General features: G+C 46.5%; 2 protein-coding genes across 2 annotated transcripts; both read right to left on the bottom strand.

Annotated features, from left to right (window-relative positions):
* Positions 1 to 14,606: 14,606 nt before the first annotated feature.
* On the bottom strand, positions 14,607 to 15,032 carry LOC130130079 (musculin). Its single transcript, XM_056299810.1, has one exon. The coding sequence runs from the start codon at positions 15,030 to 15,032 to the stop codon at positions 14,607 to 14,609; it is 426 nt and encodes a 141-aa protein (XP_056155785.1).
* Positions 15,033 to 20,889: 5,857 nt separating this feature from the next.
* On the bottom strand, positions 20,890 to 50,950 carry trpa1b (transient receptor potential cation channel, subfamily A, member 1b). The gene is made up of 27 exons (XM_056299843.1): positions 50,855 to 50,950; positions 49,468 to 49,630; positions 43,423 to 43,598; positions 41,532 to 41,639; positions 41,127 to 41,235; positions 39,904 to 40,049; positions 38,678 to 38,814; positions 36,984 to 37,032; positions 34,465 to 34,564; positions 34,256 to 34,356; positions 33,057 to 33,232; positions 30,245 to 30,409; positions 29,925 to 30,039; positions 29,483 to 29,649; positions 28,471 to 28,561; positions 28,196 to 28,255; positions 27,969 to 28,067; positions 27,533 to 27,603; positions 27,179 to 27,335; positions 26,231 to 26,320; positions 24,776 to 24,945; positions 24,552 to 24,681; positions 24,008 to 24,190; positions 23,488 to 23,556; positions 22,422 to 22,523; positions 22,139 to 22,257; positions 20,890 to 21,085 (listed from the first exon to the last, which is right to left on the bottom strand). Exons 1-27 carry the CDS (start codon positions 50,948 to 50,950, stop codon positions 20,890 to 20,892), a joined length of 3,345 nt encoding a protein of 1,114 aa, XP_056155818.1.
* Between the last annotated feature and the right edge of the window lie 17,673 nt (positions 50,951 to 68,623).

The following is a 68,623-nucleotide window of genomic DNA, read 5'->3' as shown; positions in this document are numbered from 1 at the left end:
CGCGATAGACCGCACCGATAGGTTTCACAGGACACCGGAAGTTATGCTCTTACAGACCACCGGAAGTTAAGGTGAAGAGAAACTAACGGATCGCTGCAACTCGCAGAAGCTACTGGAGTCCAGGCACCGAATGGTGGGTTAGCGGTTCCCATTTTGTGTCAGGCAGGCTAACGTTAGCCTATTGTAAACTACTAATAAGACACGTAGCCCCCTAGTTAACGGGTCTGCTGACCCTTTAGCCGAGCGGTTAGTGAGGTCGCCTTGTGGTGCAGTACACCCCGTATTCGAATCCCGCACCGGGCAACAAAATAACCGGTCACATTGGTGGCAGCGGCGGGATCCGGAAGTGTGCAGATCCTCAGAAGTCTCTTTGGAGCGCGGGAATAACAAAGCGCGAGGGCGCGCTTCCGGGAGAGGGTGACGACTGTAAACTACTATTAAGACACGTTAGCCCCTAGCTAATGGTCTGCTGACCCTTTAGCCGAGCGGTTAGTGAGGTCGCCTTGTGATATCGAATCCCGCACCGGGCAAGAAAATAACCGGTTACGCTATGTTGGATTCTGGGTAAGGTTAAAATCATAAAGTCATATACTGTATTGACTACTCATCAGTTAGATATTTAACATCTTTCATGAGTTTTTGTCAGCATATTTTTAAAAAAAAAGCGTCCTCGTGTTGTGGTCTACGAACGAAGGGGAGAACGGCTGGCTTAACGTTGCAACTTAATAAATAAAAGGAATATTTGTACAAACCTGCCACCAACAACCAGGATGTCCGTCGGTGTCCTCGTCACTTAAAACTCGCCAACAAATCCCGCCGTGAAGTCCGACCAAGCGCCGAGACCCGCAGGCTTGGCTTTGTGTATTTCCCTGCATGGCGTGCAAATCCAGTACATATAAATATCAGGCAACTGACTTGTGGCCAGATGTTACCAGATGTTAGTGTCCACGGGTTATTTGGTCACCGTCAAGTCCACCTCCTTAATCTCAGCACATAATCTTGCGTTATAATCCCGATTTCACTGGTTCCCCTGCTAGAAGCCCCATGATGTTTTGCCGCTCACTGCGACTGGGAGGGGCGTGTCCAGTGGGAAAGTGACGTCAAGGCGCCCCCTCCCCAACCAGAGGAGGCGCTCGTGCAGCGACCAAGATACTAACCCACATCTGCCCCCCCCCGCAGACCACGCCCAATTGTGTCTGTAGGGACGCCCCGCTAAGCCGGAAGTAACACGGGGACTCGAACCTGCGATCCTCTTGTTGGTCGACCGCTACGCCACCCGGACGCCCGTAAAGAAGTATTTCAACCCCTTGGAACCGAAATCACTGCACATCTCTGTACGTCAGCCTGACATGATATTTCAGATCGTTTCCACAGCACGCTTTGGAAAGCGGACGCAGAGAGAGACGCGTCGGCCCTGTGTCGGACGCAGAATCATGACGTAGCTATCTCCACCCGGGCGTTGCTTCTGGCTGATAAACTGGTTCCGGAGAGGTTTCGCCAGCGCCGCCCCGCTCGACATTGCACGGCACGAATGATTCAGTGGCACCGGTCCAGACAGTGGGAGAAAGATGACAGACGAAACGGGCCTGTCCGCTGGGCGTGTGATGTAGCGAGAGGAAGAGGGGGAGACCGAGGGTCATTAAAAAAGAGACAAAGGGCGTCTGGAATTTGAAATGCAGAAGGAGAAAAAGAGAGAGGCAGACGGAGAGAGGGAGAGAGAGAATCTCTGATGTAGAGGAAGACGAAGAGAGAGACGGTGGATGAGAGAAAGTGTGTGTGCGTGTGCACGAGTATGTGCGTGCGTGCGCGTGCGTGCGTGCGCGTGGGTGTGTTCGTTGCCTTGCATGTCTGTGTATGTCTTTCCATGATGACAGAACAAACGACCTCCTCTGTCATGCATGGCCTTGAGAAACCTCCATGGATTTAGGGCTCCGTCCGCCCGGGGGCTCTCGGGGCGTCCTTGGGCTGCCTGTTTGTCTCTTTCCACACCGTCGACTGCCCAAACAGCAGGGTTCTCCTCCTCTCCCACGGGTCAGGTCCCTCTCAACCCTCCGCAAGCTTTGATCTGATGGACGGGAGAAGGGGGTCTGAGAGGGCTTTAAGAACTCTGAGCTCTATGTGTGTGTGTGTGTGTGGGGGGGGGGGTGCTGTGATGGGGTAGCAGGCAGGGAGGCAGGGGGATGGTCAGGGTCAGGTGGGGTCAAAGGCCTGCGTCCATCCCGCCTGTCCTCCTGTTCGCTGGTTATAGGAGAGCTGCTACCACACACACACACACACACACACACACACACACACACACAAAGCCACAGCAAGAGTTTTCAGCTGTTGTATTTGCTGAAGATGTTTGTATTTTGTAGTATCGTGCCCCAGCTTGCATGGAGAAAGACAACAGAAACATATTCTAGACCAGCCTACCAACAAACTACCTCCGTTCTTCTTTACCATGTTGTGCGTCTTATTTGGCGGCAGTTGTTTATCCTATCGAATGACGGATTTAGAAACAGAATATCATCCACTAAAGCCCAGAACAGGTTTGTGAGTTTGTGGACAAGTTAAAAAACCATGCAAAGGTTAATAACACGGCAGGCTGATCTTGGTGCTCTGTGACGTAAGCATAGCAGGATAAACGGCCCCAGGTAATAACATAACAGGTCTGTCTGTCTGTCTGACTGTCTGTCTGTCTGACTGTCTGTGAATCACCTACACCCAACAGATCCGTGATTAATGTCATTAGCTGCAGCTGTGTTTATCCTGCTATGCCCACACCACAGAGTACCAAGGCCAGCAGCCTGCCACGTTATTAACCTTTACATGGTTTTTAACCCGTAGACGTCATTAAACTCACTGAAATGGTCTAAGGGTTCGGTTACTCTTTAATGAAGACAGAATACGTTGATCATTTTTTTAGGTTTATTTGAATCCGCTACGTAGTGGCCACAAGCACATCTGTATGCCGTGCACAAGCAGAAAGAAGGCGCGGTCCAGATTTACTCGCTACTTCTGGACTGCCTTGTGCCTTCATGGTAAATCCAGTCTTACCAATCAGGTGTGTGCGCGCGCGTGCATGCGCGTGCGCACTTGTGAGCGGTCCTCCACGTGTACTTCTCCTCTCCACGCCTTTTCCCCACAGACGGCCTCTGACCACCACAGAGCCGTCAGCCCTCTGCTCAGGACAGCCCGTCTTTTGAAGACTGAGTAATTAACGTGCCATCCGATACGCCATCCAGCCAAAGACGCTCTCCCGAGACACGCACGCACGCATGCGCACGCGCGCACGCAGGTGATACATCACACGGTGTTAACTGGCCAAGTATCATTGTCAGCTGTCTCTTGGTGTATGACGGTGACCCCGAGGCATGCCCGCAGAGACCGTAACGTGCCAAAACGACAATCCCCTCTTCACCACGTAAAGCTCCAGGAGAGTGATCAGCGGCGGGGGGCGGGGGGGAGTTCGGATACATCTTATCCAACTTCGGTTACAATTCCCGGCCGCGAAAGTTAATCATACCAAGAGACACCCAAATGTGAGGCTTCTGTGAACTTATATTATTATTATTATATCTCCGAAGCTGAAACGAGGCGTCGGATAGACTCGCCATTACACAACGCACGGCTCACAAACGGCGTTTGGGGGGAAGACTGCAGTACACAAACACACACACACACACACACACACACACGCACACACACACACACACGCTGAGATATCGGGACGAAACACGCGGCGGGGGCGGGGGGGGGTGGTCACCATCCGCGACAGAGGTCACAAAGTAACCATTTTCGCGGACGACGTAATTTTGTCCCTAAAACTCTTCCGTACCCGCACCGTTCGCTGTGACGGGCGAGACACCTGATACGTTAGAGTTAATAAAACGAAACCTGCCGAGGGGGGGCGAGTTTGTTGGTTTTGTGTTGTGTGTTGTGTGTGTGTGTCTGTGTTGTGTGTGCGTGTGTGTGTGTTGTGTGCGCGTTGTGTGTGTGTGTTGCGTGTGTGTGTTGTGTGCGTTGTGTGTGTGCGTGTGTGTGTGCGTGTGTGCGTGCGTGTATGCGTGTGATTTACGGCTGCGTAATCCTCATGTAGCGTGGCTCGGCGTGACGCGGGGTCCGCCGGACGCGGCGCGGGCGGTGTTTAGTTATTCATGGCGCGGTGTGAATTACAGGCGGCTTCACCTGCGCCGCGCAGGCTCCACCTTGACTCCACACGACACCGGAGTTCACCCGCCGCCGTCAGAATGAGTAACGGGCCCGGGCGAGGTCTTGCTGTAACCCTAGACGCCCTGATAAGGGCCGGCGGGAAACGGGGTCAGCCGCCATTACGCAGAGCGGAGAGACGCCTCGCAGCGGCGCTGTTTCTGCGGACGCGCGGCGGGGGGGGGGGGGTCGCTCCTGTTTGCGCATGCGTCTTAAAGGGGCCGCCAGCATTTCTCCTTGGTGGGCGGACTTCAAAAAGCAGCAAAGCAGAGAGGGTGTCTTTATTAGGGACCCCCCTCCCCGGGACCCCCCCCTTGATAGAGGTCTCCGTTTTTTTTAGGGCGTCACGTTCTGCACGCTCGGCATGAAATCGCGGAGCTTTCTGGTGGAGTCGTGAGTTCAAACTCTGCAGGGAAACAAGAAGCCCCCCCCCCGCTGATGGACCCCGCACCCCCCCATCGGGGTCAAAGGTGACGCAGGCCTGTCGAGCTGAGACGGATGCCTGGCTGAGATTTCCTTTGGCACGTTTATTTGGGCTCGCTGCGGATCCATACGTGCATGTGACGGAGGACTCCTGTAAAATAATATTCATGGCTTCGGCGTCGGCGTATAAAACGCTAATTTTATGACTTCAGTGACCCCCCCTTTTTTTTTCTTCTTCTTCTTCTGCTGTTCAAACTTTTTTTTTTTTTGCATCCTTGCATTTAATAGCTTTCGTTGCATGTAAATACACAGCCAGCCTGCCTCTCACAGGCCCTGCATGGAGAAACAACAGGCCTCGTGCTGGTTACTTCGTTAAGCACTACTCTGCAAGCTAGCCCCCCGCCCCCCCCCCCCAAAAAAAGGGGGTTTTTTTGTGCTTTTGTCATTTTATCATTATTTTTTTCCAAGCACCTCTCTTTTGATGTGGCGGACACCGCCATGGGCCATGTGTCAGAAAGGAAAGAGAGAAAGACACAAGAGAAGAAGAAAAAAAAAAGAGGGGGGGGCGGGGGGAGGGGGAGGAGGGTCCTAATCCATAGTCCACAGGTGTGTTACACCTTTGTTACCCCGGCAGAAGTTCACAACAGAGTTGACGACAAAGGGCCGGGCCCCATTGTGGCCCTGAGAACAATACGGAGGCTGTGAATGGCTAATCCCTCCGGACCGCTGACAGGTCGGGCCTTCCAGCGACAACGGGGGCTCGTTTCTCCGCCTGACGCGGGTGGGAAAACCCGACCGCTTACAGCCGCCGAGCCCTCGCCCTGAGCGGCGACTGGCAGCCATTGTGAAGGGGGAAAATATCATCTCCGTTGTCAGGCCGCGGCCAGCTTTGTCGTGTCGGATGATGAATTAGGGGAGAATATGGCGCCGGAGGGGGGGAGGGCTCCCTTCTGTGAGAAACCTCCTCGGCCGGCCGGTGAGGAGTCGTTCGCTCTGGAGGCTCGTCTCCGAACAACTTCTCTCGACCTTGTCGTGTTGTCTGTGAACGGCGGTGTGACCCCGCTCAGGACAGGGCTTCTCCTTCACCGTGGGTGGGGGGGGGGGGGGGGTTGTCGTTTTTTAATAACACGCGCTTGTTTGGTGCTCAGGGTTGTGACACGTTTCATCCATCACCATCACCCGCTTTCATCCTTTTTGTACATTTGATCATCAATAAGGGCTGAAGCGTTTTCTTTGGGGGATGGTAAATACCATGAATACCAGAATAGATGTGTGATGGCCCGGCGGCCTGTCCAGGGTGTCTCCCCACCCGCCGCCCAACGACTGCTGGGATGGACTCCAGCACCCCGCGACCCTGAGAGCAGGGTAAGCGGCTTGGATAATGGATGGTACATACTGTCCTAACTGCGACGCCACCCGTCACACTGCATGACACACGTGCAGTCTGTCCATGCATCAGCACACACGTGTGTGTGTGTGCATGAATGAGGCTTTTTGACATTTATTCATGCGTGTATGCAAGTTTACCTGTGGGTATATGTGTGTGTGTGTGTGTATGTACATATATATATATACCTGATATACCTGCTTGCACATATATGAGAGATAGGGAGAGCGAGAGAGAGAGAGAGAGAGAGAGAGAGAGAGAGAGAGAGAGAGAGAGAGAGAGAGAGTGTGTGTGTGTATGTACATATATATATATACCTGATATACCTGCTTGCACATATATGAGAGATAGGGAGAGAGAGAGAGAGAGAGAGAGAGAGAGAGAGAGAGAGAGAGAGAGAGAGAGAGAGAGAGAGAGAGAGTGTGTGTGTGTGTGTGTGTATGTACATATATATATATACCTGATATACCTGCTTCCACATATATGAGAGATAGGGAGAGAGAGAGAGAGAGAGAGAGAGAGAGAGAGAGAGAGAGAGAGAGAGAGAGAGAGAGAGAGAGAGAGAGAGAGAGAGAGTGTGTGTGTGTGTGTGTATGTACATATATACCTGATATACCTGCTTCCACATATATGAGAGATAGGGAGAGAGAGAGAGAGAGAGAGAGAGTGTGTGTGTGTGTGTATACCTATTTCCACATACAAGAGATAGAGAAAGAGAGATTGTGTGTTTGTATACCTGTTTGCACACACAAGAGAGAGAGAGGGGGAGAAAGATTTGATTTTTAAAAAGTAACTTTTATTTTTTAAAAATGCAATCATATTCAAACCACAAGCAAATAAATAAATATGTAAAAATGAAAGAGAGAGAGAGAGAGTGTGTGTGTGTGTGTGTTTGTATGCCTGTTTGCACATACGAGAGAGAGAGAGAGAGAGAGAGAGAGAGAGAGAGAGAGAGAGAGAGAGAGAGAGAGAGAGAGAGAGAGTGTGTGTGTGTGTGTGTGTATGTACATATATATATATACCTGATATACCTGCTTCCACATATATGAGAGATAGGGAGAGAGAGAGAGAGAGAGAGAGAGAGAGAGAGAGAGAGAGAGAGAGTGTGTGTGTGTGTGTGTATGTACATATATACCTGATATACCTGCTTCCACATATATGAGAGATAGGGAGAGAGAGAGAGAGAGAGAGTGTGTGTGTGTGTGTGTATGTACATATATACCTGATATACCTGCTTCCACATATATGAGAGATAGGGAGAGAGAGAGAGAGAGAGAGAGAGTGTGTGTGTGTGTGTATACCTATTTCCACATACAAGAGATAGAGAAAGAGAGATTGTGTGTTTGTATACCTGTTTGCACACACAAGAGAGAGAGAGGGGGAGAAAGATTTGATTTTTAAAAAGTAACTTTTATTTTTAAAAAATGCAATCATATTCAAACCACAAGCAAATAAATAAATATGTAAAAATGAAAGAGAGAGAGAGAGAGTGTGTGTGTGTGTGTGTTTGTATGCCTGTTTGCACATACGAGAGAGAGAGAGAGAGAGAGCATGTGTGTGTGTGTGTGTGTGTGTGTGTGTTCCTGAGTCATTGTCCACACTTCTCTCCAGAAACTGGAGGACAATGGCGAGCTGCGCAGGCCATGTGTAAGAAACCAGCTCTGTTAAGAGAGAGCGGCGGCGGTGGCGGCGGCGGCGTTATTCTCTGTGTGAGAGAGACAGAATGGCGAGGGCGGGGAGATAATAGGCTGGAGGGCACCGCCCATTTCTTGTCAACAAGGCCGGGGGAGCTCCACATGCCCCGAGAGCAGGAATAAATACCTGTCTCTCCCCGGGTTCCTGCTGGCACTGCTGGAACCGGGACACCACCCAGGCGGCCAGGCGGCCCTCGCAGCAGCCAGCCGGCAGCAGCGAAGGGCTGATATTCACCTCCCCCCTGTTACCTCGTGGAGGAAACAATGGGAGAGCAAGAGGGAGAGTAAGGGGAGGGGGGGCGAGGCTTGGGTGAATGTTTGTATGTAAATCTCCAGCACACACACACACACACACACACACACACACACACACACCTTAACTTCCCCCTCCTACCCACCCACCCATCCTCTCAGCAGTTCATGCATGCCCCCCCCCCCCCATCACTTTAGGAGAGTCCATCTCATCCCATCGCCACAAAGAGCCCCCATTCTCTCCCCGGAGGAGGCCACCACTCTTGCTCTGTAACCCAATCACCTGCCTAACAGAGGTGTGTGCTGTTGTCCGCAGAGTTACAGGAAGTCTCGCACACAGATCTCCCTCTCTCTCTCTCCCCCTCTCCCCCTCTCTCTCTCTCTCCCCCCCCCTCTCTCTCTCCCCCTCTCTCCCTCTCTCTCCCTCTCTCTCTCTGTGTCCCTCCTGCTCGTTCTCTCTGTCCTTCCTGCTCATTCTTTCTATCTATATCTCTCTCTATCTCGACCTCTCTCTCCTTCTCTGTCACATACACACATCTGCACCACTGGCACATACACACATCTGCACCACTGGCACGTACACACATCTGCACCACTGGCACATACACACATCTGCACCACTGGCACATACACACATCTGCACCACTGGCACGTACACACATCTGAGCCGCTGATGTGAACGTTGCTCCATTGTGTTGTTGTGTTTTTTGTTCTATCTTCAGTTCAGAGTTTGCATAATGCTGACTGACTTTAACGATCCTCGGCCTGGCGATTAAAATTGATAATAAATCACGTTCAAACTGTAAAATTGAATCGTCACTGACATCAACGAGCAACCGAGCAGTGGTTTTCTGTGACGTCCTGCATCCTGATGCTTTCATCTGATCAGATTTTCATACTTTAGTGAGCGTAAAACCCACGGCAACATGCACATACTTGCACAGAGGTGACTATGTGCTAATGCACGTGCACACACACACACACACACATGCACACACACATGCACACACATACACGCACACACACACATGCACACACACACACACACATGCACACACACACACAACGAGCAGAGTATCACCGAAAGACAAACTTTTCTCACACTTTCCTCTGACACATCGTAATCAGTCTGAAATCATGGCCGCCGCCACGCAGTCTCCCTTGCAGCGAGAAGGCCCACTCTTTAAAATACTCCATTTGGACCCAGCCTTCAGTAAATCCAGCCATGTATGACCGGAGACCGGCGCCAAGAAAACAGCATCTACATCCATATTCCACCGCTCGGCGGCAATAATTGGGATTTCTACGAGGGAATTGGCCCGGCGTTTATCTCTAATTTCCATTTTTTAGGACGAACCTCTTCAGGGGTCAAAGGGTCAAAATTTTCATACCTGGGAAGAAAAAAAAATGCTCCATTTGATAAACAAAGCCCGAGCACAGGAGGGGGAACTAATCTCCCCGGGGGGAAGTGTATACATTAAGCAAACGTGATTGAAATAGTTTGGGATTTACATATCCCTTTTCTCATTAGTGCTATTGAGTGACTGGATATTGAATAACAAACACAGCGAAAGTGGGTTTGGAGAGCTCAAAGCGTCCGGGCTGGGTTCCTGCCGGCGGTGCGGCCCGTTAGTGCTTTTGGGGGAGCTACAAAGGCAGCCTCAGTGAACCCCAGTGTTGGCTTTGGACCTGCAGTTCCTTCCTGTTCATGGAAATTTCTCTACAAACTAAATATGTTTCGGTCGTAACTAGAAAAGAAAGGGGGGGGGGGAGAAAAAACCCCCAAGTTGGATGGTGCTGAGCCTTGATGGCTGAGAATGCAGTTTGATGTTAAAAGCCAACGTGCTCCACCCGAATTAAGTCAAGGTCAACCGTGCAGAATATCCCCCCCAAAAAATCTGAATAAAAACAGATGAATAAACACCAACAACAATAAGACAACTTCAAGCGCGCGGGCATGTGCCAAAAACACACCAGGCTGCGTCATAGTCAGGTCTGATGACGGAGTTGTTATTTGGGTATAAACGCGCGTGCATCGGTACAGGAACCTGAATGGATCCTATAGGGGCGTGTTGGTCAGCCATGAGCACGTAAATAGATCGTATCCTCAACAGTCTCACGACGATATCTAAAATGTGAGCCTATGCTGCCCTCTGGTGGTCACTTATATATTCGTGGCTATTTAAAAAAATCCAGGATCTCAGTCTAACGTTCTCCATTGTTAGACTTGTACTAACCAGTATTTGAACACAACCCTTTGCATTTCCATTGATCTCAATTCCCAAAGTTGCTACATTGTAACATTTACCGATTCATCTGTGTTATAAACTTGATTTTCACACGCGCGTTGATTCTGCGAAGCTTCAAGAAATCCCTTTGTCGTCACACGTGGTGAATACAATAAGCCCCCCGGTTTGCTAAACGCTGCTTGTTGGCGCTATACAGCGGGGGTTGTCGGGCACGTTGTGTGCTGATTCCACAGGTGCCACGTGTTTTGGGGCCCTCCGAGGCCTGCTAATGGGAAGTCGTTTCAGCTTTAACATCTCTTTATGTTTGTATCGGTTTCACTCGATACAAATAATAATAATAAAAAAAAGTTTTCCATATCAGAAATGAAAACACACCTGGTTATATCTAAATTTTAATGAGCTAAGATTTGTTCTCTAATAACAACAATTGGGATTGTAACTAGCTAGAATTGAATTATAGCTAGTTGTGACTGACTTTCTGGTATCTGAAATGTACTTTTTAACCGGAGAAAAGTGAATTTGTGGTGTCAAAGGGAGCGGATTTCTCCTTTATCAACCGAATATAAATGCCTTGCTCCTTTACGGAAAAAAACACGTACTCTGGGGATATTTTCTAAAGCTGGCTTAAATATAAAACGTTGTAGTGGTTATGGGTCTACATAATTCCCCTTATGGAGCTGGTAGGAACGTTAGTTTACAGCTGCTGTTTCCTCGGTTTGGGTTTACAGTGACACACTTCCGCTGCGCGGGTTTTTTGTTGTTGTAATGGCGGAAGGAATAAATGGTGCACGTTGTGTAGCCGAAAGAGAAAGTTGTCACGACTCCTGCTTGAGCTCCTCTACAAAGTAAACTAACTGTGGGGAAGAGAAAATGTACTTATAAGTACACTATCCACCGCCCCGTTGTTAGAAGTGCAACCGATTATTTTGATGCCCGGTGCGGGATTCGATAAGAAGTGTGTTGCACCACAAGGCGACATCGCTAACCGCTCGGCTAAAGGCTCAGACCCGTTAGCTAGGGGCTAACGTGTCTTATTAGTAGTTTACAGAAGTATACTTGCAAGTGTACTTAAAGCTAACTGTACCCATACCGCCACGACTGTGTGACTGAAATGTGTACTTGAAGTAGTATAACTACCCAAAGTGTACTCAAATAGTGTTAAAGTACAAGCAAAGTATTTTCGAGTTTACGGAAGAATTAAAGGACCGTACCCGCTTCCGTATTAAAAGGGGCGTCACGTCCTAAAGGGCACTGACGCAACCTTCCGCTTGCCGTGGGTTCCGGCTTCCTCTCGCCTTCGTGGGCTGAGCGGAACTCGGTACAACCGAGGCGCAGCTTTTCAAAAAGCCAGCCGGAAAATAGGCACACGGTTCGACTCGGTTCAGCAAATTCGTTTAGAGGGAGCTGGAAGCCAACGGAGTATGACGTCAGCCTTTAAGGCTTTTTCGATCACGTTTACCAGCTTAAAATAGACTTCGTGAACGGTGATTTATCGACTGTTATAAAACATACCCCAGCTTGACGTTTCCGTTAGAAACTGCAGCCTGATGCTTTGACATGTTATGTGCATTGGCTGAGCTCGGTGGGTTAAACAAAAAACAAAAAACAATCGTGGCGATTCTCCGCTCTCGCCGCTAGATGTCACCAGTGAGACGCCAGAAATTGTTCAACGCCGAATAAACTGTCATAAACCGGCCTTTTATCTTGGACATGCCCTTGTTACACCAGCCGCCATTGCCCTCACCGTTGCTTTGTGCTTCATGCGGGGGATAATGACCCCGGAACAACTCTGTATGCAGTGTTGTCCCCGTCTTCCCAAAACTTCACTGGCGAGCGCCTTTTCTCTGCATGCCTTATGCAAATCAGATGCTTGCAAGCCACTTTCCCTTGCAGTTGCCTTTGAAGCGGATGGTGCGAAAACGAGGGCAGAAAGTGTGTGAGAAGCTAGAGCTCATTAGACGGCCTGGCCTGAAAGATCCGGTTGTTTGTCCCAGGAGAGCTCTGCAGACTGGTGGGAAACTCACCAACAAACCCAACAGCTGCAAGGCTCCGCAAACCTGATGAAAACTCTTCCCCCCCTCCTCCCCCCTCCCCTTCTCTTCCTTCGTGCACGGCACTTTACCAGCCTGTCCCACCGGACTACCCCGACCTGCAGCTCTCTACCCATCTGCGCTCGCGTTATTTTGGGGTTTACATGAATAAAAGTTATCTTAGATCACACATTCACTCTCAACTTGCTTTTTATCTCTCACCCTCTGTGCCCCTGCGTGTGCGTGCGTGTGCACGTGCGTGTGCGTGCGTGCGTGCGTGTCTGTCTGTCAGTCAGAGAGAGGCAGAGGGGGCAGAGAGAGAGATTTGACATAAAATGTCATGTCCCTTGAACTTTTGACCATGGTTTTGTGAAGTTCAATGTTCCATCCTTGCACATGGAACATAAAGAATGACTCCATATCCGGTGATGGTGGTCTCTGGCCCCCGGTTGGCAGATGCGGACTGTGGGATGGCACACACCCGAATGTGCATGCAGCTGCAGCGGTTTTGGGATTGGGACTTACGAAACATGTGCTTCACATTTGCAGTTTCTGTTGAGTTTGTCTCAGCAGAATAGCATGTTTGTGGCATCTTGTTGAGGACTACGCTGAAGCCCAGGAGACTTTTTTTTTTGCATACTACAGATTTAGGCCTCGTGAGGTTGTTAGAGGAGATTTAGGAGCCTCGCCGATTAGAAAACACTGAATTGAAAAAGCAAAGTATGTTCGGCTGTTAAACATGCTGAATGCCACCTGCAACTGTCAGATGGCAAAATAAGAAGGGGTCGAAAGTCCCCCTCGAGTCTGAAGCAGCACCTTCCCAGTAGTTTAGGATGGCTGTTAAACTGATCACCAGACGTATTTAAATATGTTACGGTAGCCTATTTATTAATTTTGTGAGAGAACGGCGACCATGTCCCAGAAACGGCGCATGTGGCTTAAGGACCCTCCCTGTTTGATGGATGTAACGCTCCGCTACCATGACGACGCAGCAACATCAGTTTAACCTGCTGCAAGCACCAGAACTGATGTGCACCACTTGCAGGATGCTGTGCTGTGTGTGCTGGACGCCCATGAATTAAAGTCTGGAAAATATAGATTTAAAGGCTGCCAAACCACTTCAGAGGTAAATATGATATTCACACAAAAGCAACATACCATTAAAACAGAAAGCGTAACCATCCAAAGTAAAAAAAGGGGGGAAAAAGAGGCTAATTACAGAGGCTAGAAAATACAAAGATATTCCACAGGCAATAAATAATGAATTGTACCTAGTCCAGTTGCACATACGGGCTTGGTGATCTTGTGATGTGCATTATATATATATATATATATATATATATATATATATATATATATATATAGGCGACCTTGCTGGCTTTGAGGTGATTTGGTACAAAAGACACTTGCAGGATCACAGAATAACGAGGCCTGCGTAACAGAGACCCCCATTTCTAAAGGGCCCCGGGGGGAGAAAAGGACCCATTACAAGAACGTCTGTGTGTGTTAGGATGCAAAAAGTGGCCCGTTTTTAGTTATACACAGCGTGATGTCGGCAACGGCGTCGTCTTTCGACAGAACAATCTGCACCGACCTCGGTTCACAGCGTCCAAAACCCCCCAAGTCTTAAAAGATGTTGCACCCCCAGTGTAAACACGGATAATACAGCAAACTCGCAGACAGCCAATAAATCTGAAGGGGAAACGGTAAAAACGTCTGTCTGATTCTTCCCGATGATGGACCCGTTCTCCTTATCGCCGGATAGTCACTTTATTGCTCGGCTCTTTGAAGAGGACAACCCTAGATGGCTATCAGTCGATTTATTGTAATATGACAAACATGCAGTAAAAGGCCACGGTGCACTAAAGCCGGAGCTGGATTAGAGTTCAAAGTGAATGTGCTGGACATGGAGGGAGGGATGGAGCCGCCGTGAGTCAGGCGGAGGAATTTTCCAGTGATGAACGCTGGATGAGGGGGATCTCGAGGTCAGCATCTATTCCCCCGTAATCCTTTTGTCTGAAGAGTGTTGGCAAAATCACCATTCATAAATCTAGGTTGCGGCTAAGAGGCTACGCTACGCTAGGCCGTTGCGCCGCACAGTCTGCCAGATGAGGACATGTCTTGGTTCTCCTCTGATCGGCCTGACATCACAAAGGGCCACGTCTGTGAAAGGAGAGCGCAGCAGGTTTTAAAGACAAAACACACGCACACACACACACACACACACACACACACACACACACACACACAACAAAGACATATTTCAACTGCTAATTCTGCTTTCGAAAGGCGATTTTTCAGTTTTCTGAGCCAGCTAACTTGAACGCCAACTCCCTGACGCCGTGCATGGCTGCAGAACATGGCAATCTAATTCTGAGGTTCATACCAGGTTAACGGGGTGCACGTAGCTGTTCTCGAACCGGTCGTCCTGCAGGAGCTGCCTGAGGTGGGATATATAGCTCGAGGCGAGTCGCAGTGTGTCCAGTTTGGACAGTTTAGTGTCCGCCGGCACCCACGGCAAGCTAGTTTTAAGTCTGGAGAAGGCTTTGCTCAGCACTCTCATCCGCGCCCTCTCCCTGGCGTTGGCCGCGTTCCTCTGCGACTGCCTCGTGTCTTTCGGATGCGACTTGGAAAGCTTGTGCTCCTCCTTGCTCTTCCCGTAAACGCCGTCGTCCAGTTCCCCGTCAGAACAGCCGTTGGGATTGTAGTAGGCCATTCGCCGCCTGGCTCTTTCCCGGAGGGCCGCGGTCCTGCTGTGGCAAGTCTCGAAGTCCTCAGCATCGCTTGTCACTGAGCCAGTTGACATGGCTGCTCCACCTGCCCCTTCAGGGAGTAAGGAGGACTCTGGGATGTGGTGTCCTTCTCTCCAACAAGACCAAACCCTCTACGGTAGGATTTCAGGACAGCAGGAACACTTGGAAGTTGACAAATTCTCAATACTACCCCTATAAAAAAACCCAATATTTATATATCCTTTTCAAATCTGCCTACTGGCTGGACCTTCACAGCTAATTACAATCCTAAATTCTAACCACTTGAGAACAGGATCATGACAAATACGCGAGGCTAAGTCTGAAAGTTGCTGCCGACTCCAAAACTGAAACCTGCCCCCTTGCTTACCAGCCTAATTTAAGTGGCCTGAACTTGGCATGAGTACAGTGGGGGTTTTTTTTTTTCCAGACCTTTTCTCCACCCCCTTTTTTCTCCGCAGACCACCATGAACTCCATACAACATGATCTCCGCTCTGGCTCTCGCTGTGCAGCATAGCTAGTGCTAATGACTCTGTGTAGCTACTGCTAATGACCGACTTGGTTGTTGCTCGTCTACAACTTAATCACGGCACATAACAGATCAGAAATCATCAGGAGGGGACTGGCAGAAGAGACAATGTGCAAAAAAAAAAAAAAGAAAGAAGAAGTTTGAACGAGAGCGTTTTTCAAGGATGGACGAGTCTGGGTTTAGCCACCGTTAGGGACCGTCCTTTGATAGCGTTGCATTATAGCTGACGATGATTATCAGCGAGCGCGGCCGACACTACAAAGACGGATCAGCCACCGTTGTATAAACTTCCTAAATGTGTCTTTCCCACAGATGCGCTCAGTAATAGAAATGTCTTGAGGACCTTATCAAAAGTACCTAATCCTTTGCCAGTTTCACAGAGGGATTGGGTTTCTGCAGATGGAGCGGCCTTTCACACGCAGCCTACACACATCAGACCCAGCTGTTATCGGTTCCCATGACATCTGGAGCGCTGGCATGACAAGGGCGTGGCACGGCCGTGGGGGGAAGGCACCATCCTCCCCCCCCCCCTCACCAGTGGCCCACTACTCTTTTACATCACTCCTTTCTTCGTTTGAGTTCTGTCCCTCCGACTGATCCGGAGGCAGCATCCCATAAGGGAGCTCAGGCCAAGAGCCGTTTCGGTGTTGTGAGATCGGAGAGGAGCAAGTGTGGAAGAAGTACTCAGAGCTTTGGCTCGAGTAAATGTGCAAATACCCCGACGTTTCCACTTAAGTACAAGTACTTGATCTTAAATGTACGCGAAGTATTCAAAGCGAGGCGTACTCGTTGTATTGCATGCCCTGAAATCCAGTAACAGAGTCTATAATGTGGCTTTAAAGCCTGTCTAATGCACGTACTTGTCCTGCAAATGAGTGCTAACGGGTACCCTAATTACAATTTGCAAAAAAAAAGAAGTATATTTGGTCACATAGTAAGTTACAAGGCTATGGAACGAATGAAGCAGCCCTCATCGACGTTTGATAAGTCCAGTCCGTAATGTCTTTGCAACCCGGCTCCAACGACGCGAACCAAATGTCCACTTGCGAGCACCACAGGATACTATGAAGCAAAGCGAGATGGTTTTTTTTTCTCCAGGTCGGCTTAACCGCCTGATTGCAATTAGGCAAAAGAACAAACTTTAAAAACAACTGGGCCTCGTTCATCATTCGTATGTACGTACGTGCAAATTTGTTCTTACGCACCCGTGAGATTTTTAGCCCCGGACGTGGTCTCAGAGGTCTGTGAGGAACCTGGGTGACCCCTGAATTCAAACACCAGTTGGCCAACACTGCTGCTGTCTCTGCATGCCTGAGAGATTGCTCGCTGCAAGAGGGAGACAATAGATGTTCGGGGGAAGGCATTGCAAGTAATCATCAGGCTTTGCAGCCGTCTGTCAAATTGTGGGCTCAAAAAACTCCTAACGACAAATTTGTACGTACAAACCATTGATGAATGAGGCCTAATGGCTGAAGATTTGACTTTGAGAACATTTTACCGAAGTGTCCAATCGCTTCAGTGAATTCGTTCCCCTCGATTTTGAAACGCATTAATTACAAATCCAGATGTTTTCTTTTTAAACTCAAGTAGCATGACTGTAATTGAAATGTGACGGAGTGACCGGCCTACTGAAGTCAAAACAGGTACTTGAAAAAGTAACTTCGGTATAGTTACAAATTACTTGCGCTTCGTTACTCTCCACCTCTGCAGAGGAGGCAAGGAAACGTGGGAAGGAGGCACATTTGTAATTTGTGATATTGGACTACACAAATAAAATGGACGTGACTCGACTGGCCAGAGTAGCTGCTGCATTATGCAAGGGCGGTAAACATCGCAAAGGGAACTTCAACGTGCACATTGCGCTGGAATTCAAAGCAAGGTGAACTGAAGCAGCTTGCAAAATTGGGGACAGACACTTTGGGAAACCGTAGATGTCTACCACTACACCCTGCTTTTTTACTTCTGAACAAACTGAAACCTGCTTTAAGATTCCTTGCCGTTTTGCACCAGATTCTTCCCAGAAAAGCCCGGCTCCCGGTTAGCATTTGTCCCACATAATAGGTGTGAAATTAACATTTTATATGTATATGTTCTTTCTTTCTTTCTTTTTCTTTTTTTACAGTGGCATGTTTCAGCTTGTCTAGCTGCACGACAGCTGAGATGCATGACTTATTTTCGCGCTGGCCATGCCAAGTTCACCAGGGAGAAAGAGGGAGAGTGACTGTACTGTGTTAAACTGAAGGCTCTGCAAAGGGTCTGCAGGAGCACGTCGTGGTGCTGCCACTGATAGTTTGCATTTCACGTAAAGATTTAATTTTTCACGTTTTCTTCCCCCCCGGCCACATGCCCACATTAATGAATTTATCTATTCAACAGTATTTACCCCCGACCCATGTTCTCAATAATGGGATGCTTGTTAAGCGTCGGTTGTTGGAAATCCCTGTTCTCATCTCCCTGTGAGGATGAGCCGCCCTGCAATCTTCCTCAGCTCCATATTGCTCAAATTTCCCTCGGTCATAGGCCAGGAATGCTCCCTAATACAAGGATGCATTCCCAGGCTTCCCGTAATCCCGCTCCTCCATGCAGTTTTCACATGAAAGCCTGGCATCGGCCGTACCTCGGAGAGGTCCCCGGCTCCTGGTTCATCCTCGGACGTGTCAGCGAGTTGAGATATTGAGCTTCCCCCCCTCATCCCGATAGGACCGTCAGAGCTTCGGGCGGACTGCCATCTCATCCACTGTCACTGCATCCATCAGCTCCGTGAAGGACCTGACTGACAAGACTCCAAGGTGCAGGCTAAGAGATCCCACTATTGGATTAATGCTTTATTTTAAAACTGTTCATATTTTTCGAACAACACACCAAAAAAAAAAGTATTCGCGCCGTGCCCCCATATTTCACCCTGGTACCGCATTCACTGTCAAGAGGCGGCGAGCTCAAGGAAACACGAGTTGGCATCAGTCATTTTGTAGATGGAGCTACATGAGTAAAAGCTGAAAACATTGTCCAAAGCCTCAGTGTAATGGATGGCTACATGGTTATTGTATTTGCCTCGGGACTAATTAAACTCAGGGCCAGCTATAATAAATATCGCTCGAATCTTGACTTGAAGGGAGAGCAAGCATTCGTCTATCACCAAAGACTTTCAGAGGTCGTGACCTCTACGAGGGCCCAGGCCTGTGCACTTGTGTGCTGCAGAAACAGAGGGACAGGTGCAGGCCTATGATGTCTGCTTTCTGCCGGCCTCCCAACCGCCCATCATTCCCATGCTCACCACCATACCAGCTGCAGCGCACACAGCTGGAGTGGGACGCCCGTGCCACCGTCAGTGCATATTCTAGATTAAGATCAACAATTTGAACCCAAAACCATTAGAGATCGTACTTTAATACTTCCAGTATGTTTTAACGAGAAAAAAAACACATAAAGCCCGCATCTATTCAGTGTTCGCCGAAACTCAGTACGCCCTTCTCTTGTTACACAACACGTGCACTCCTCTCTGCAAGTTATCCGGTAAAAATGTGGTCCGTGGCAGCAGAGCGATTCCACTGAAAGGAGGGTGCGTTGCCCGAGCGAACATCACCAACAGTTTGCGAGGAGAGGAATTACATTTCCCATCTTCCCACCCCTGCTGTTTCTATTAGCCTGCACAAGGAATCAGTGCAGAAACTAGGCTACCAATGGGAGTGTGTACCATGACTTGAAGAGATGGTATTGGCATCCGGCTGGCGTGGCGGCCTATTTCCGTTGCCTACCAACATGGAGATCGGCGGTTCGAATTCCCGTGTTACCTCCGGCTTGGTCGGGCATCCCTACAGACACGATTGGCCGTGTCTGCGGGTGGGAAGCCGGGTGTGGGCATGTGTCCTGGTTGCTGCACTAGCGCCTCCTCTGGTCAGTCGAGGCGCCTGTTCAGGGGGGAGGTGAAAAGAAGCGGCTGGCGACTCCACGTGTATCGGAGGAAGCATGTGGTAGTCTGAAGCCCTCCCCGGATCGGCAGAGGGGGTGGAGCAGAGACCGGGATGGCTCGGAAGAGTGGGGTAATTGGACAGGTTCAATGGGGGGGGGGGGGGGGTAGATGGTATTTTCATGGCATAGCAAAATATTTTTTTTATCAAATGCCATGCAGTAGTTCAGCACCTACGCTGTCTTTGCCTGGTAAAAAAAAACCCAGCCTGGACCACCACACTGCACGGGAAGCAGCCTACTTCAGACTCACACCGAGGTGTGGGAGACTGCAAGGAGCAGTTGTTGGGAGTTAGCCGCTTTTTCAGTCTGCAGGGTGAGGATGGGTAAGACGATGAAGGCCGCAGCAAATGGCAATGCCGTTAGCCCATATTAAACCCCAGAGACAAGGGAGAGGGGTTGGGCATGTAATAGCCGGTTTCTCCACACAGATCTAGGACAGATGTGCAGTTTTGCTTTAAAAGCCAGTGTTGACAATCAGTTATTTGTCAGTTGGCTCTTGGAATGATATTACTGCAGATCTAACTTTGAAAGATAGTCCATAACAACTGAGAAGAAACTCATCAGAGCACGGATCCCAAGTCATGCATCTACTTTCTCTCTGTCTCTCTCTCACACACACACACACACACACACACACACACACACACACACACACACACACACACACACACACACACACACACACATACATATACACACAATTCATTAACACAGAAATCTGATGACAACTTTATGATAAGAGATAGCAGTTTTATTTCTAATCATTTCGTATAATCTATTCCCACTTTGGGGGGTTCACACCTAAAGACTAATTGCACACTTAGATAAGTTTGAGTGAGAAAAAAAAAACCAAAACCAAATATATGGCTTCGTTTCAATGAAAGCCATCATCAGTTTTGGAAAAATCTCAACATATGCTGATGTGTCTGCATATGATGATGCTCAGCCTGGCACTGTGTGCAGACGTTGTGATAACCACACTGTGTGCAGCTTTAACCACCTCTACCTCGTGTGTCGTTTCAGAACAGATGCTCGACAGGTGCACCAAGTAGTTTCCCACCACAGAGATGGTGAAATGAAACGAGGTGAGAGGTGAAGTGTAATGAAAGGCACAAACACATTCAAGTATTACAACAAACAAGTGCAACGGCACGAGAGACCTGGAGAAATATGGTCAAAATCATCTCAAGCATTTCAATGTGATTATTATTATTTTACCTATAGTACCAAGATGTGAAAATAGTGTCAGAAGTATGTAGCTTTGCCACTACCAATCTTGGTTTTGAGGCATAGAATAAGTTGGAGAGTGCTTTAGCCATTGATAAGAGTAGTTTTACCATGTAGCAGTAATAGGATTGCACAGTGCACGAGCTGTTACAGAGCAGTGCTGGTATTCTGGTTCGGTTAACGCGCCTCACTTTTTCTTGTCTTTAGTGCTGTCCATCATAAGCATGCCGCTTGCTCTGTTCAGGCTCAGCCTGCTCCTCATGCTGGTTGTGGTGTGCTCGGGGCCGTCGTACTCATCAGCCTCTGAGGTGATCTCCATTTTCTGGATGATGAGCTTCAGGAGGTTGTGCTGTTTCTCCAAGTTGCAGGACATTTCCTTCATTCTGGACAGGAATACATTTGGTTTTAAAACCTGTGCAGCTCAGAGATTCACTTAATCACTGAGATTCAACGGTTTCTTCATTGGCCCCAATCAGTGTCACACTTTCATGTTCATTGATTGGAGAGTAACGTCTGTCTATCCAACCATCCATTCTCCAAACTGCTTATCCTGCTCTCAGGGTCACGGGGATGCTGGAGCCTATCCCAGCAGTCATGGGGCGGCAGGCAGGGAGGCACCCTGGACAGGCCGCCAAGCCATCACAGGGCCCACATACACATTTACACACACCTAGGGACAATTTAGTATGGCCGATTCACCTGACCTACATGTCTTTGGACTGTGGGAGGAAACCAGAGCACCCGGAGGAAACCCATGCAGACACGGGGAGAACATGCAAACTCCACACAGAGGACGACCTGGAACGACCCCCAAGGTTGGATTACCCCGGGGCTCGAACCCAGGACCTTTTTGCTGTGAGGCGACTGGGCTAACCCCTGCACCACTGTGCCGCCTCAATAACATAGGGTAACATATATCAATGAAATTAAACCGAGCCGGTGTTACAGATTGAAAAACTGTTGAAAAAAGTAGGGTTGTACTGAAACTGATTTATTTCCTTTTCAGTGGTTTTTGACTCTATTCTCCAGTTGCCTCTGCTGTCCTAATGAAGCCTAATAAGCTGTTTTCTGTCTCACAGGTCAAAAGACAAGCTTTAAATGCATTTTAAATCCACTAGAGGATGCTCACACATCATGAAAATGCTATAAATGAAACTTCTACAACTTTTGAACTGTGAAGTGTGCACCATCTGTGAGACGACTAGAGAACAGTAGGATCATTTTACGTTGTGGCAAAATGTAAAAAAATGTGTACTTTACATAAAATAACCCGTTTCTGTTTATGCAGAATCACAAAATATTAAATGGGCAATACTGGTTAAAAATAATCTTCCAGAGAGCTCTGAAGTGGATCTTGACATATACTGAGTGACAGATAAGAGGGCCCCGGTGTCATTGTCAATTAACCCTGTGATCTCTGCTGGTACAGGCTTTACCTGCACTTCTGCTTTTGTAGTTCATTCTCAACCGGAGTGATGTCTGAGCTGGCCCGCAGTCGGGTCCGGATTTCGTACGTTTTGTCATCACCCTGCATCATTATCAGTTTTATATAGGTCTGTTGGGGGAAGATGGTCAAGATTAGGGCCGAAATCTAAATGAGTGGTATCAATCTCTGAACAAAAATAAAACGCTAACCCAGTGTGAGTTGTACAGTGTAATGACATGTGTCTTTTTCAGCATCATCACTCGATTCAGCGCGAGCAGAGCGGCCAGGCATACCTTGGTGCTCTTGCGGTTGGGATAAATGACAACGGAGGGTTTGTCCACTCGCTTCATGAACCAATAAGGCAACTTATCTTCCAGAGCAGTGTGGAGGTCAATCTGAGGGGAGCGAGTCAAATTTTCAGGAAGAAAAAGAGAGCTCTTATAATCGAGTACTTGCATCGATGAATAAAATATACTGTCAGAGATAAACGGGACTAATGGAATACTTTGATGTCATATTTCATGAACATCTCTCAAACACAATTCCCTTGATCATGCAAGATAAGCTGAATCGTTAAAAGAGGACACGTTAGAATTTGCTATTATCGTTTAATTTATGCAGACGTGACTATTTTTCACGTCCTGTTTTCAACCGTGTGATTCTCAGGTAGGTCAGTGTTGCAATTTGCTTGTGCCCATGCTAAGTCCACATCCTGCAGAGGACCACACTGGAGCCCTGACACATTCATCTGCATCACAGATTCATCCAATGTACGTACTGGCTTGTTTGTTGGCGGTACACTGTGCAACAGGAGATATAAATACACATGTAATGCCAAATAGCGCCACAGGGGGCTTCTTCAGTTTGCTTTGATCATGGTTGTGACGCGCTAAAGTAGCACCGTTCTCAGTGCGACGTCCACACGAACGAACTCTCGCTGTAACAAGTTAGCGCAGGTTATGATTTTTGTGTTTTACTGTTTGTGTATGATCGGGGAACATCGTGCCGGGGAGACCTGGCATTGCGTGGTCGACGTTATGTACTACTGAATGAAGTATTGTAAACTACTAATAAGACACGTTAGCCCCCCAGCTAACGGGTCTGACCCTTTAGCCGAGCGGTTAGTGCTGTCGCCTTGTGGTGCAGTACACCCCGTATCGAATCCCGCACCGGGCAAGAAAATAACCGGTTACACTAACTAGCCACATGCTGCTAGCTCTCCCCGCCTACACCAGCCCTGTGTTACAACTGTATGACAATGTTGTTTTTTTTTTTAGGTCAGGGTTGCAGAATACATAGTATCATCAATGACATCAGCGTTTTCTCTCATGTTGTAGACGTGTTTGGTGTTGTACAAACCTGCATGGCTATTCTCTTCAGCGCAGCGTTTCTCTGTACCTCAGCAATATCCCCGACCGCCAGACCGATCTACAGCGCAGCCACAGAGACACACAGGAACCATCGATGTTGGCCGTGTACAGCAGTTAACGCCACTTTGCAGCATTGACTCCCCCCGCCCCCTTCTGGGACAGGTGCCTTAAAGCAGCGTTTCCCAACCCAGTCCTCAAGGAACCCCTATCCTGCAGATTTTCATTGTAACCCTGCATAGGCAGCCCTGCTTGTACTTACTCAACCAATCATCTCACAGCGCTTAATTATCCAAGGTGTGCAACGTCTGACATATTCATTGCTGATTGGTGGAATAATTACAAACAGGTACCTCTGCAGGATACGGGTTCCTTGAGGACTGGGTTGGGAAACACCGCCTTAAAGGAGCTCGTTTTCCCACTCTTGAATTTTCCAAAAGAAAGAAAATTGCATTTTTACATGAATCAGATCATATTGGGGGGGGGGGGGGGAACTGAGAAGAAGCACCTACCATCAGGTTTACCAGCAGTATGGGCATCAGCAGAACAAAGTTGGTGAAAAAAAAGAACGTCAGGAGAGTAAAGGGGAGCTCATCCTTCAGATAAGCCTCCAGGAAATTGTTCTGGTAGTTCAGCTCCCCGACCATCATCGCAAAAGTCTGCATCACTGAGAGCGGTATGGTGCTAAACTCTTTCTGTGAGGATAAACAAGAGCACTGTCTGATAACGCCGTTCTTGCACTTACATCAGCCAAAAAAAAAAAAAACATAAAAAATTCCTACAAAATAACATTCTCTCGCCTAATATCTACATTAAACCCTTCAGCATAAATCACTGTTTTCTCACAACTCAAAAAAACTCTTCACACATCAACATACTTCATCCACTTTTCTTGTCAAATCAATAAGCAACCATAAGTTTCCCCAAATTGCAGCACAACACGAATACATGAAAAAACATGAATTCAGGTAGAAAGTTTGTCACTTTGGTCTCGCTTGCAATAAAGTCAAAGCTGCTTCAAACAAATGTCACAGTAATGTGTTATTCTTCTTTTACCTGGTTGAACATCACTGTGTGGAAAGCCAGGCCAAACGCCAACAGCAGGAATACGAACAGCATTACAATGCAGACCAATGTCTTCAGGATCTCCCCGAACATCACAACGTAGATACCAAAACGTCCAAACCTGGGGAGACAGGTAATATTTCCAACAAGTCGCCTTACCTCTTCATGTGCCGAGTGGCTGTTGTGCCCAGCTGAGCATTTAAGAGGGGAACTACCTCTGGAGATAAAGTAGAAAGCCAATCCAGGAGGATAAAACGGCAAGTGCTCCTGCTTGCCAGTAAAACGAGCTCTCCATGTTGAAGAAGAGCGGAATGACAAACAGAAGAGAGAAGATCGCTGAAGACCAGTCGCACTGGTTCGAAACATCTCTGAAGTAATTCCAGCGCTTTTAAGTAAGAAAAAAAAAAGAGAGAGAGCTCATTAGAAAAACATCATAAATATGCACTCAGATGACCATGTTATGTCACACCAACCTGTAACACTGCTGTCACGTGTTAGAGCCCACTTTTACCTGGGCCTTTGACTCAGATTTACACTTTACAATTTCATTTAGCAGACGCTTTTACCCAAAGCAACGTACATCTGAGAGTTAATACAACACAAGTAAGGATCTAGTCAGGAGGTGACAACGTAAGTAAGGGTAAAAAAAAAATTAGGTTCAAGTCCGATAGGACATATAGGTGTCAACAGGCAGTGCACAAAGGCAAAGATGCAGAGAAGAGGATTTTTTTTATTTGCTCTATTTTTTAAAATGTTTTTTCTAATCTTATTATTTTTATTTATTTATGTATCATGTATTTCATTTAATCTTATTTAGATTTAGTCACAGTGACTGTTCCCTGCAACTGTATCAGAATCAACTTTATTGGCCAAGTGTGCCCATGCACACTTGAGCAACAACAGGACGTTGGAGGCAAGCATGTATGCACAACAGGTATGTCGCTACTATACAGATCTTTGCTATGGCTGAGTAATCAACAACCTATGCCCATATATTATACCCTGGTGCTTATATACTATATTGCCCATACACTATACCATACCACAACCCATCATGCCCATATACGATGCTGTATACGCCCACTATATTACTCTATATTATCTTATGTACCAGAAGTAAACACTATATGTTCACCTACCATCCACCTCACAACTATACATACTATATTATATACCTTAATAACAGACTTAATTACAGTTAATGACAAGTGTGGCAAATCTTCACAGCAGCACCTCTCCCGCTATAGTTTGCTTTGGTTATCCTCTACCTCAGTGAGCCAAACATGATGCTAATGCTGCATGGAGGCTGGCATTAGCACTCTCTCTGGGGCCACCCATGTAGAATAATGTATGTGCTCACGCCATGGTTCGATACTATGAATAAAAGTGCCCCACAAATTGGCATGCCCTACCTTATGCTTGCTATGGTGTGCCTTAGCAGCGTAAAAATCTGCTTTTGTTGCAAGCCTAAAAATGACAAAAGGGAAAATCCCTGCCTCTGCCTGGAGGTGACATTCGGTGCCAGGGCTCCCGCAGGTTTAAATCACAGGGTACTGATCCATCACACATGATGGCCAGCGCGTCCTCCAGCACAGAGCCTGGCGCAAAGAGCAGATTTATGAGCCGCTGCTCCGTGTAAAATGATGACTCTTGCATAGCGGCCATCATACCTGTTGTGATATCTGCACCACTTCCTTCCCTATGGCGCAAATGTTCATCACCAGCACCATCACCATACAGACGGACAAGGGGAGAGTTTGCTGTAGAATAGAAAAGCAGTTTTCAGATTTACAGCATCTAGAATGGGGAATGTGTGTGTGGGCAAAAACCTAACGGAGAGGCATGTAAACATTAACTTTCGTAAGCACTCATTGAATTGCATCTGCTAGGGTGTGAGCAGCCTCCTATTGTGACCGTGTTGATGCAAATGTTTTATCTTCTGTTGATGTCGTTTGCAAAAAGCAAAGCCTTCCATCTCCAGAAGACAGATTATTATGTTGCCAATGAACAACATGACAGGCATATTAACCTTGGCGTCAATGAGAGTGACAATCGTCTTTTGATTTTTGATGAACGCGAGTAAATCAAGTAATTGGAAAAGGACGAGGTTATTACCTGGACAATGCGCATTGTATGTGATAATGATGGAAGTCATTATAAGTAATAGGATATAAAATGGCCTACTCAGAAGGAAAAATTAAAAAGAAATCTGTCCCAAATAAGGTTTCATTAATCCGGGGGTTTATTTCTCACTTCCTGGAGACAGCAAGTGAAAAGTGTGCAGGAACACCGTGTTGCGTTGCTCCTTTCTCGATGTGCCTACCTGTCAGGATTTCAAATTCACACATCTGCTGCCTGCTGCGTTGTAGAGGACTTGCCCTGATGCATCTATTTGAAATGCATTAACTGTAGTGGGTTTTTCCCACCAGTTTAGATCTTTTAACTCTCAAAATGTCTGTGGATTTCTCCAGTCTCTTATGCATATTATATAGCACATTTCTCTTCAGCCAACTGAAATAAACAAGCAATTGCACCCCTTTGATCCCACATATTACTTTCTCAATTGTTGGCTCAGGGCATCAGTTTCATCACTCATTTTGAAGCGTGCTCGCTCGTACCTCTGTAAAAGATATGGGCACCATGGTGACACTATGGTTCCCCGGGGTGGTGGTGTTCAGAGTGGGCCTCAGTGTCACTATGAGGTAAGTTAAGGGCAGCAGCCCTAACAGGTACACAAACATGTTGAGCAAGTGAGCCGTGCTCCCGTACGCCAGCCTATGCATTATGGGAACGGGGGAAGCACATACAGCAGTTAGAGAGTCAGGGGAATGGCGTTCAGAGTTATATAATATAACAAAGGATTGGTACACTGTGTGCAGTACATAAAAACTGCCCCCCACCCTGATCTGTAATCACAACATGTCAGAGTGAATAATACCACTCTCAGAGGTTAAATCACACCCAATACGTACCACTTCATCTTCAGGTACTTCTGGCAAACTGGATGGGTGAGGAGCTCGATGCGGTTGTATTGCACCATGGCCTGTGGAAAGAAGCAGAAAAATAGCCCATTACTTAATGGCACAATTTCTACAAGCATGAAAGGACACTAAGTCAACAAAAGCCTGAAAGATTTAAAAGTCAGTATTTCTTGCTTATCTCCAGAGGGGCATTCGGGCTTAAGCTGACATCCAGAGAAATGGCCGAGACAGCTGCTCCATTTGCACATACGGTGGGAGATGAGATTGCTTATGTCTTTATATCATATTCAACAGTCCAATGCCATTGTGTAATGAGAGTGTGATAGCTGAAGACCGTATAACTTGAATACTTATACATCATAGAACAGTATTTTGTTAGGCTTTTTACTGCAGCTAAATTGAGTTTCAAATCAAAAAAGATACTCACATTCAGTGCGGCTAGAGGCTGAATCCTCAGGGTCTTGTCAGTTTTTGAATATTTCTTCAGTACAATGGGAGCCTGGAGCCATCGGAAATTGTATTCGATCTACAGCACAGCAAATGCAGAATGAATTACTTCCCCCCCTTGCAGTTGCTGCATGCAGTATGGAGGTCATTTTCTATTAAATGTGATATGGTCTATTTGTTTAATTGTGCAACTTTTAGGAGAAATACATTGTACTCAGGACTGTGGGTATCATGGTCCGATTCCTGCATACAGCGGTCCAATAGATGCTGGCAAGAAAATCAGAAAACCACAGTGTTAACACAACGGGCCCGAAGGGTTGGTTTTCTGTACACATCTTTAGAATGCAAAGATTAATACAAGTAATGACTAGGTTACTGTATCCAATGTCTTGATCTTTTTGCAGCAAAGGTGATTTACCAGATAGACATTCATTAATTATAATGATGATAGTAAGCTTATGTTTGTGGTCATATGAATGCACCTTAAAGGACTCAGGCAGAAATTCAATCATATCCAATATTGCACATCGCTGGTTGGAGCCATGTTTGAACAGCGTCAAAGCTTCCTCAGATCTGGAGAAAAAATAATAATCCATAAAAATAAATGATACATGTCTATTGAATACACGAGTTTGAGTTCGACTGTCCTATTTAAAGTCGGACCGAAATTGAAACACCGATCTTTTCTAACATCACTTATTATTTTAAAGGGACACCAGGCAACTTTGGATTTCAGCAGCATCTTTTACGTCAACTGTTGCAAAGACAGCCAAGGTGGGTTTTTTTGTTTTTGAGCTATATACCATTTCTGTATAAGCCATAGCTCAAAAGACTATTTAAGAAGAGCAACTACATTCACAGACGATGCAAATAAAAGTTGCTAAACTGTTGACATCCTCACTTAGTCATCATGCTCTGCCACCAAAATGAATTTAATATGTTCAAGCAAAACAAGGCTACCTGGTGCCACTTTAATCGTTATTCAATTTTTCTATTTTCAAAAGCGCTCCCCTAAGTTCTGCTTCTCTCAGCCAATCTTTTTTCCTGATACTGGTGTCATCAGACACTCATTTACATACAGCCACTCAAATCAAACCAACAAATTACAAAACCCCACCCACCCTTAGTGCCAACTCTTGTTTGTACTTGTCACTCAAAGCTCATGAATATTAATAAAGACCAGACCACTTCCTCACAGCTCTTGTGACAACTGAGAACAGTTATGGATAAAAGTATGAAGAAGAAAAACCCCACTAACAAATAACAAAAAGTGACATTTTTTAATGATGTGTTCGAGGTTTTTAGACATGAAAAATTAAATCCGATTACTGATTGTGGTCTGACTTTAAGTGAATCCAAAATTACTTTTATCTGCCAAAGCCATTGTCCGCTTAAACACACAAACACATGCAGTCCCACCGTGCTGTTCTTTTTGTTCGAGTTTAACATATCATATTGAAATGCTCTCGGGACACGCCGGCCTCAGCAGCGTACCTGTCACTGTCAACGATAGCATTAACCACGTCCTTCCTCCCATGATGCAACGCTTCGTGAAGAAAAGAGGTGTTGTTCTTATTCAGCAGAAACGCCACCCCCTTGCTCAGCATGAGCCGGATCGCGGCCACGTGACCTCCTCTGGCTGCGAGGTGGAGCGCCGTGTTCTGAAGCAACAACACACCGTAAGTGAGAGAGACTCTTCTCTGACTTCATTGCAGAACAGCAGTGTCTGCATTTACCAAGTGGTATTGATTCAGACCAGCTACTTCCCCACAAGGGGGAAACCACTGATATGTAAATCTTGGGTGGACATGTAATTTTCGCAGACATGCATTTCCCTCCACAGTGCCATTAAAGTGAATGACATATCAATGGGCCCGAGGCGTGCTGAAAAGGAAGCGATTCATTCACACAGACACAGACACAAACATACACATACCCCATCCTCATCAGTTTTATCCAGCAGCTTAATGTTGGCCGATAGGAGAATGCTTATCGTCTGTGTGTATCCCTCAGCTGCAGCATGGTGCAGACAAGTCCAGCCTTTGTAATCACTGAGGAACCACAGACAAAACGTCCAGCATGATTCCATTACAAGTGATGCAACTCGACAGCCTTCTCCCCACTGATGAAAGCCCATATGCTTAGTTTGCCTGTACTGAGGGTGTGAATACCAATGAAAGTACCAGAGTGTGTGCACATGTGTGTAAGTGTGATATTCATTGTGTACTTTCTGTACAACAAAGGAGTTTGTCCAACCTGTGAAAGAGGGCCCCTTTGCGCAGCAGCAACTCCACCACCTTGGTGTGGCCCCCTTCTGAGGCCAGGTGGAGCGGTGACAGGCCCCGCTCGTCCCCTTCATTCACCAGGCGAGAGTCTGTGATTGTCTCTAACAATCTGTGACATGTATTGATGCGTCCGTACCTGAGAAGTATATCAAAGATATATTCAAAGTACAGATTGCATGTTTCAAGTACATTTACATTTCAAACATTCTTTCTCTCAGTGCATTTACAGTGCAACTTTTTGTTCTACGGTATACTTTATGAAAGTGTACTATAAATCCGTCCATTTCATCCATCCATTATCCAAACCACTTATCCTGCTCAGGGTCACGGGGATGCTGGAGCCTATCCCAGCAGTCATTGGGCAGCAGGTGGGGAGCCACCCTGGTCAGGCCATCACAGGGCCCCCAACCACACACACACACACACCTACCTAGGGACAATTTAGTACGCCCGATTCACCTGACCTACATGTCTTCGGACTGTGGGAGGAAACCAGAGCACCCGAAGGAAACCCACGCAGACACGGGGAGAACATGCAAACTCCACACGGAGGACGACGTGGGACAACCCCCAAGGTTGGACTACCCTGGGGCTCAAACTCAGGACCTTCTTGCTGTGAGGCAACTGCGCTAACCACTGCACCACCGTGCCGTCCTACTATAAATCCATGGGTATTTTTTTCAGAGAAATATCAAAATGCAATATATATTCAGATGCACTTTTAGACAGTAATGTAAAATATGAGGATTTTGTCGATAAAAAGGTACAATCCATGATGGCATGCACCGCCAATGCTATGTGGAGTACAGCGACAACATGAGCACCCTACTAGCAAGGAACATGATGTATTTCACCATCGGGTCGACTGTGAATTTGTTTGCTGTCGGCTGTTTTCCTCATCAGCAAGTGATAAGGCGAACAACGTTTATGACATCTGACCAAATCAAGTGGTGCGGGCAGCTGCTGTGTGCAACAGTTGTGGATTGTACCTTTAATTACAGGGTGATAAGAGCACAGGGGGAAAAAAACCCATACAAGCAGCGACCGTGATGCAAGCAGGCTGCCTTGTTCAAAGACACCAAAGTGAGTTGAATGCCCACTTGAACTGTGGTGGGTCATTAGGGGGGATCTCGACTTCAAAAATGCTGAGGGTATTTTTGAGATGAAAGCACCCAGTTCTCAGAGGAGAGCGAAAACTTCACCGACTTTTATCATCTCTCTTTATGATCCTATAATTTTACTTTGTGTCCATGTGTTTACGCGGGCCAGCGGGGCTTTTTATCGACACAGTGGTAGTGAAAGTAAGAGAGCTATGTTAAGTAATCAATTAAAAAGCATGATGTAATAGCAAGCCCTTCGTTCGCCCTGCTTCTGTAATAGACTGGATGCACATAAAAGAGCAATCCATCATCAACAGCATTACATGTCCCCCGTTTCACACTTTTAGCAGCATCCCATCACATGGACCTCACTAATTGAATTTCATTTTAGAAGGAAGTCCATTGTACTTTAGATGATTAAGTAATTGGATAATAGCAATCAAGTCACATCATAGCCATTCATCCTCGAAAATCTTCAGAGAACAGGAAAGATTTACTGAAATGACTGAACGGACTGAACGCCATGGCTGAATCAGTTTCACCCGTCTGCTCGTTCTCAACCACAGATTTATGATCCCTGGTTTGGACACATCCTAGAATGGAAATGTCCGGCCACATCAAACATCCTTTCTGTTCAAATATAATGCTAGTGAATAGCTTCTAAAAGGACATTTATAAGATTTTAAATTTTGATTTATGTCCTCTTGTAATATGCTTACTTGTGAGTTCAAGCCACATCTGAAGCAAAGAGGGTTTAAATGAAGGATTGTCATGCGCCTGCAACTCATTAACAGAATGTGCACTGCAGAATAACTGACGACTTAAAAGTTGCTCCAGGGGCATCCAGGTAGCGTAGTGGTTTATTCCACTGCGGACCAACACGGGGGTCTCCAGTTTGAATCTCCATGTTACCTCTGGCTTGGTTGGGCGTTCCTACAGAAACAATTGGCCATGTCTGTGGGTGGGAAGCCGGATTTGGGTATGTGTCCTGGTCGCTGCACTAGCGTCTCTTCTGGTCGGTCAGGGTGCCTGTTCGTGGGGGATGGGAACTGGGGGGAATAGCGTGATCCTCCCACGTGCTACGTCCCCCTGGCAAAACTCCTCACTGTCAGGTGAAAAGAAGCGGCTGGCGATCAGAGGAGGCATGTGGTAGTCTGCAGCCCTCCCCGGTTCGGCAGAGGGGGTGGAGCAGTGACTAGGACGGCTTGGGAGAGTGGGGTAAATAGCCAAATACAATTGGGGAGAAAGGAGGGGGGGGCGCTCCAACAAACGAATTCTTCTCTCGACTTTTTTTTTTGTCTTTCTTTTCCCACAAGACTTAGCCACTTATAAGGTCTTGAAATCGATGAAAAAGTGAAAGGAAAAAGGGAAAAGGCTGCAAGGGGGCACTGGTATTTTACTGGTGCTCACTGAACTTTCCAGATATTAACCAGCATAGCAGCATAGTGAAGCTATGCTGCTGCAATTTTAATTCACTAGTCTACAAATGACAGCGTAGAGACAGCATATGAAAAGAATAGCAAATATACATACGGTAGATTAGCTCGTGACACTGTTCAACAGATGTTCAACAAAATCGCTGTGTTAAAGCAACTGCAATGCATGGGCAGACACGCCAAAACAGTCTCGTTTAACTTGGTGGTCAGACAAAAAGTCATGTCCAGAGGGAACAATGAAACTTACTGGGCAGCAAAGTGCAGTGCAGACTTTTTGTCCTTGGATTTGCGTAGGAGGCAGACCTGCCCCGAGAGACCCAGCATGTTCTTCACAGAGTCATGGATTCCTAGTCTGCATGCGTAGTGGAGTGGGGTACAGCCCTCATTATCCTCACAGTTCAGCAACGCTTTCACACTTTTATGCTAAAAGGATGGAAATTAGTATACTTTGTTGAACATTATGTACACACAATGATGGACGATTGGCATGCGTTTATATCAAAAGGAGAACACATTGAACATATGTCTGGCCACAGTGGTAACCATCACGAAAGTTCCTATCCAGTGTCATCCTGCAACTCTCCTCCACTACTGCTACAATCACCTGCTGCAGCCTATATGCGACCTCATGTGTGGTGGATGGAGCTGAAAAGCCCTAATTCAATAGAGAGCTCTAATCTTTAAAGCTGCTCAATGACTCCTTGCACCAATGACTGACTAAGGGTAATGAGTTTGAATTTCTAAACAATTCTTCCCTTGCAAGAGCACCAATGCAAATGTAATGTAGCAGACACATGGAGTAAAATGTGGATTTTTCTGTAAATGCACCATCTACATATGTATGCGTGCACAAACACAGGCACACCAGCATAGCAGCATAGTGAAGCTGTGGATTTGAGATGCAATTTTGTCTGCAATTTTAATATGGTAGTCTACAAATGACAGCAGAGACAGCGTATGAAAAGAATAGCAAATATAAGGTAGATCAGCTTGTGACACTGTTGAAATATCTTGATCCAAAATACTTTTTTCAAGAAACCACAGTGAATGGACTGTCAGGCCAGAACAATTCTATTTTAACCTGGTGGTCAGAAAAAAAAATCTGGATTTTCTGTAAATGCACCATCTGCATATGTATACACACACACACACACACACACACACACACACACACACACACACACACACACACACACACACACACACACACACACACACACGCAGATGAACCACATTGCCTATTTTCTCATACATGAAGCGTAGGCATCGCTGTGCCTTCAAGCACAGCTTTGAATGATTTACAGCTACTGGCCTTGAATGTTTATAGCAAGGCTGAGGGTAACTTGCTCAAAGAAGGAAATAGGTCAGTCAAATTCACTATAATGACACATCTCTCTAAGGATACATTTGATGATAGTCGAACGGGTTACATGGGCCCCAGGCTACCTGCAGTACGTCTTCTGGGAGATTTTTGATACCCTTGGGCTGCAGGATGGCGAGGTGAAGGAAGTTGCATCCACATCTGTCTTTCACATTTACATTTGCCCCTAAAAGATTTAAAATGTCAAACACACACACACACATTCATGTAAAAGTCTGAGTAATCCTGGACCTTTTAAATGACTGGAGGAGTGCGGTTAAGTTTGGTATCTGACCTTTGGACAGCAGTAGAGATACTGTTTTCCATGCCCCACAGCTAGTGGCCAGCAGCAAAGGAGAGTTTCCCTTACAATCGATGCTGTTAATGTTTGCACCCTACGGACAGAATGCACTCAAATCTTAATCTTGAACTCCGAATCTCTGCAAATACACCTTTTTCATAAACACGGCAAACGTGCTTCTGCAAAGACCGGTTCTCCGCATTACGTGCGACGTCAAAATGCAAATTTCCGGCCGCCTTCGATTCATATTTTGTGCTTCAACACAATGTATAACGGCAGAGGCTAGTTCCCCGTCGATGCAGAGAACGGTCAACTGAGCATGCGCAAGTACTCGTCGCCCCCGTTGTTTGGGTAGGTTAAGGCTAGAGGGGGTTAGGGTTAAAGTTAGCTAATGTATATAATAACACAACGCGTGTGTCGTCATTGTCATATCTTCGTGTTTCCGTTGTACACAAGATTGCGCGTCTATTAAAAAAAAAGATCTGACAAAGCGTCACAAAATGCTAACTGGCTAAACAAGGCTAATGTAACCGGTTATTGTCTTGCCCGGTGCGGGATTCGATACGGGGTGTACAGAACCACAAGGCGACGTCACTAACCGCTCGGCAAAAGGGTCAAACCCGTTAGCTAGGGGCTAACGTGTGTTATTAGTAGTTTACAGTCGTCACCCTCTCGCGGAAGCGCGCCCTCGCGCTTTGTTATTCCCGCGCTCCGGAAGAGACTTCTGAGGATCTGCACACTTCCGGATCCCACCGCTGCCACCGGTTATTTTCTTGCCCGGTGCGGGATTCGATACGGGGTGTACTGCGCCACAAGGCGACATCACTAACCGCTCGGCTAAAGGGTCAGCAAACCCGTTAGCTAGGGGCTAACGTGTCTAATTAGTAGTTTACACTAATGATAAATTCAGGCGTTAGCATTTTGTCACCCTTGATCAAATCCCCTATTTTTTCTGGCTGCGCAGTTTCAGCAGAGACTCATTGTAACTGCAGACAGCGTCAGTTAAGTTCTTAGTTTTGTTTTCTGCATTATAATGTTGGTTCTTACTTCTCACCTGTATATTGTAGTACGGAGGGCGGAACCTAATCTCCGCGGCTCTATTGTTACCGGCAATTTAAGGATGTAGCACCTCGATATTGTAACCGGCTAATTTCTTGCCCGGTGCGGGATTCGATACGGGGTGTACTGCGCCACAAGGCGACATCACTAACCGCTCGGCTAAAGCAGTGGTTCTCAACCTTTTTGGGGTTAGGGTTAGGGTTAGGGTGGACCCCCTGCGTATTTTTGATCTACCCTGAGGACCCCTCCACCTGATCTTGGGGGAGGGGGGTTGCAATTTGATAGAAACAGTAGAAACTGCATTTTAAATTGCATTACAGCATTTATTCACTCTTTGGGGCAAAAATAAGAGCTTTCAGTTGTAACTTAGATATAACAAAACAGAATTCTTATGCAGTAACTTTCAGATATATGTAACAAAACAGAATATGTATTCAGTAACTTTCAGATATATGTAACAAAACAGAATATGTATTCAGTAACTTTCAGATATATGTAACAACAGAATTTTTATGCAGTAACTTTTAGCAATGCAAACGGGAGCGAGATCTCTTATTAAAATACAATAAATTACACTTGTGAAACAGATGTAATTAGAGAAAAAAAAAGTCCTGTTACCCTTTATAGTTTAGGTAGATAAAGGTCTCAGTCACATTTGAGTAAAATAATCCTATTTCTATAAATGTCATAGGATCTTTTTTTTTAAAAGATATTTTATTTTCACGGACCCCTTGCAATTACACCACCGACCACTAGGGGTCAGCGGACCCACGGTTGAGAAACACTGGACTAAAGGGTCCGACCCGTTAGTTAGGGGCTAACGCGTCTAATTATTAGTTTACACTATCAAGGGCCAAAAATAATAGCGCTAACAGCGACCACAAGAAAAAAGACAAAGCTAATTAAGAGAAAGACAAGTTAAGATAACGAAGAGATTTAATTGTATACTCACCTGTAAGACCCGAGGAAAGAAGATAATCCAGACGGAGACCAGACGAAGTGAAGAATCTAGCCCCTCTCGGTGCTAAGCAGCTGACGAGGTAACGTTACGTGTTGCTAACTGTCTGTTGTGCTAGCTAATTTGCTAATGTGCTAGCTATCCGCGCAGTTGTTGCCAAACAAGTAATCGCGATGTTTGTTTGTTTGTTTTTTTTAACGCCGCAGGAAAAACCGACCTTCACCCTACTGCGGGCGGAAGTACGTCGGCCATGTTTGCGAGACGCGAGGCATGTTCGCGCATGCGTGAAGCCGAACGGGTCTCCGTAACCGGAAGACAAACGAGGCAACGCAGCAATGTCCGGGTCCCGATGTTGAAATCGCAGCCAGCTGGGTAAGCGGCCTCTTGTGACGAAACGAACTGATGCACACCGACGTATTCTGCTGAATCTAAGCGTGAAGGAGCGGCGGGGTGCGTGTGGGCATGCGTGTGGGTGCATTCTGTGCGTCTTGTTTACCAAAGAAATGAGGTACTCTCCCAGCTCTCTGTGGTCAAACACTGCGGCCCTGCAAAAGCAAACACACGGTCGCTGCAAATCAACGGTCATGCAACCACAACCACAACAACAACAACCACCCTTGTTATTCAAGATCTTACGTGAGCCTGTCAGATGTCGATTTCTGAATCTGTGCCATCACAGCATGATATAACAAAACACGGGACACGAACCGACAGATACTCCACCGCGATTAAACCATTCGTCCCCTGTAATGCCCCATGTCTCATTTCCCTAATGCTCTTTAACAGAGTCTTGATATTCTGATGCCATTGCGCACCGAGGGAGCGCATTAAAAAGAGGGGGGGGGGCTGGGCGAGTCCCACAAAGAGCTGATAAGTCCAGAAGTCTCCTAACCGTGCTAGGTCGACGTGGAGGGTAAGGAGGGAACGTCTTGTGTACGAGAGGTCAGAGGTTAAGGATTGTTTAAGTGGGTCACTGGCAGGCCGAAAAAGCACCAATCGCTCCTCTGCTTGTTCATTAAATAATGATTTCCGTGCTGTGTGTGTGTGTTTTGGTGGGGGTGCGTTTGTTATGTCTGCAGTTGAGACGGGGAATAGGATAAACAAGCTGAACACACACACAGGGTATTGTTATAGCGTATAACAAGGTTTTGTGACCAGTCATGTGGATTATTTTCATTGAGATTATATAAAGATGTGTGGTAGATTGATTATAATAGAGGAGGAGTGAGACATATACATTGATTAAAAAGTGCTAAGTGCAGGTATTTATTCTTAATGAATGAGCTTGTCTGTTTTTACTTGTGTTGGAGGGTTTCTCCCTCCAAATAGCTTTTGGAAACCGCAACGCTCGGAGCATATCTTTATAATATATTGATACCTTTATTATCGTTTCAAATTAAAACCTGGTAATAAATCACCCATGCTCTAGGGTTTTATATCCCCTCATTCCCTTTTTTAATAGTTTTATGATGTTGATATTAGGCACGTGGGTAGATTTAATTATTTGCATGGCATAAGGAGCAACGGTGATAGTAACCACAGACACATCCCAGCAGCGCGAGGTTAACTAAGTGCAAAGCCTAAAGCAAATATGAAAAATTACAGCAAGACATGTTAATCTACCTCTGAGCTCCTGTCGTCGTTCCCCAAATCTGCCATTCATTTACAACAATTGCATGCATTATTTACTTCTATCACCATCTTAATGGTATTTGATAAAAAAAATTGTGCATAAAAGATAAACCAATATGAGAATGAAGTCCTTGTATCACCAAAACATTTCCCCCCAGTTTCCCCCTCTGACAGCTGTGCACTTTTCTGAATTATACAATGGGTTTTGAATGCCTTTCTTTGTCCTGTGGATTATGAAACTTGTCCAGCCCAGAAAGGATCATGTGAACCTCCGATTCAAGCACAGTGTAACAAATAATAGAAAGAAAATGTGAGAGCATTTATATGTATGCACAAATTAATTTATGACTTAACTAGGAAATGAAGTCATGCCTTATTCACAAGGATTATTCTGCACATACGTATGTACTGCATATACATTTGTACTGAATAAATGTATGTATGTATATAATAAGTACAATATGCATGCATGCATGTATGTGTGTATGAAAGAAGGAAGGACTAAATGACTGAATGAATAACTTCATAAATAGAAATAGAGGGCCAGAGGGATCCCACCGTTGTAGAGGTGTCTGACACGCCCCATCGGGTAAGTTGATGATATCTTCCACTTTGCTGTGGGAGGAGAGCATGAGTTTGACTGCCTCGATGGCGCCTTGGGTACAGGCGGAATGGAGCGCTGTGGACCTGTCGACCTAGATGGTAAAGATGACAAACATGCTGGTGCACCATGAGAGACAACAAAATCTACAAATATGTAAGTACTGTGCATTCGTACACACACACACACATACACATCCATGTATGGGTGCGCAGATATATACAAACACCCTTATACACACTCACAAGCACGCACGCTGGGTATACTGTACTCTTCCCCTGTGTGACATCAGCAAACTGTCTCCCTGGCCTTCTGAAAAGGGTCTCAGAGCTGTAACGGGAGCTTTTAATGAGATAACCAGGACTGGCAGGAGCAGGCCAGTGATTGCTCCACTCAGCTCCACGATGTAAGTGGAGGTAATTTGTATCAATTTAACCATCTGAAGCTATTACCGTACTCACTAGTCCTGCTGTAACTCTGGCCCTTAGCCCAGGGCTAGACATGGGGATCGCTCCCAGATGGGCGTGATGAGGCTGACATGCTGCATAACACAGTCAGATCCTTTGCCAAAGAAATGCTTAACAGGTGTTGTCAGATTAGTCCAAATGGGAATCAATATACTCCCAACATTTCATGGATTACTGGGCAAGGACTGGGTTATGGTGGAAAGAGCCCTTTGAACGCAGTGGACAACTCAAATTTGAGGAAATTGGGTTGGGATTGGAAGATAGTCCATTCAAATTTAAGAAAATTCCAAGTGGGGCAAGTGAATTGATATAGCCCTTACCCCACACCCCAACCCATGAAAATTACCATGAAGGTGACTTGCCCACTGCTCCTAGTGTGCACGGCTGCCCACTGTTTCTAGTGTGTGTATAGAGGATGGGTTAAATGCAGAGAATGAATTTCATTCTCTGTATATACAGTGACAATAAAGCGTCTTCTTCTAACTTTGAGTGACACAGTTAACCCCCATTCCACCTACTAGGCCTGCTTAGTGGCCTGCACCAGAGAGTGGAGCAGCTCCCAGGTGTGAATGGGTTGAAAGAGCCGTTTCATAGGACGAATTGTGAAGCGTGCAGTCTTCCTCTTATGGACAACTCCAGACTTCACAAAAAAAAGTGAGATGCTGCACATTTATAATACTGACCTAGCTGCATTTCTTGTTTCATAAAGCCAGTACCTGTTGCTGGTCAATTTTGGCCCCAGTAGCGATGCAGAGGCGGATGGTGTCAATGTTGCCCCCACGTACAGCCAGATGCAGGGGGCTGCTTTTGGACTTGTCTAGAAAGTTGATGTGGTTCTCAGTGGAGTGGCCCATCTCCTCCCCTGCCATTTCAATACATCACAATCAATTATTTCTTTGTTGCGGTGTATTTCATCTTTCATTTGAATGCTTTCTTGATTAGTTAATGCCAGTTGGTTTGATAAGTCTTATTTTGGCTGCTCATATTGTATGGATAATGTATATAAAGGGATAATTTGAAGCTATTTGATAAGATACCTTGCTTTTTTTTGGCCCCCCCCCCCGCTTTTTTTTTCTCTCTCCCCAATTGTATCTGACCAAATACCCCACTCTTCTGAGCCATCCTGGTCGCTGTGCCACCCCGTCTGCTGATCTGGAGAGGGCTGCAGACTACCACATGCCTCCTCCGATACATGTGGAGTCGCCAGCCGCTTCTTTTTCACCTGACAGTGAAGAGTTTTGCCAGGGGGACGTAGCACGTAGGAGGATCACGCTATTTCCCCTGGTTCCCCCTCCCCCCGAACAGGTACCCCGACTGACTAGAGGAGGCGCTAGTGCAGCGACCAGGATGCATACCCACATCCGGCTTCCCACCCACAGACACGGCCTGTTGTGTCTGTAGGGAGGCCCGACCAAGCCGGAGGTAACACGGGGATTCGAACCGCCGATCCCTGTGTTGGTAAGCAACAGAATAGACCGCCACGCCACCCGGACGCCCCCTGATACCTTGCATTATTTGACTTCACTGCGCTTGCTTTCACATTAAGGACATGGATGTGGAATATGTGTTTCTAGCGATGGTAGCTTGTCTGTGTTAAGTCGCTGGAGAATCTGGATCACTTTGCCAGGTAATGACACATACTGTATATCACAACGATTTTGCGCTTTGGCTAAACAATTCTGCAGCAATGTATAGTTCACCAGCAGAACTCCCACTACAGATAAACACTGTGTCAGACTGTGGTGCCTGGTGTGTGTACAAGCTAGCATGTGTGTTCTCTGGCCTCAAAACCATGAGCAAAGCTTCAAATAGAGTTCACGAGAGTGACGCAAACATTTGCATCCCCCTCAGTGTAATGGGCTTTTAGACCTTTTAAGAGGCATTACATTACAGTCAGCACCCCCCTCCCCTCCCCGATTGACAGTCCCCTTTGTCATACCGGCCTTGAGAATCACTTCCATGGCTGTCTTTGCACCTGCGAAGGCGGCTGCGTGGATGGCGAAATGGCCCAGCTTGTTTTGCTGGCATAACCGTGCACCGTGCTTCAACTTCAGACAGACGGCAGGAGTGGGCGGAGGTAAAGTCAAAGGGGGACAAAAACAAGTCAAACATTTTGACAGCTCTGGAATTGCGGTGGGTCAGCAGCCCCTATGAGCTACGGTAGAAATACAGCACAACATTTATCCGCCGGAAAAGAAAAGAAAAAGTGCTGTAAAACTATACAAAACTTGAGCTTTGCGTTGTGACATTGGCCGGAGCTGTGCGGATGCATGGCACAGTGTGAATGGGGTGGTATGCAGACTACGGACAGTGAAGCAGAAGGTGGGTGTGTGTGTGTGCATACCAGCTTGGAGAGAGCCTCACAGTTATTGATGGAGCAGGCTAGCATCACAGGCGTGTTCCCAAGGTCTCCTTGCAGGTCGGAGTCTGTAGTATTGTAGGACAGCAGGAGCTATAGGGGACAGGTGATGAATACTTCACAGGAAGCGAGCATCGGATCCTTACTATCTTCATCTCTCCTTGATGCCCCAACCCTGCCACCCACACCCGAGTGGAGCAATGTGTGTGTGTGTGTGTGTGTCGGTGGCTAACAGCCAAATGCTGGTGACCTCAGAACAAGGTCTTTCCAAAACAGAAAGTTCAGTCCATTTTTTGTCTCAATAAACAACTCAGTCAGCCGACAGGGGACCAGCAATGTACAGGTGGCGAGTTTATGTGATGCTGCGCCCTTAAAAAATCTGAGCTGATGACATAACCGTCTTATTTATTTCACTTTTTTATCTTTCCTCACCCGGGACATTTATTGATCATTGTTCTCACACTTTACCGTGTGAGAAATATTGCTATGGTGCAGTCTATATAAATTCTATGAAGAGAATTTAAAAGACAAAAACCGCAGCAAAACCTGCGCTAGCTGCAGTGGCAACTTCATTTAAATAATAATAAAAAAAGTGATTAAGTATAATACACAATAGTAAATCTGTGAAGTGATAATGGGATGCTTCGTTAGTCCCTGAAGTTAAAGGCCGCTTTCATGTGGCTCCCTCCGGCGAGGTCGTAGTCGTGGGTCAGCCGCTGAACAGAGCTCCTGCAGGAATTCAGTGTGTCTCTAACCACCATGGGTCAATCAGACCCATTCATAAATGGACCTAGCATACAATTTATTGTCATTATTATTATTTTTTATTTTTTTGGATTTTTTTCCCCTTTTTTCTCCCCAGTTGTACTTGGCCAATTACCCCACTCTTCCGAGCCATCCCGGTCGCTGCTCCACCCCCTCTGCCGATCCGGGGAGCCGCCAGTCGCTTCTTTTCACCTCTGACAGTGAGGAGTTTCGCCAGAGGGACGTAGCGTGTGGGAGGATCACGCTATTCCCCACAGCCCCACCCTCCCGATCAGGTGCCCAGACCGACCAGAGGAGGCGCTAGTGCAGTGACCAGGACACATACCCACATCCGACTTCCCACCCACAGACGTGGCCAGTTGTGTCTGTAGGGACGCCCGACCAAGCCGGAGGAAACACGGGGATTCGAACCGGCGATTCCCGTGTTGGTAGGCAACGGAATAGACCGCCACGCCACCTGGACGCCCGTAACATACAGTTTCATTCATTGTCGCAAGCTGACTGTGGTACGGGGATGGGCAGCATGCCCCAGAAAGGGCCGGTGTTGGGTGTAGGTCTTTGTTCCAACCAAGCAATTACACACTTGAGTCTATAAATCGTGGTCCTTAGCAAAGACTATCGGTTGACTAATAGAATCAGATGTGTAACCGCTTGGTTGGAACAAAGACCTGCACCCAGTACCGGCCCTTTCTGGATCATGTTGCCCATCCCATGGAGGACCTGAGATTTACTGGTCCCAACTGGCCAATGAGGCTCACCTGTGCCTAATAACATCTGTGTGTGTGTGTGTTTGACTTCGAACAGGGACACAAGGCCGTCGCCTTCTCAGATATCCCGGTGCATGCAAGCGAAAAGAAATGCTGGAACTACGTTAGAGAATAGCTTTCAAGCCCTGAAAAGGAGGGTGGCCTTTGGCTGTGGTCTTACCTGGAAATGTTGGGCTTGTTTCTATATTGTGTTTGGTTTAGCCTCCCTGAATGCGCCTCCCACCTACATATAAGTGTCCTTCCTACGAACCTTTGCTGGACTCATCAAATCTCTTCATCCGTTCACCCATGTAATAGTTATTTAGTTAATTATTGGTTTATCGGGCTGTAAATCTGCTTCTCACCTCCACCAGTTTGTTGTGTCCGTGGCTGACAGCCAGGTGCAGAGGGGACATGAGGGCCGTGTTGAGGATGTTGGGGTTGGCCCCCATGTCCAGAAGAGCCCTGCAGCTTTCAGCCTGGTTCCTCTCCACAGCCCAGTGCAGAGGCGTACTGCCCTGCTCATCGCAGCTATTGATCTCTGTGAGAGAAGAATACATTAACTCTCTCTCGCTCTCTCTCTCTCGCTCTGTCTCTCTCTCTCTCTCACACACATACACACACATGCACACTCCCTCCCTTTTCTTTCTTTCTCTCTCTTATATAAAAAAATACAACCCAACACACACACATGCACACCACCATCATCATCATCAGTGGTCATTCAGGGTCGAGTATGTCTATCCTCCTTCTAGGTCCTTGTGGATCTTCAGGTGGGTGTAGAGGCTGATCGTGGAGCCGCATATTTTGGGGCAGTGTGGACAAGGGTGTGAAGAAGTGGTTGAGGATGTGGTTTGGGCCTTTCTGGTAACTCGCTCCTTTCCAAGTCTGCGCTTGTTTTCAGCAGCACAGTGGAGGCCATGGTTGTAGCGCCCAACGCCCTCACGCACAGCCAGTCTCCAGGCCTCCCTCTTTTTCGCTGCTCGTTCCAAGGTGCTAAGGTCAATGCCAAGCCTTTTAATGTGGGCCTTGATGTTATCTTTATATCGCGTCTTTTGTCCTCCTGGGGCATGGCGTCCTGCCACGAGCTGAGAGTAAAGGACTTGTTTCGGGAGGCAAGAGTCAGACATGCGGAGGACATGGTCAGTTGGCCTCCTCGAGGACATTGAAGTTGGTGCTCTTACCCTCCCAGCTGATCTTAAGGATCTTCCTGAGGCATCGCTGTTGGTATGTCTCAAGTGCCTTCAGGTGCCTGCTATATGTGGTCCAGGTTTCTGAGCCATACAGTAAGTGGGGTGAGCAGCACTGCTGCTTTGCACACCAGAACTTTTGTTCTGGCCTGAAAGTCGCGGTTTACAAAAACCCTTTTACTCAACCTTGAGAAGGCCCAGCTAACACAACTGAGGCGATGGTGTATTTCAATGTCAATGTTGGCTTTGGAGGGGAGAAGGCTGCCAAGATATGGGAACTGTTACACGTTTTTGAGTCTGGTGTTGTCTACAGAGATGGATGGGGGCAGAGCAGGCACATTTCTGATGGGTGGGGGTTGGTAGAGGATATGGGTCTTTTTTTTAAAATTTATTTCTGATTTTTCCCTTTTTCTCCCAATTTAGTGGCCAATCGATCCCTTTTTTTAATTCAAACACCCACCCTCGTACTACATGCGTTCGCCAACTGCATCTCTCCGGCCGGCAGTCTCGAAGGAGACGCCTCCCCACTTTCGTGACAAGGCGAATCCAGGCCGAACCACTGCTTTTTCCGACACACACAGAGACGCATTCATGTGACGAACACAAGCCGACGCCCCCCCCTCCCGAAGACAGCGTTGCCAATGATTGCTGCTTCATCGAGTCCGGCCATAGTCGGATCTGATAAGACCGGGGCGCGAACCCCAGTCCCCAGTGGGCAACTGCATCGACACAAAGCCGATGCTTAGACCGCTACACCACCGCGGACCCTGGATATGGGTCTTTTTTATGTAAATGGTCAGGCCAAGCTGCTTGTATGCCTTTGCAAAGGCATCCAGTATGCTCTGTAGTTCCTCTTCTACGAGGGACACTAAGGCGTTGGCATCGGTATACTGCAGCTCTATGATGGCTGTGGTGGGGATTTACCTTTAGCCCTGATTCTGTTACTATTCAGAAGATTCCAATCAGTCCTGTACATGATTTTGACACCCTGAGGCAGATTGGGACCTGTGAGGTGGAGAATTGTGGCAGTGAAGACAGAGAACCGGGTTGGGGCAATGACACAGCCTTGTTTAACTCCTGTGTGGGCCTTGAAGGACTCTGTCTCGTCTCCATAAGTGCTGAGTACTCTAGCTGACATATTATCATGTAGTAGTCGTAGTACTCTGATATGTTTGTCAGGGCAGCCTATTTTTGACAGACCTAGCCAGAGGGCCTGGCGGCTTAAGTCAAGTCAAGTCAAGCCAAGTACGTTTTATTTGTCCCCAGAGGGGCAATTGTTGTGTAGCAGCGGCAACATTTAAACACACAAACACTCCACAGAACACATAAGGCAAATAAATACAACATGTAGTGAGGAGAACAAAGCCAATGAAAAGCAATGCAACAGTAAACAGTGGCCTGTCCAGGGTGTCTCCCCGCCTGCCGCCCAATGACTGCTGGGATAGGCTCCAGCATCCTGCGACCCTGAGAGCAGGATAAGCAGTTTGAATTATGTATGGAACGGTGTTACTCAAAGTCAAGCTAGTATTACCTCTTACTATTGGAGTTTAGCAGTGAAATGGCTGAGGGAACGAAGGAGTGTTTGTATCTACTGGGTATTTGAAGCGGGAACCAGAAGGCAAGGTCTGAAACTCTAGCTGCAGGGGATGGGTGCTGTCAGACAGGATGGATTCCACTTTCCTTAACATCTGTTTGTTGTATAAATCAGACAGACTTTTCTGTTGGGTACCTGTGATACTGCTGCAGACTTGGATCACCTTTGTTAGTGCATTTTTCTTTTTAAGATTGAGAGAGGCATACCAACCGATAAAAGAAAACGTAATAACCGACTCAATGAAAGATCTGTAGAACAAAGTCACCAGGGACCTGTCGACGCTGAACTTAGCCGGCTTCCTCTGACTAAAAAAAAAAGAAGGTGCTGCTGGCTCTTTTTTTTTTTGCGTAGCAAATTGGTATTACAGTCAGAGTTCAAAGTTCAGCTTGTTATCAATTATAGTGCCCAAATACTTGTATGACTCAACAATTTCAACCTCCTAACCATTAATCTTAGTGTTGACTGGGTTGGAGGGATTACGTCTAAAGTCAGTACACATGTCTTTGGTCTTAGTCATATTTAATTCCAAAAAGGCTTCCTGACACCATTTGGAGAAATCATCTATGACAGGACCATGGGACATTCATTCTCCTTCAGCAGGCTCATTATCACCATGTCATCCACAGATTTCACAATGGGATAATTTTTGAACTCACTGCAGCAGTCGGTAGTGTACAGGATATATAGGACAGGAGAGAGGACACAGCCCTGAGGGGAGCCGGTTGATGTGGAAGTCAAGCCAGGAAAGTGTCCTTTCACTCTCACTCTGAGATCTGTTGGTGAGGAAGTCCAAAATCTATCCAACAATGTTGGTGTCCAGTCCAAAACGTTCCATGTTTATGGAATGTTTGCGGAATCAAAAGCTTTGGTTAAGATTATGAAGGCCATGTACAATGGTTGATTCTGTTCCTGGGCTTTTTCTTTGAGTTGACAAGCAGATAAATCATGCCCATGGTGCCTCTGTTAGGACTAAAACTGTTCTGGGATTCTGGTAGAATTTCCTCTAATATTGGGAGGAGTCTGTTGGCCAAGACCCTAGCCAGGGCTTTCTATGTGGTGTGAAGCAAGGAAATGCCATGGTAGTTTCTGCACTCAGCTTTTTCCCCTTTCTTAAAGATAGAGACAGTGAGTGCATCCCTAAGTTGCACAGGGATTTCCTCTTTTTCACATTTTATATAGCAGGACATGGCTATGTCTGAGGAGTGTAGGTCCATCTGCCCTCAGTATTTCTGCTGGTATTCCATCAGGACCAGCAGCCTTGTTGATTTTCATCTTCCTGATGGCATCCTGGACTTCTCTTAGACTAGGTGCTGCCATGTCCTCCTCTTTTGGGTTATTGGGGGAGTTGTTGGAGGGCATCCATCTCAGGGGCTAGAGTCCCGGTTTAAAAGATCCTGGTAGTGCTCTTACCTCTCTGATTGACTCATCTTTTGCAGTGTGTGCCCATCTTTGGAGTGAAGGGGAGTTAGATGGCGGTGGCTGGGCCTGTATATTGCTTTAGCAGTATCAAAGAAGCCTCTCGTATCCCCAGCTCTCAAGGGTCTTCTTTGGCCACCACTGGTTCTTCAATTCCCTGACTCAGCTTTGGACAGCTGACTTTGCTCTTTCATGGGCAGCTCATTTATTTTGGCAGTTGATGTCCTTCTGCCAAATGGTAAAGGCATGCCTTTTGATGTTGATTAACTGTTGGATTCCCAGGTCATTCTCATCAAACCAATCTTGGTGGTTTTTCATCTTATGTCCAAGAGTGGTTTTACAGGTGCCAGTGATTGCAGTCCTGAGCATATCCCAGTGGCTTTCAATATCATCTGGATACTGCTTGGGCGTTGATGTACTGAACATGGCCTGGAACTGTTGATGAGAGGTGGTATCAGTAAGTCTTTCAAGGTTGAGTTTGGGCAGCTCTGCTTTTTCTGCACCCTTCTTTTCCTGTGAAATTGGATGGACAGGGTGGAGTGGATAAGGTGGTGGTCCATCCAGCAGTCATCTGCACTGATCATCACTCTGGTGTTAAGTACATCGTGTTGGTCTGTTTGGAATGTAGTCAATGAGGTACCAAATGTTAGAATGAGGGTAAATTTGTTCTTCTGGTAGAAGAGTGTGTTGATGATGATTAAGCTGTGTTCTGAGCATGTTGTTAACAACAGGATGCCATTGGAGTTTATGTTTCCAACTCCTTCCTTGCCAACTATGCCTCTCCACGAGTTGTAATTTTGTCTCTCTCTGACACTGAAATCTCCAAGAAGGATTAGCTTGTCCTCCTTGGGGACTTTGGTGAGAAAGTTGTCCAGGTCAGCATAGAAGGTCTCCATTACTTCATCTTGTGAGTAAAGTGTTGGAGTGTATGCACTGATGACAGTGATGCTCTGGTTATTTACAAGCGCCAGTCGTATTGTCTTCAGACGTTCATTGATGCCCAGAGGAAACTCGGCAAGGTGGCAAAGCAGGCTGTTTTTGATGGTAAAGCCCACACCGTGGATCCTTGGCTCATCAGTTGCTTTTCCTTTCCAGAAAAAAGTGTAACCACCCTTCTCCTCTTTCAGCTGCCCTTGGTCGGCCAATCAGGTTTCAGAGAGTGCAGCAACATTAATCTGGAATCTTCTCAGTTCTCAGGTGATGATGGCAGTTTGCCGTTAAAGTCGATTGCTGGATTGATTGTCCATGAGGGTTTGTATGTTCCAGGCTCCAAAATGTACAAGTTTCTGTTTCTGACTGCATGGTGGTGATCCCTCTGGATGCGGTGGTCCAGACGGGAGGTATGAGGTAAATTATGTTTAGGGCACCTTTTCTAGCCCCCAGATCCTAAATATACCTGCTCAATTGTGTGGGTGCAGCAACCGAGAAGCCCTTCTGCCTCAGTCCCAGGGCTTAGCGATCATATACCCACCACCTGTGTGCCAGATTGTGGGTAGGGGCTGCCAGACTTCACTGTCCAGCCCCCCGTCACCGCTTCCTGATCGCCAAAGGGCTTTGGATGTTTATGGGTTGATCCTTGAAGGAGGCGCCTGCACGTGACAGCTTTTTACGTGGAGTGGCTGATGTGCCTGCAGCCACCACACAGTCCTCGGCAGGGGCTGACCAGAGTCCAATGGCTTGGAGAACCAAGACGATTGGAGACCACACTCTGTTGCAGCCTTCATCCACCTTCACTGGCATTGTGACCTAAAGATCTCTTCCACCAGCTCCGCCGTTGAGGTCTTTGTTGGATCACGCTTCATCTGGAACCTCCCTCTTGACCTATCTGTTTTGGGTGACCCTACCAGGAGCAGAGCTCCGGACGGCATAGCTCTTGGGATCATTAGTACACGCAAGCTTCTCCAAGGTGGCGATTCAGGAGAAGACACACACACACACACACACATACACACACACACACACAACCAAACACATGCATCCAAGCAAACATGCCCACCCACACACAAACATACGATCACATGCGCTCATGGCCTGTTTATGAGTGCATGGAGACACACTCATAAACATCAGACGCACAGCTCTGTACCTTAATATATGAACATCGTATCATATACAATATACCATTCTTACCATTCTTTAGGCTTACTTCAGGAGGGCTGGGGCGCTATTACCGAAGCATCTTATGATTGATAACACTGAGGCATGCTCACCCTCCGAGTCGATGACGGCGGTGATGAATTGAATGAGGGTGACGTGGCCCGCTGCTGAGGCATGGTGAAGGGGGCTGGATCCAGATTCATCCCTCTCACTCAGTACTTCAGGGTTCTTCCTCACCAGGCTTTCCAGGAGAGCCAGGTCCCCCTTCTTGGACAACTAGTTCATAATAGTCACCAAATAGAATACAATAGAATAGGACTTAGTCTGTCTAACATGTACAGTATATACAGTAACAACATGATAGAAGGGCATGCAGTCCCACCTTGCAGATTCCCATTCAAGCACCATCTATTTAGATTGCCAGTCAAAATAAAATCTAAATATTTATTCCATGCTTTTGTTACTCCGGTGTTTGACTTCTGATGTAATCCATGGTGACATTCTACATACTTTCCTATCTCCACTGCCCACATTGTGGATGATAAAAAAAAAACTCTCATGGGCCATCATAAAATGGTAATTGAGTTTTTCACATGGCTCTGAATTCATTGACCTCTATACGCTATGACTTGCTCTCAGGACAAGATGGATTATGATTGCTGATGTGAAGTTACATGACCCATCCCAATATTGTAAATATTTGGGAAGGTTAAAAGGCCATACCACCCCCTGTACAGCTCACGTTGCCTCCGTTCCAAATTAAAACCAAAGGAGATTGGTCGGATCTGTATTTTGTGTTGATAACTTTGCTGTTTAATGTTTTAATTTCTTTTCTCCCCCCCCCTTTTTCTCCCCAATTGTACTTTTTGCCAATTACCCCACTCTTCAGAGCCATGCTGGTTGCTGCTCCACTCCCTCTGCTGATCCGGGGAGGGCTGCAGACTACCACATGCCTCCTCCGATACATGTGGAGCCGCCAGCTGCTTCTTTTCACCTGACAGTGAGGAGTTTCGCCAGGGGGACGTGGCGCGTGGGAGGATCACGCTATTCCCCCCAGTTCCCCCTCCCTCCTGACAGGCACCCTGACCAACCAGAGGAGGCGCTAGTGCAGCGACCAGGACACACCCACATCTGTCTTCCCACCCACAGACACGGCCAATTGTGTCTGTAGGGACGCCCGACCAAGCTGGCGGTAACACGGGGATTCGAACCGGCAATCCCCGTGTTGGTAGGCTACGAGAATAGACCGCTATGCTACCCGGACGCCCATATGTTTTGATTTTAATAGCTTCCTCTGAGGTTTTGTATCGTTATTTTCCCTCCACTTCTTCCTCTTGTTCCTCTGCTCTCCTCTACCATTATTATTCCTGTTACCATTTCACTTCCATCATTACCATTAGTGGAAGTAGTGGCAGTAGTAGTTGCAGCAGGATTATTATATAGTCTCTGTAATATTCATATTCTTATACCCTTGTCAGTACTTTTGGTTCAAGCACTGACCTCATATGCATTCAGGCATGCCAGGGCTTGGTCTTCATCTTCTATCACGTACGTATAACAGCTGTTCTGTCGGGCCACCTCCCTGCTGAAGTGCATCAGGAACTGATTCCCAGTGTAGTCCACTGTCACTCAATGGAAACACACTGGAAGCAGAGAGGAAGGGTTTGGATAACATGTGTTCCCGACAAAATCACATGCACGCACAGCGAAGATGTGCACAGGATGACAAAACGCTGAAGAAGCAGACAATAAAATCCACCGTAATTTCAATTAAGTATTTTAATCCTGCTTTGAGAAGCAAGAAAGCAAAGCTTGTTATGTTATGTGATAGAGGGCACACAGTGGGCTTAAGCCCGAGGCTGTTCCCCACATGGGGGGGGGGGGGGGGGCTGGACGACTTTTCCTTTTACCAGCGAGGGCATTCAAATCCACCGAGTGTTTTGAAGGTTGAAACCCTGCTGTTGGGGAAAGCAATTAAGCTCTTCACAACTGGGGGGCAACTTGTTTGAGGGTTTTCGCCGATGTCCTTGGAAATGGCCTGGGCGAATGGGATTGAGCGACAATGTGAATTGTATTCTGCAAGTGCCTGAGTCACATCTAAAAGGCCAGGCAGCGCATGCCATCGGTGAGCACATTAGTTTAGCGAATTCCCCCAGGAAATTACCTTTGACCCGGCACGGCAGCTGTGTATACGGATTTCAAGCTGTTTGGGTCGTTCCCGTTTCTGTGGCAGATATTGTAGATGCCACCTCAAAGTTATTTCTCAAGTCGAAACAGCGGCCGAGTTTTACCCCGTGCAGATGGAGGTCATTTTGTGGAAATGATATTTTGGCTACTAGGTTATTGATGCACTCTATGCACCTCGGTGTAACAGAATAGCCAGCGGCAGCTCATGAAGTTGCCCACTCAGATAATAATGCATGCATCAAAGCACCCGACTGTGGGTTTTAGTAAAGCCTCATCCGTTAGAGGCTCCTTCAGTGTAAGCAGAATGACCCTTTTTCTGGTGTGGGGGGAGGATCAGTAGTCAACTATATAACCTCAGCGGTTGTGGTCACCATAGCAATCGATCTAATTCACATTTTCCCTGCAGATCTACTTTTTGCCGACTAGCAATTGATTGACTTGACCGGTGGGTAAAGGACAGAATAGGAATCATAAAGTTCAAGTGTGGCCGTCACAAGAACATTGTGGTGTTTGTTGTGGGAATTGGCCTGCAAACACTCAAGACTCAGAAATAATTACACAAGCACTGGTGGTTGATGATAAAAGACAGGTTTTATTGCACGCAACAAGAGAATACAAGCAGTGGGTGAACTTTTTTTGTGGGGGGGGTTCCCCCTTTTTCTCCCCAATTTTATCCAGCAGAGGGGGTGGAGCAGCGACCAGGATGGCTCAGAAGAGTGGGGTACACTGCTCCACCTCCTCTGCCGATCCGGGGAGGGCTGCAGACTACCCCATGCCTCCTTCGATACATGTGGAGTCGCCAGCTGCTTCTTTTCACCTGACAGTGAGGAGTTTCGCCAGGGGGACGTAGTGCTTGGGAGGATCACGCTATTCCCCCCAGCTCTCCCCCTCCCCCCTGAACAGGTGCCCCGACTGACCAGAGGAGGCGCTAGTGCAGCGACCAGGACACATACCCACATCTGGCTTCCCACCCGCAGACACGGCCAATTGTGTCTGTAGGGACGCCCGACCAAGCCGGAGGTAACACGGGGATCGAACCGGCGATCCCTGTGTTGGTAGGCAACGGAATAGACCACTACGCTACCCCCAAGACCCTCTTTAAAGCAGATTTAAACATAGAGAATCACAAACACAATGAATAAGTGATAACTTTTAATGCTTTATGCCAATTTTCTTCACATGTTCACTGAAAATGGGCATCAGGAAGCTGCAGTGAGAGCCGGGTATATGTTACCTGCGTAATCTCACAGAGGACATTTTTAAGGTCGCTCGGATCACTTAAATTGTGCCTTTTTCAAGCAATTTTTGGTTGAAGAGGAGCAAACAAGGCCATTAATTATAGTCCGCCCAGGTTTGCCACTGTAATTTCGTACATTTTCATTTGAATGGTAAGTGGATGGCATTTATATAGTGCTTTTCTAGACTAACAACCACTCAGTGCTTTACAGTGTACGCCTCACACTCACCCATTCACACACATTCATACACTGATGGTGGAGGCTGCCATGCAAGGTGCCGACCTGCTCATCAGGAGCAGTTCAGTGTCTTGCTCAAGGACACTTCGGCACACTCTGTGGAGGAGCCACGGATCGAACCAGCGACCTTCTGACCCGCTCTACCTCCTGAGCCACGCCGCCGCATTTAAATAAACATTACCGCCAGGGGCGTCCGGGTGGCGTGGTGGTCTATTCCGTTGCCTACCAACACGGGGATCACCGGTTCGAATCCCCATGTTCCATCCGGCTTGGTCGGCGTCCCTACAGACACAATTGGCCGTGTCTGCGGGCGGGAAGCCGGATGTGGGTGTGTGTCCTGGTCGCTGCACTAGTCCTTCCTCTGGTTTGTTGGAGTGCCTGTTTGGAGGGGGGGGGGGAACTGGGGGGAATAGCGTGATCCTCCCACACGCTACGCCCCCCTGGTGAAACTCCTCACTGTCAGTTAAAAAGAAGCGGCTGGTGACTCCACATGCATTAGAGGAGGCATATGGTAGTCTGCAATCCTCCCCTGACCGGCAGAGGGGGTGGAGCAGCGACCAGGATGGCTTGGAAGAGTGGGGTACTTGGCCAAGTACAGTTGGGGAGAAAAAAGGGGGTTGGGGGGGGCTGCTCTGATCTGGGTTTCAATCAGTACTTACCATGAGCCTGTTCATGGCAGGCCTTGAAGTAATACTTGGGGTAGTATTGGTCGAGGATCAATGACCACACTGGGTTATAGAACTCAGGTTTAATCGTGGCTCAGTAGGCAGACGTAATAACCATACATGGTAGTGGTGTAACCATAATAACAGTCCGGGTAGTACATAACACCTAGTGTAGTTCCAGTGGATATACATGGCGTTGTATCACTACAGGCATGAACAAAGAGAGATTTGGACGACTATGTAAAAACCAGCCCTTCCTCTGAACCACTCCCTCTACATGAAGTCACCCCCATCTGTGTGGTTCACATATAACCACATAAAAAGGCTTAAAACAGATGGGAGACGTAGCGTCATTTCCCACTAATCTAGGGAAACTGATTATTCTCGGCGTCATCTCTAAGCAACGCGAGTGGATGGGTGTTGCCAGGTTCCTCAGCTGAGCCTTCCACTTGCTTGTTTTCAGAAGCCAAACGTGCAAAAACGCTTCAGGTGGCAGATATGACGTCGTCGTTCAGTGACCTCATTACACAAACTGTGAAGAGTGTGCTTCTATAAGTCATTCTCCCACTCACCGTACATTATTACATACCTGTTTATAAATTACATATATATATATATATCACTGTGATGAGCACCCTCGGGAGACATGTTTATTCATATAACTTAATGCCAGACCTAATTCCTTGATAAAATGATCAGTCAGCTGTTAATTACAAATGGGTAATTCATCTTTTGCAGCTTAGTTGGGGGGGGGGGCGTATCGAGATTCAAGCGTCACACAATATTACAAGTTCATGAAGGAACTGACCTTGTTCCCCGGTTATAGATGGCAGAATTGATTGTGAAATGAAATACACGCGAAGGAAGCGTCTCGTCTGAGCACGGGGCAGCAGGCTTGGTGCCTGCACACGTTTTTCCAATAACATTGGTCAACACAATTTTTCTTGCATGGGGTTTTTCAACGGATTCTAGCTAACGTTTGGGTGCTGAATCCAAATCTGGCATTAGTTTTTGCCTATCACATCAGGTTTTTGAACTATGAAAAATCATTATTTTTGAGAAAACAGCAATTTTACACTCGAAGTTAAAAAAACACTGTTGCATTAGAAGATCGATAGATGCAAAAATGATTACAATGAATAAATAAACACTCCGCCTAGCATGAAATTACTTAGGAAATGAACAGGGGTCATTTTTATCCCCACCAAGATTGCCAGACTAGATGGTCAACTTTTGTAAAATCCTGAATAAGGAGCGTACAGATAGCACAAAAACCTGATGTGACGGGGCAAATCTGAGCTCAGATTTGGATTCAGCAGCCCAAAATTAGACAAAAACAGTTTCCAAAGTCCATGCAAGAAAAAAAAAAAACTATATTTTTGGAGACCAGTGCAATCAAACATTTTAAACAAACGTGCCACTTTTGCTAAAAATCATACCTGTGATTTTCAGTTGGATCCAACTCTGTTTTGTGTAATATAATCTTGCAGTGCTCCTGGCTGAAGAGACTTCGTCATAAAAGTTGAACTAAATGCAAACATGTTGTACTTACTGAGACCGTGTGATGTGGTTGTGGAGTTGAGCAGTCCAAATGTCCTCCTGATCAGGGCTGCAGGGCTGCAGGGCTATATAAGTAGCGTGGCCAGAAAGCTATTAACCATTTCTGCCCCCTAATGTGCTGTGCATGGGGGCCGGACGCTGCCCCTGGTGACCACAGGACGCTCCCCTGATGCGCTACCACAGAGATGGAGCCATGCACAGGGTGCAGTACGCACACAGTGTGTGTAATGGGATACGAGGCATGATTTGTGGCAGCACATTAGGCAGCAAAGTCTTGGTGCGCGAACATGACACTCACGGTCTTGTAATCACATAATGACATTTCGTAAATGGGTCTAACGCTTATCACCGATGCACGCCTTTTGAGAAATGTGTTTTGGAGTTTCAAATTGTCCATAATTCCATAATCGATTGCATTCAATGCAGTATGTAATCGATTGGATTCGATGCAGTCGACTGCACAGAGCACAATGTCGGGTATACGTTGATGTGCCAGCTTTTTGAATGAAATCTAATTTGGTCAGACAAGTAATGGCGGCGGTGTCCCACCCTATAAGGTCGGCTTTGCTCATAGGAACTGGTTTTGATATTTACCAACCGTTGCACTCCATGTGGCGGCACGGTGGCGCAGTCGTTAGCAAGAAGGTCCTGGGTTCGAGCCCCGGGGTAGTCCAACCGTGGGGGTCGTCCTCTGTGTGGAGTTTGCATGTTCTCCCCGTGTCTGCGTGGGTTTCCTCCGGGGGCTCCGGTTTCCTCCCACAGTCCAAAGACCTGTAGGTCAGGTGACTCGGCCGTACTACATTGTCCCTAGGTGTGTGTGTGTGTGTGTGTGTGTGTGTCCTGTGATGGTCTGGCAGCCTGTCCAGGGTGTCCCCCCTGCCTGCCGCCCAGTGACTGCTGGGATAGGCTCCAGCATCCTGCAACCCTGAGTAGGATAAGTGGTTTGGATAATGGATGGATGGATGCAAATTTTGTTTTTCTCTCTTTAGTGCCAGTGAAGGCGGTCTCTCTGCATTTCCTGTTTTTGTGCTAACCGTTTTGTTTGTCCTTTAGTCCTCAAGGAGCAATAAAGAGTGCGTTCATGTGTATGCCGGGCTCAGGCAATGCACTGTGGGACCGTGGCAAAAGACGCCACTTTTCCCTAAATCTCATTATTGCTCCCACTCAGAGGATCTACAGAGTAATGAGAGGAAATGACCACACACGTACCGTGCACTATCCATCACGCCGTGGCAGAAAGCCGCCGCCTTTACACGCTTTTTCTGGGATAAGGCCTCTTCTGCACTTTTTGCTCTGGTAAAACAGGAGTCTGTGATGACAGGAACGAACAAAGATGACCTCCCAGACCTTCCTGTTGATGCCGGGGATTACAGAGTACTCCTCAGGGGGAAAAAAGAGGGTGGGAATTAAGAGTGGGCAGACTCTTTATCAGGCAGGATTATCAGATAAGGTATATCATTAACTGGGGATTACACTAGCATTACACAGACATGTCAAGGGAATAAGAATCATCCGAGACTGTGGACTTGTTTTGCTCTCAATCTGAAATATATGTTCTATCTGTTGAGCCGGAATAAGCAACCGATTTTGTTTTTTTTTAATATATATTGGTAAACAAACCAAATTGAAGTCATGGGAGGAGGTAACATTTTATATTTGTGTTACCTCCATCTTTCTATGGAGGGACAGTTTATATTTGTGTTACCTCCATCTTTCTATGGAGGGACATTTTATATTTGTGTTACCTCCATCTTTCTATGGAGGGACATTCTATATTTGTGTTACCTCCATCTTTCTGTGGAGGGACAGTTTATATTTGTGTTACCTCCATCTTTCTATGGAGGGACAGTTTCTATTTGTGTTACCTCCATCTTTCTATGGAGGGACAGTTTATATTTGTGTTACCTCCATCTTTCTATGGAGGGACAGTTTATATTTGTGTTACCTCCATCTTTCTATGGAGGTACAGTTTATATTTGTGTTACCTCCATCTTTCTATGGAGGGACAGTTTATATTTGTGTTACCTCCATCTTTCTATGGAAGGACATTTTATATTTGTGTTACCTCCATCTTTCTATGGAGGGACAGTTTATATTTGTGTTACCTCCATCTTTCTGTGGAGGGACAGTTTATATTTGTGTTACCTCCATCTTTCTATGGAGGGACATTCTATATTTGTGTTACCCCCATCTTTCTATGGAGGGAAGGTTTATATTTGTGTTACCTCCATCTTTCTATGGAGGGACAGTTTATATTTGTGTCCCCGCCATCTTTCTATGGAGGGACAGTTTATATTTGTGTCACCTCCATCTTTCTATGGAGGGACAGTTTCTATTTGTGTTACCTCCATCTTTCTATGGAGGGACAGTTTATATTTGTGTTACCTCCATCTTTCTATGGAGGGACAGTTTATATTTGTGTTACCTCCATCTTTCTATGGAGGGACATTTTATATTTGTGTTACCTCCATCTTTCTATGGAGGGACAGTTTATATTTGTGTTACCTCCATCTTTCTATGGAGGGACAGTTTATATTTGTGTTACCTCCATCTTTCTAAGGAGGGACAGTTTATATTTGTGTTACCTCCATCTTTCTATGGAGGGACAGTTTATATTTGTGTTACCTCCATCTTTCTATGGAGGGACAGTTTATATTTGTGTTACCTCCATCTTTCTGTGGAGGGACAGTTTATATTTGTGTTACCTCCATCTTTCTATGGAGGGACATTTTATATTTGTGTTACCTCCATCTTTCTATGGAGGGACAGTTTATATTTGTGTTACCTCCATCTTTCTATGGAGGGACAGTTTATATTTGTGTTACCTCCATCTTTCTATGGAGGGACAGTTTATATTTGTGTTACCTCCATCTTTCTGTGGAGGGACAGTTTATATTTGTGTTACCTCCATCTTTCTGTGGAGGGACAGTTTATATTTGTGTTACCTCCATCTTTCTATGGAGGGACATTTTATATTTGTGTTACCTCCATCTTTCTATGGAGGGACATTCTATATTTGTGTTACCTCCATCTTTCTATGGAGGGACAGTTTATATTTGTGTTACCTCCATCTTTCTATGGAGGGACAGTTTATATTTGTGTTACCTCCATCTTTCTATGGAGGGACAGTTTATATTTGTGTTACCTCCATCTTTCTATGGAGGGACAGTTTATATTTGTGTTACCTCCATCTTTCTATGGAGGGACAGTTTATATTTGTGTTACCTCCATCTTTCTATGGAGGGACAGTTTATATTTGTGTCACCTCCATCTTTCTATGGAGGGACAGTTTGTATTTGTGTTACCTCCATCTTTCTATGGAGGGACAGTTTATATTTGTGTTACCTCCATCTTTCTATGGAGGGACATTTTATATTTGTGTTACCTCCATCTCTCTATGGAGGGACATTCTATATTTGTGTCACCTCCATCTTTCTATGGAGGGACAGTTTATATTTGTGTTACCTCCATCTTTCTATGGAGGGAAATTTTATATTTGTGTTACCCCCATCTTTCTATGGAGGGACATTTTATATTTGTGTTACCTCCATCTTTCTATGGAGGGACAGTTTATATTTGTGTTACCTCCATCTTTCTATGGAGGGACAGTTTATATTTGTGTTACCTCCATCTTTCTATGGAGGGACAGTTTACAGTACATATCTGTACGGTCTACATGCATGGCTGTATGTATGCACACCTTATGGTACTGCTGATCACGTGACAGCTTGTTGCCATGTTCACATGTGCCCTTCAAAGTGTATAGCATTTATTGAAGATAGCGTCTGTTCATTTTCTTTATTAGTTTGCTGTATGGCTGCCCCCTTTCCCATCCACCCCTTTATGTCTGCCCCCTTCCCATCCACCCCTGTATGTCTGCCCCCCTTCCCATCCACCCCTTCATGTCTGCCCCCTTCCCATCCACCCCTGTATGTCTGCCCCCCTTCCCATCCACCCCTGTATGTCTGCCCCCTTTCCCATCCACCCCTTTATGCCTGCCCCCTTCCCATCCACCCCTTTATGTCTGCCCCCCTTCCCATCCACCCCTGTGTGTCTGTGTTATGTTTATCTGTTGTCTTGTTTCACCCTGTTTATTGTAAAGCCACTTTGAGTGTTAGAAAAGCGCTACATAAGATTGATTTATTATTATTTTTATTATTAGTAATGGTAGTAGTAGTATTAATGCTAGTAGTAGTAGTGGTGGTAGTAGTAGTAGTAGAAGTAATAGTAGTAGTAATGGTAGTAGTGGTAGTAGTAGCAGTAGTAGTAGTAATAATAGTAGTAGTAGTTGTGGTAGTAGTAGTAGTAGTAGTAGTAATGGTAGTAGTAGTGGTTGTAGTGGTAGTAGTAGTAGTAGCAGTAGTAGTAGTAATAATAGTAGTAGTAGTGGTAGTAGTAGTAGTTGTAGTAGTGGTTGTAGTGGTAGTAGTAGTAATGGTAGTATTAGTGGTTGTAGTAGTAGTAATAGTAGTAGGAGTAGTAGTGATTGTAGTAGTAGTAGTAGTAATGGTAGTAGTAATGGTTGTAGTAGTAGTAGTAATGGTAGTAGTAATGGTTGTAGTGGTAGTAGTAGTAGTAGTAATAGTAGTAATAGTAGTAGTAGTAGTATGGTGGTAGGATTAGTAGTAGTAGTAATGGTAGTAGTAGTAGTAGTAGTGGTGGTAGTAATAGTAGTAGTAGTGGTTGTAGTAGTGGTGGTAGTAATAACAGTAGGAGTAGTATAGTTACACGTTAGCAGCCAAACAAATGATCTCTCGCTTTCATTAAAGTCTGCGAGCCCTGTTTCGGACGATCAATATGTGGTCCATCATTGTAAATGTCACAGTGAGGCCCAGCCCCACCTGTGCACCCAGGATCCGATAGCATAAAGCCAATATTTGCCAGGTTATTGTTCACGGTGGTTATCTGTCAGATGTGTTGTCGTTTTCTCTCTCTCTCTCTCTCTCTGTAGAAATAGCGCTGCAGAACAAAAAGAAGAAGACGGCAGGAGTGGCTGTCAGAAAGTGAATGGTACCGCTACAGTCTGTGCTTGCTAATTAGCCGAGCCAGGTATGTTACATACACAGACAAGCCCGGCAGGGCTTAGAGAGCATCACAGGTGTGTTTGATCTGGAGCTCTGTGGCCAGATCTGGTTTCCCTGACAAAGACAGACAGACACGGGGAACAAGGGATGGGGTCTAGTTTGCATGTCACGTGTGTGTCTCATGTGTATGGTTAGTTGCATGCAGCTGTAATATAGATATATGATGATGGATAGGACTACCTACAGCTTGTGTACTTAGTGCTGTAATGAAAGGTGTTTGGAATAGACGGTAATGCTTTATTTGACAGACCGTCTTTCAGACATTTATGCTGCAGTATAAATCAGAGGCGTGTATGGGGTATAGCAAGATAGCAACCGTGGAAAGTAGAGCAGTAATGACTAATAGGTAGAGTTAGCAGGGAAACCACTCACTTAATTTGCCCTTAGTAACATATTGCAGCGAATTCGGGGGGGGGGGGCAGTCTGGGAGATCGTCGCCACAGCCGGGACGCGAACCCATGTCTCCCATTCCGCAAGCGACAACGTTAACTAGTCGACTAAAAAGCAGTGTTTCTCAACCGGGGGTCCGCGGACCCCTAGTGGTCCGTGGCGTAATTGCAAGGGGTCCGTGAAAATAAAATGTCTTTAAGAAAAAGATCCTATGACATTTATAGGAATAGGATTATTTTACTCAAATGTGACTGAGACCTTTATCTACCTAAACTATAAAGGGTAACAGGACTTTTTTCTCTAATCACATCTGTTTCACAAGTGTAATTTATTGTATTTTAGTAAGAGATCTCGCTCCCGTTTGCATTGTTAAAAGTTACTGCATAAAAATTCTGTTGTTACATATATCTGAAAGTTACTGAATACATATTCTGTTTTGTTACATATATCTGAAAGTTACTGAATACATATTCTGTTTTGTTAACTATATCTAAGTTACAACTGAAAGCTCTTATTTTTGCCCCAAAGAGTGAATAAATGCTGTAATGCAATTTAAAATGCAGTTTCTACTGTTTCTACAAATTGCAACCCCCCTCCCCCAAGATCAGGTGGAGGGGTCCTCAGGGTAGATCAAAAATACGCAGGGGGTCCAGGACCCCAAAAAGGTTGAGAACCACTGGACTAAAGGGTCCGACCCGTTAGCCAGCGGCCAGCATGTCTACCTATCCATGCACGTTACACTATAAACAGATCCGCAGTTACCACGTAAACATTTCTGCAGCAGGTGAGCGATACTGTAAGGAGACTTACACCTCTCAGAACATTGTCTGCTGCATATCTCCAGCAAACTGCAGTGTCACTGAATACTCTCCACCGATTTCTAAACAGTTCGGCGGGAGGGATGTGTATTTACCCAAGCAGCGACGCTAATGTCACAATATTCGACCTCCGCCTGTCAAACCATGCCACAAATGCTGACGGGTCGGTTAGCAACCTATGGTCTTGCAAGAAGCTGCTGGGAACTAAATTATACATTCATGCCATTTTGCATGGGCTGTACTGTGCATTGCGGAAATCACCACTCCATAAAAAAAAAAAGTCATTTTTACCTGCTCGCTTGGACCTTGCTCACCCATGCATTTGATGTCGCTATTACTAATACACATAAAAACTTTATTTCCAACTTCACACGCGCCTGGTGATTTGCATATTGAACGTTTTCCGAGCGAACATCCTCGGGCAACGTGGCAGCACAATCGGGAATGATATCAGTCTTGAGAGGCACTGAACGTGCCTCGCAGTGTAACGGCTCCTCGTTGGTGCACAAGGTGCACACAGGGCAGGTTAACATGTTTCTATGGTAAACGGTGACGAGCGGGGGGGGTATGCAGAGTGCAGTAACTTGCGAGCTGTCAGTCAGAGGCCCACAGCTGCACGAGTTGTGTGTATATACACAACTCGTGTGTGTGCACGTGTGTGCGTGTGCGAGTGGGTGGGTGGGTGTGCGTGTGAACCTGATGACTGTGCTGCTGCACAGTGGTCCCATCACTTATGAATGAGCTCAACTCCACAGAGTGGTGTGGTGCCCCCATGGGAGCGCTGGCCCGGCGGGCTGCTTTTTGACGTGCCGTTTGTCGACAGGTCAGCTTTGCTTCATTCTGACTTCCAACCTGCTCTGACGACGTGTCCTGTAAACCAGTGAAACGTGGGCACTGTCGGACCGTACACAGAGGAAGTCACCAATCCACTCGGCTGACTTAAAGGAATGGGGTTTTTTTTCAATGCATTTTATTTGTTCTTTATTTTTTAACGTCTCACTCTGAGAAGAGTGAGGTGATTTCAATATAAATATATATATATTTGCCATGGAAACCCCCTCCATCATCCTGAGGATTATATTCATTCTTAGTATACAATTAGGTGCTGAAAGCCATGATTTTCACACTTTACTGAAGTACTATACAGTATCGTTTACCACAGGCACTTTTCTCATGCTTCACTCTTCTTAACGAAAAAACAAAACAACAAGATTTCATGCTATTTTGAATTCTGTTCATATAGTTCGTCAGGGCAATTACAATTAATTTAAAAAAAATGTCAAAAACAACAATATAAAGATTACAATCCTATTGTGACAGCGTGCTTACAGAAACCACTGGATTGTGAGAAGTGTGGAATGTATTTATTTACACACTGAAGTGATGACGTGTGAAGAAGGACGATGAGGTGAGCAGGGGCAGAAAAACACGACCTGAGCTTCTGCAGCACACGTGGCCTTGCCAGTCTTCACACAGTGTGATGAGGGCTAGGTTAATAGAAAACAAGGGATGTCAGCACCGGAGACGTGTGTGTACCCGGCTGTGGTTTTGATGTAAAACCGAGCATCTGCGGGGGAGCGGCAGCGGGGAAACGACCCCTCACACCCGGAGATCCCATCCAGTTCTGAGTGGCTGCTCCACCCCGGGTTTGACTTCACACCTCCGTCTTAACCCGAGCTCAGCGTGGAAGACGCTGCATAAGCGAAGCCGCAGTACCCCACAGTGTCATGTAATGCTCGACCTGAGCGAAGCTGTTTAAACTCAGCAAGAGCTGTGCAGCAACCAGAGAGCTGTGCAGCAACGAGAGAGCTGTGCAGCAACCGGAGAGCTGTGCAGCAACCAGAGGGGTGTGCAGCAACCAGAGAGCTGTGCAGCAACCAGAGGGGTGTGCAGCAACCAGAGAGCTGTGCAGCAACCAGAGGGGTGTGCAGCAACCAGAGAGCTGTGCAGCAACCAGAGAGCTGTGCAGCAACCACAGAGCTGTGCAGCAACCAGAGGGGTGTGCAGCAACCAGAGAGCTGTGCAGCAACCACAGAGCTGTGCAGCAACCAGAGGGGTGTGCAGCAACCAGAGAGCTGTGCAGCAACCAGAGAGGTGTGCAGCAACCAGAGAGGTGCGCAGCAACCAGAGAGCTGTGCAGCAACCAGAGAGCTGTGCAGCAACCAGAGGGGTGCGCAGCAACCAGAGAGCTGTGCAGCAACCAGAGAGCTGTGCAGCAACCAGAGAAGGTGTGCATCAACCAGAGAGCTGTGCAGCAACCAGAGAGCTGTGCAGCAACCAGAGGGGTGTGCAGCAACCAGAGAGCTGTGCAGCAACCAGAGGGGTGTGCAGCAACCAGAGGGGTGTGCAGCAACCAGAGAGCTGTGCAGCACCCAGAGAGGTGTGCAGCAACCAGAGGGGTGTGCAGCAACCAGAGAGCTGTGCAGCAACCAGAGGGGTGTGCAGCAACCAGAGAGCTGTGCAGCAACCAGAGGGGTGTGCAGCAACCAGAGAGCTGTGCAGCAACCAGCGGTATTTCACACCCCATGCAAGGGGGCAAACCTGAACGAACGTGCAAAAACTACGTATAACTGCCTAGGACATTACAGGTATGCTGTTTCCTCTGATGTAGCTCTATTGGATGCAAAGATCGTATTCTGGGCATCCGGGTGGCGTGGCGGTCTATATTCCGTTGCCTACCAACACGGGGATCGCCGGTTCGAATCTCCGTGTTACCTCCGGCTTGGTCGGGCGTCCCTACAGACACAATTGGCCGTGTCTGCGGGTGAGAAGCCGGGTGTGGGTGTGTGTCCTGGTCGCTGCACTAGCGCCTCCTCTGGTCGGCCGGGGCGTCTGTTCGGGGGGGGGGGGAGAGAATAGCGTGATCCTCCCACGCGCTACGTCCCCCTGGCGAAACTCCTCACTGTCAGGTGAAAAGTAGCGGCTGGCGACTCCACAAGTATCGGAGGAGGCGTGTGGTAGTCTGCAGCCCTCTCCGGGTCGGCAGAGGGGGGTGGAGCAGAGACCGGGACGGCTCGGAAGAGTGGGGTAATTGGCCAAGTACAATGGGGCGGGAAAAAAAGGGGGGGTTTAAAAAAAATCCTTTTGTACTTTCAACTTTCAACTTTATTTCACACAAAAATGGAAAAAAAATACAATTTATACATATATAATACACCAAATGGTGTGAAAGGGGACACCCCAGGTGGACTCATAAACAAGCTTCGTTAGTGCCCCTGATTACATTTTGTCTTAAGCTGACAGAAGATCATGGCGACCCATGAAACCCAAGTGTGAATGCGGCAGAATCAGTTGAGAATGTTAAATTCAGAAGCGGGAGAGCCTCAGAGAAGAGAAAGCAACAGAAAGTAGATTCATCCAGTCATGGCGAGAGGGAACATGAAAAGGGAGCCTACATGGCTGGAATGAAGATTCGGGGTTTGAAAGAATGTGCTGGGTATGGAGCTCCGTCAGAAGAGCACACTGTGGCAAGCTGGATTAAGAATGAAGTGGGCGAAGTGAAACCGGTCGATATAAAGCAATCCGGCTTGATAGTCGTCGATTGTATGTCAGAGTCACAGGTGGAAGAGGCCTTGGAAGTGTCATGTTTTCTGCTCAACAAGAAAGCTCCGAGAGAAGGTGTCTTTTAGAGTGTTTCCTGCAGAGAGAATGCAAGGAGATTTAAATCAAATCAATTTTATTTGTATAGCCTAATATCACAAATTACAAACTTGCCTCAGGGGGCTTAACAGCAACACAACATCCTATCCTAAGACCCTCTCATCGGATAAGGAACAACTCCCTAAAAAAAATCCCTTTAACAGGGAGAAACAATAGGAAGAAACCTCGTTAGAGAGCAACAGAGGAGGGATCTCTCTCCCAAGACGGACGACGTGCAATGGATGCTGTGTTTACACAATGTACACAACACGACATTGAAAGAGGATAACACAATTATAATGGACTGATAAAATATATGAAGACTATGATGCGCAGGATGCCAAGCAGTGTCCAGACGCCATTGGAACTGTCCAGGACCCGAGCCACGCGAGAGTGTAAAGGGGTGACTGACAGCTATAAAACAGATAGGCTTGACGAAGTAGTCAATGAAAAGTACGAGACTAAAGCTGTTGTGATACACTTTGATTTGGAGTACTTGCCTGATAGTGTTCTTCGACAATGTGTTCAAGAGCTGCCAGTAAAACAGTATGTGCCCTTATCTCTGTTATATATACACTCACTGGCCACTTTATTAGGTACACCTTGCTAGTACCAGGTTGGACCCCCTTTTGCCTTCAGAACTGCCTTAATCCTTCGTGGCATAGATTCAACAAGGTACTGGAGACATTCCTCAGAGAGTTTGGTCCATACTGACATGATAGCATCACGCAGTTGCTGCAGATTTGTCGGCTGCACATCCATGATGCGAATCTCCCGGTCCACCACATCCCAAAGGTGCTCTATTGGATTGAGATCTGGTGACTGTGGAGGCCATTTGAGTACAGTGAACTCATTGTCATGTTCAAGAAACCAGTCTGAGATGATTCGAGCTTTATGACATGGCGCGTTATCCTGCTGGAAGTAGCCATCAGAAGATGGGAACACTGTGGTCATAAAGGGATGGACATGGTCAGCAACAATACTCAGGTAGGCTGTGGCGTTGACACGATACTCAATTGGTACTAAGGGGCCCAAAGTGTGCCAAGAAAATATCCCCCACACCATTACACCACCACCACCAGCCTGAACCGTTGATACAAGGCGGGATGGATCCATGCTTTCATGTTGTTGACGCCAAATTCTGACCCTACCATCCGAATAAGAAAGTAAAATACAGCCAAACAAAACTAAACTTAAACAGTAATGTTACACCCCCGCCGTCCACAGCTCCATTGGAGCCTCCCCCCCCACCCAATGGAGAACCAGCGCAGCCAGAACCCCGCAGCAGCAGCTCCAGGAACGGGACTGCTGAGACTGTTGAAACCGCCAGCATAGAACCGAAACAGGCTAGTAGGACTGCTGTCAGGACTTGGAGATGGGTAAAGCTGCACAGCTAATCATTGACAAAAAGGAGACTGCTAGGTCGTTTGGCCAAAGGGAAAGATACTTCAATGCAGAATGGTATAAAAATAGAGAATGGCTAATTCTATGCAAAACCCCGTAAGTGAGCCTTCTGTGAAATATGCAGATTTGCTGCTGTTAAGCAGCTTGTAACTTTCTCAAAGTGTGGGGATGATGGCGTTGTGAAGTCGGAATTAACAACTGGAAAAAGTGCCTAAGCCTCCTGGGCCACCGCGAAAAGTCGCACTATCACAAAGAGTGTGTGCATAAAAAGTGCACACACTTCAGTCAAACACCAGTCAATATGCAGCTCGTCAAACAAGAGGCTACTGAACAGGAGAAGAGACGAGATGGAACAATGGAGCAACTGCGCTGTCTGCGGTTCCTAACTCGACAAGGCCTCTTTATCAGGGGAGCAACTTTTGAAACCTCGTAGCTGAGAAAAACCCCCACTCTGAAAAGCTTTATGCTCACCGGGAAATATGCATCACACGAGTCAATCAATGAACTTATACAAGAGATGTACAGGCAATCTCTCACGACTCTTAACTCAAATAAAAAGCACTGCAAAAAAACAAAACAAAACTGCAATTATTGTGGATGAAACTCGAGATTTTGCCGGGCATGCGCAGTTGTCTCTGTCATTGCGACGGGTATCAGCTGATTATGTTGTCCACGAAGAGGTCATAGGAATGTGTGACTGCCCTAAGACAGATGCAGAATTACCGCTACCCCGTGGGCAGGCAGTGGAAAGAGTGGGCTGTCAAAACTCGATACAATGCATCACTGAAGCGCTCAGACTCAACACAGAATGCTACATTGAGATTACCTAACTGCAACAAAGTAAAAAGATGGGGCGGACACGTGTCTTCAATAACGTGTTTTATTGTATTGAACCCGCAAATACAGGTATACGGAGCTGTGCTCCGGTGCACTCTTGTAGCACTATACAGTACACCCCTGCACACGCAGATATGTCACTGTTAGCCTCCCACTTCTGAACTGATTCCGGCGCACCTGATAATACTGTTTATTTTTATCCATAGAAGCTGACACTGCCGTATTTATTCGTATTTGTATTTTTTGTATTTCGAGCTGCATTGAATTGAAATGGTTGTTCCCTCCAAAAAAACCCCCTCTCACACCCACAGAGCTAAAGTGGGATGTTGTGATGTTGTGAACCCCTTACCTTTTATCTATCCACATTTTTACTATTGGAATAAAGACCCTAAAACTATATTCTAATGTCCCGTGTGTAATTCCCCTGGCCTCATTAATGTTCATGTTGACAATCAAACAGACCCCGATGCTGGAGGCATTTGCTCTCACTCAGCATGTTTCTGGACCCACCCACAATAAGGGGCATACTCTAGACCAGTGTTTCTCAACCGGGGGTCCGCGGACCCCTAGTGGTCCGTGGTGTAATTGCAAGGGGTCCGTGAAAATAAAATATCTTTAAAAAAAAGATCCTATGACATTTATAGAAATAGGATTATTTTACTCAAATGTGACTGAGACCTTTATCTACCTAAACTATAAAGGGTAACAGGACTTTTTTCTCTAATTACATCTGTTTCACAAGCGTAATTTATTGTATTTTAATAAGAGATCTCGCTCCCGTTTGCATTGTTAAAAGTTACTGCATAAAAATTCTGTTTTGTTACATATATCTGAAAGTTACTGAATACATATTCTGTTTTGTTACATATATCTGAAAGTTACTGCATAAGAATTCTGTTTTGTTAACTATATCTAAGTTACAACTGAAAGCTCTTATTTTTGCCCCAAAGAGTGAATAAATGCTATAATGCAATTTAAAATGCAGTTTCTACTGTTTCTATCAAATTGCAACCCCCCCTCCCCCAAGATCAGGTGGAGGGGTCCTCAGGGTAGATCAAAAATACGCAGGGGGTCCAGGACCCCAAAAAGGTTGAGAACCACTGCTCTAGATTTAGTCATATCAAAAGTACTTAATATTACTGTACCCTGTGTCATGGATGTTGCTATGTCAGATCACTGTTCCATATTTTTTATGTGTCTGCTTTTCCTG

This window comes from Lampris incognitus, chromosome 19, assembly GCF_029633865.1.
Source record: "Lampris incognitus isolate fLamInc1 chromosome 19, fLamInc1.hap2, whole genome shotgun sequence".
Lineage (NCBI taxonomy): Eukaryota > Metazoa > Chordata > Actinopteri > Lampriformes > Lampridae > Lampris > Lampris incognitus.
This window is presented reverse-complemented; position numbering and strand designations above follow the sequence as displayed.

Coding starts and splice junctions, on each gene's coding strand:
- LOC130130079 (XM_056299810.1), bottom strand. CDS start 15,032: ATGTCAACTGGCTCAGTGACAAGCGATGCTGAGGACTTCGAGACTTGC.
- trpa1b (XM_056299843.1), bottom strand. CDS start 50,950: ATGCACTTCAGCAGGGAGGTGGCCCGACAGAACAGCTGTTATACGTAC. Junction 27,336..27,532: donor AAGTACCTGAAGATGAAGTG/GTACGTATTGGG, acceptor CATAATGCATAG/GCTGGCGTACGGGAGCACGG. Junction 24,682..24,775: donor TTTCTACTTTATCTCCAGAG/GTAGTTCCCCTC, acceptor CTGTCTCCCCAG/GTTTGGACGTTTTGGTATCT.